General features: G+C 41.9%; 2 protein-coding genes and 2 non-coding genes across 4 annotated transcripts; 2 read left to right on the top strand and 2 right to left on the bottom strand.

Annotated features, from left to right (window-relative positions):
- Positions 1–15,301: 15,301 nt before the first annotated feature.
- LOC126108188 (uncharacterized) lies at positions 15,302–33,811 on the bottom strand. The gene is made up of 4 exons (XM_049913428.1): positions 33,702–33,811; positions 33,301–33,611; positions 16,892–17,160; positions 15,302–15,915 (listed from the first exon to the last, which is right to left on the bottom strand). Exons 1-4 carry the CDS (start codon positions 33,809–33,811, stop codon positions 15,577–15,579), a joined length of 1,029 nt encoding a protein of 342 aa, XP_049769385.1. The 3' UTR covers positions 15,302–15,576.
- On the top strand, positions 31,969–32,041 carry Trnav-aac (transfer RNA valine (anticodon AAC)). The gene has a single exon. It is a non-coding gene; the product is annotated as a tRNA-Val (tRNA).
- Positions 32,259–32,330, bottom strand: Trnap-cgg (transfer RNA proline (anticodon CGG)). Its single transcript has one exon. It is a non-coding gene; the product is annotated as a tRNA-Pro (tRNA).
- Positions 33,812–54,519: 20,708 nt separating the features above from the next.
- Positions 54,520–56,295, top strand: LOC126108498 (uncharacterized). The gene is made up of 2 exons (XM_049913753.1): positions 54,520–54,528; positions 54,645–56,295. The coding sequence occupies exon 2, from the start codon at positions 54,839–54,841 to the stop codon at positions 56,264–56,266; it is 1,428 nt and encodes a 475-aa protein (XP_049769710.1). The 5' UTR covers positions 54,520–54,528; positions 54,645–54,838; the 3' UTR covers positions 56,267–56,295.
- Positions 56,296–72,089: the final 15,794 nt, after the last annotated feature.

Here is a 72,089-nt window from a genome sequence, read left to right as displayed (position 1 = left end):
ATCACTGGTGTCTTGCAATGTGTTTATGCTTAGGTCACCTAGTAGTACAAGTGCACACTTCTTGTGTAAGACGATATGTAAGAGCTCTCCTAAGTTTTCAACGAACATTTCTATGCACCCATTTGGTGGTCTGTAGATGACTAAGATGCACAGTTTGGAACTACTTAAAACTATTTTTTGGCCTGTTACTTCGACTATATTTTCAATGTTATATTTTTTACGTAAGTCAAGGCTGTTAAAAATAATGTCCTTGTGTGCTGCAAGGACTTTCATGTTGGGTATATGTACACTGGAAAAGGCTCTGATGGCGATATTTTGTCGGACAATGATAAGAAACTGGTGATACCAACGCAGTCTCTGTTGCGATTGTGTAAACCAATGTATGGCAGTTATCGCAAAATTACTGCTGACAATTGGTTCAGCTCAATACAGGCTGTAGAAGAGTTAAGGAAAACAGGATTGACTTTTGTATGAACTCTAAGAAAGAATGAGAAATTTCGCAAGCCTTCCAACCAAATAAGCATAGGACAGTTGGTTCGTCTTCGTACAGTTTTACGCAAGGCACCATTCCATTGTCGCATGTGCCAAAGACAAACAAAGCGGTTCTTCTTGTGTGGTATGTATTTTATGGTCTGTATAAAAGTTTGGGGGTTTAATTGCCTTTCGTATTTATCAATGTGTGTAAAATTAATTTTACGGCTACAAGTGCGAGAAAGATGAGTTGATTGGTGTTTAGATAGAGGTGACGTTTGTAATTCGAAAAGAGAGAATGAGAATGGCAGAGTGATTGATCGAGATGGTTTGTGAGGTGATATTTGAGCGTCAAGATAGGGTTGAGGACATTTTCGCATGTTGAGGGTGGGAAGGGTATCAGGTTAGGTGCGGTGGGATTAGTAAATTAGATCTTTTTTTAAAAAAGAATAATATTGAGAAGGTTTTAGATGGCTAGTCACACGACGAGGCGAGAGCAGGGATGTGTAGTTATGTGTAGTTAAACGGCTGTGTAATGTCGTAGCAGGAGCAGTGTGCCATTGTGTCATAGGTGTTAACGACATGTGCTGCTAGGAGGTGTCTAGTGTATGGTCGCTGCGCTTTGGAATTCTGCGACGTTGATATAACACTGACTGCACAGAGCAGACTTTCACCTGCGTTCGGCGGCCTCGGCTTGGGGTTGTGACAGATCGCGGTCCTGGGCAGACATCTGTGTGTGCTTTGACAGCTGACGGGCGTGTCGACCGAAAATGAGCGCGAAAGAGATTGTAGCGTTTGCGCTCTGTAAATACATCGTCGCTCACTTCTGATAGGCGTCTTGGTGAAGACGCATTTGGATAGCAATTTCCGAGAAATGAAGTATGAATGAGATGGCTCCGCTTGTGGAACGCCTGTGCGTGGTTTGACAGTTGACGGTTCCGTCGGCTGTGCACGTGATCGTGTGATCATTGGTATCTAGCGGACAGGAATGTATCGTGTTACATATGAAGGAGTGTGCCACCGACTCATGCTTGCGGAAGCCGAGCAGGGTGTGTGTGCGGTTTGACATCTGACAGATGCGTGACTTCACGATCCTGTGGACAGGGTGTGGTGGAGGGTGCTTGCGTGCGTCTGCTGCATTCAAATGGTTCAAATGGCTCTGAGCAGTATGGGACTTAACATCTGTGGTCATCAGTCCCCTAGAACTTAGAACTACTTAAACCTAACTAACCAAAGGACATCACACACATCCATGCCCGAGGCAGGATTCGAACCTGTGACCGTAGCAGTCGCGCGGTTCCGGACTGAGCGCCTAGAACCGCTAGACCACCGCGGCCGGCATCTGCTGCATTATTTTGTGAGCGGATCTGTAGGCTCTGCTATGCGTTATTTGGATAGTTTACGAGTACTGAGCGTATCTACACATCAGTGTGAAGAATTATTTAGCAGCAGTTTGCTATTGCGTACTGAAATTATGAGTTTGGTGCGTGTCTGTGGGTTGTGCAACATGACCCGGGGCACATCTGGGTAGGTGTTTTGTGATAGATATGTTGTATCATTAAATAAGTTGTTTCAAAAATAAACAGAGTGCTGTCAATCATTACTCTCCCCTGCAGTGCAGAGCAGGCTGAGTCGTTTACCCTCACCATCTTGGTTTACGTCACGAAAAGGACGATAGCATTCTCTGCTGTTGGTACTGGGTACTAGACCTCGTGGAGAACACACTGTTTGCGTCATCAGTTGGCGTCACGGAGGCGTCCTCTGACGGCATCGATATGAACTAAGTCAGTTGGGCTATGGACTCAGTGGCGAATACACTTGGTGGTGGTGCTGCCTCTAATTGTTTAAATAAAGGATGGTGTTCGATCTCAACAGTTGACGATTAGCAAACATAGTATTTCAGTTGGATCATTATTTTGAGAATTTAAGAGTTGTCTGGCTATCTGGACGTAAATGTATTGCATTACAGGGCTATTACAAATGATTGAAGCGATTTCATAATTTCACTGTAGCTCCATTCATTGACATATGGTCACGACACACTACAGATACGTAGAAAAACTCATAAAGTTTTGTTCGGCTGAAGCCGCACTTCGGGTTTCTGCCGTCAGAGCGCTCGAGTGCGCAGTGAGACAAAATGGCGACAGGAGCCGAGAAAGCGTATGTCGTGCTTGAAATGCACTCACATCAGTCAGTCATAACAGTGCAACGACACTTCTGGACGAAGTTCAACAAAGATCCACCAACTGCTAACTCCATTCAGCGATGGTATGCGCAGTTTAAAGCTTCTGGATGCCTCTGCAAGGGGAAATCAACGGGTCGGCCTGCAGTGAGCGAAGAAACGGTTGAACGCGTGCGGGCAAGTTTCACGCGTAGCCCGCGGAAAATTGGCTCATGCCAGAACTGGAGACCGACAGCGCCGACTTCATCTTTCAACAGGATCGTGCTCCACCGCACTTCCATCATGATGTTCGGCATTTCTTAAACAGGAGATTGGAAAACCGATGGATCGGTCGTGGTGGAGATCACGATCAGCAATTCGTGTCATGGCCTCCATGCTCTCGCGACTTAACCCCATGCGATTTCTTTCTGTGGGGTTTTGTGAAAGATTCAGTGTTTGAACCTCCTCTACCAAGAAACGTGCCAGAACTGCGAGCTCGCATTAACGATGCTTTCGAACTCATTGATGGGGACATGCTGCGCCGAGTGTGGGAGGAACTTGATTATCGGATTGATGTCTGCCGAATCACTAAAGGGGCACATATCGAACATTTGTGAATGCCTAAGAAAACTTTTTGAGTTTTTGTATGTGTGTGCAAAGCATTGTGAAAATATCTCAAGTAATGAAGTTATTGTAGAGCTGTGAAATCGCTTCAATCATTTGTAATAACCCTGTATTTATGAGTTGTTGGCATGTCTATAGGTGTGCAATGTGTTATTTTTGACGGTTTACAATTAGCAAGAGTGTGTTTAGAGTGTTTGTTATACATGAGTTATGTAGTAGTTTGCAGGTCAGTATGCTGTGGGGGACGTCAGAGCGTGTGTTCTGTGATACAGAACTCTGACCCTAAATAAACTGCTCCTAAATAAATAAAGTATGCTCTTTCCTCTCTCCATCAGCCTAGTGGGGGGTGAGTCCTTTTAAACCCGCGCCTAGGAAAAGATGGCGGTCTGGCGACTTAGGTTAGTGGCAGTGGTGGTGAGTTTCGTTTGCAGCAATTTTCTTACGTTGGTAGCGAAAACACAAGTGAGCTTTGTTTACTGGCAGAATTCAAAGTTGGCCCTGGTTCCTAGGAGGAAGTTGTGGTCAGGTCGCTGAGGTTAGTACAATTCTCTTCCTTCCCACAATTTCTTAGTTTGGTAGAGAAAGCGCAAGTCACTTTTCTTTACTGCCAGAATTCAAACCCGGCGCCGGTTCCGAAGAAGAGGTGCCGGTATGGACCTTGAAAAGTAGTTGAAATTAGATAGTTGAACACCTTTTCATACATATATGAAAATGTACAATGAATTACTTAGTGTGATAAAAATTGAAATGCAATTAACTACTTAGGTAATTGATAGCTTAGATGCGCAATGTCAGTGTTAGCATATTTACAGAAGACTATCTCCACTGCGTGTATGGAGGTGGCGGCCAAGGGTGTGTAATGTCAGTGGCCGGACGCCCACAGGCATGTGTCCGGTTATAAAGCGTGTGACAGAGAGAGCAGATGATCCTGTGTCATCATGAGATGTCACGGTAGTGTCCTCTGGCGGCCACGATATGAACTAAGCCAGTTGAGCTGTGGACCTTGTGGTGGTGGTGGACACAGTGGGTGCAGCCATCTTGAATTACGATACACGCGTCATGTTCTGATTAAAGAGTGGCACCCTCTGCTGCCAAGAATATGACCTAAGCCAGTTGGAATCCGGACCTTGTGGCAAACACATCTGCAAAATATTGTTTAAATAATAATAAAGAGAAGTCTGGTTTTACCGCCATTATCGTGCTGGAATTTGAATTTCCCGCCATTTTTCTTGGGGAGGAAGTTAGGTTAGAGGAGATAGGCCAAGTGTACAATCTTAGACCACATGATGGACACACTGGGTGCAGCCATCTTGATTGACTTCACAGTCGCCATCTTGGATGACATCTTGGTGGCGCTCTCTGGTGGCGATGGTATGTACTAAGTCAGTTGGAGTCCAGACCTCATGGTGAATACACTGGGTGTCGCCATCTTGGATTACGTCACAGATGAGGGCGCCCTCTGGTTGTGGCGATGTGTACTAAGTCAGTTGGAGTCCTGACCTTGAGGTGAACACACCTGCATGGAATTGCTTAAATAAAGTCTTATGTCCAAGTCCTTTTCCCACGAATGCTTAGGAGGTGGTGGCAGTCTGGCGACTGAGGTTAGTAAAGTGTCTTTTCTTTCGCGCCATTTTGTTAGCTTAGTAGACATAAGGGAATTGAATTTTGTTTCCACAAAAATTAAAAGTTGGTGCCAGTTTGTAGGAAGAGGTAGCGGTCGGGTGATTTAGGTTAGTGGAGGTAGGCCAAGTGGCTTTGCTTACTAGAGATAAGAGCTGTGTGGTGCATTATCCTGTTCGAATTTGAACTTGCCGCCATTTTCTAGTGGGTTGGGGGTTAGGTTAGTGAACATAGCCCAATTGGTCTATTTTCGTGGTGTGATGCATTATCCTGCTGGAATTTGAATATCCCGCCATTTTTTTCTAGAGGTTTAGGTTAGTGGAGGTAGCCCAATTGACCTATCTTCCCGCCAAAATGCAAACGTCCCGCCAAAATCCGCCATCTTGGATGATGTAATGCGTTGTTGCCAGGTATACAGGTCGCCATCTTGGATACATCTGGCAACAATGGAATGTGGAGTAGCACATACTTTGTCCCATTACTTCCAGGGTTATTTCAGATGTACTATCATCACAGTTTCGCGTCTCTGGATCGATGTCAGCCACTACCATTTCATTTGCTACATGATTGTGATGTGTCGCAACATTATGCAGTGGCATGTTAAGAGAATTTTTTAGAATGACAGCTTTTTCATCAGTTTCTGTGACCTCCGTAACATTGTCGTTTGTTGTTATAAGCTTGTCTGTGTCTGCTGGCATCATGGACGATTCACATACAACCTGTGTCACGGGGTGTGGCGAGGGCTGAATTGGAAAAACACCTAATGGCACTGACGCAAACGAATTTTTCTGCGTCTGTGCGCTATCCTATCCAAGTGGGAGCTGCACCGGCCGCCGCCTATTCGGGCAATTTTGGCGAAAATAATCCGTTGTGTTGCAGTAGGAAAACACACGTCTGTGGTTGTCCATTGTATGATATAAAAGCTTTGTAACCGCCTATGACGAAAGGACGGGATGTGATGCTTCAGCTCAGTACGGACACTTCTTACTCCATTGTAAACTTGTAGTCGAAATCCACTGCCCCGTTTTTCATTGGTCACTGAAATCACTTTCCCCAACTTTATGAGACTACAAGCAATTATTTGCGTTCGGATTTCAAATGGAAGATTTAAAATACCCACCTGACGGAACCCGTAACCCGCACGACACAGGACCACATCGCTAACGCTTCTGTCACGGTATTTGAATTTCCATTTTCCACCATTTTCATTCACGATCTTTTCGCACATTTCCCCTCGTTAAATTTCATGAACAGGGTTCCTGTAATGAAATCCCAATGAACTCCATATGTTTCGGTACCGTTGAGATCAAGTTCGTCAATAACGCTATCATGTGCTTCGCATCCCATGGGGCGTACAGCATCTTTCACGAAAATAACTTTCAATATGTTTGATTTGTTTATGTTTTCCTTTTTCTCGAAAAAAACGCGGGAAAATGAGAAACTTGACAGTGGAATGCAACGCGGCGATACCAACAAAGCGGCCGCTAGCCAAGCACTAAAAGTATGTTGGTATCATGCGGTATGCAAACGTACGACCTTTGAGACGGCAGTTCGTTGCTTTACGGACTTTGCTATTACAACTCCCATGCTGTCAGCGCTATATTTTATATAATTCCATTCGAGAAAGATGAAGGCTGGCTTCGTTGCCAAATGATGTGAGCGTAAGTCGTAAATGTTTGAAATTTTGGAAGGTTTCCTCTATCAGACTTCACAAAAATCCTTTGCATTGTTACTTGCAGGGTTTACACGCGTTTCGATGGTTAATAAATAAACCATTTGATGAAAAGAGTACGCGAACTCACTAGTAATTTCAGCTAACACTCATATTATATCTTAAGCAGTGCTCACCTTTTGAAATTTAATAATTTTTTAAACTCTTAATTACCACGAAATAACAGGTATTTTGTGAGGGTATTGACTGAAACAATACAAACCAATTTCTAACAAAGAAAAATAGTCTATTATGAACTCACTTTCCACTAGGACGCGTCTTCGTGATTCTTCAGTAACGCAATCACTAAATTCGAAGCTAAAACTGCTCAATATGTTTAAAATAACAAATTCTAGGTGTAAATAAACCACAACGAACCGAACGAGAGGGCCATACCGAAATTCGAAACCTCTCGGTACAGTTGTCGAAAAATCGGGAGGAGGACCAATCGGTATCAGGTCTCCAAGGTTATTGAATAGGAACTTCGGATAAAAAACCGAAATTGACGTCACTACCGAGGCTAACCTACTGCAGCGATCGGTATTAATGATACAGAATAGTGCACCTGAAGTTGCGACTGCAGGCAACACCAGTGGACAAAGTGTGGTGCTCAACTTGGAGAGAGGTACTTAAATGAAAGTACAGAAATTCATTGTATGCAGTAGCAACAAAATCACAAAACTGTTTTAGTACTTCCATACACATGATATAAATATGAAAATACTGAAATATTTTATTTACCACATTTCCTTTATCAGTAGGAAGAATTTCTGCACATTTGTACACCATTGTGTACTACATGGGCTACACAACCAATGCCTTGAATGTTTATTTAGAGAACACTGTTCAGTTTGGAATCAACTTTGTCTGTTCATCTTGTATCCACCAAAATTAGTGTTACAGTTATCTGCACAAAACGCGACCATCTTGTCAACTAAATTGTCCTTTCTCAAGATGCCCACGGCATAACTAGCTCATATTTACATTGTTTCCCCACCAAGATAGAAACTTGAAATTTGTTGAGAGTGTGGGTGTCATTTAAGAAGGAATTTTTCGTAATTGCGCTCCTACGGTGGTGAAAGACGTGATTAAAAGTTTTTTCAAGGTGTGTCGTTGTTAATGTAATTTTGAAGCTAGACCTACGAAAACTGAATTTGATCAGAAATAAACAAACATCTGTTTCAGGATTTTTTGAGATTTTACCCCTATGGGGTGAAATAGTGGGTGAAAGCTTGCTTTAGAGAATAAATCAGTGTTAGACAACAACTAAAGTATTTTTAAAGACATATCTATGAAAATTGGTGTTTAACGTCTCACTTAAAGAAAAAATACATCTTTCAGTGCTTTTGGAAATTCAACCGCTAAGGGGGGTGAAATAGGGAACGAAATGTATTGCGAAAATATTTCATTGTGCAAGCATTTTTAAAGTTGAATCTATGAAAATTTTTGTTTCACTTTTTGCGTAGATACAAAGAGGTAAGTGTTAGGGATGAAGTTTTCCATGGAAATATCGTTCTAGCCACCAGAATCGCTTATTGGTCAGAAGTATATTCGGAAAAGATCAAGCTTCTATGGCCTTCATTAGTGTGAAAAGTTTAGAAGCTGTTGCAACTTGTGAAAAACAATAAAATTTCATTGAAGAAAAGAAAAAAATGCGCAGACAGTACAGTCCACACGAGTGAAGCAGCCGCCGTTAAGCTAGCAACACACTTGGAGGAGCATGTTTCTGGAATTGTTCACTACAAATCGGAACGAGAATCTGTTTTGTTGGCTCATTTATATGTTTTTGTACATTTCCAACAACTGAACGGAAATCAAAGCGTCGATACCAGTACGTCAAGAATTTAAGCTAGACATTAAGCAGTGATTTTTGTGAGGAAATTGTTCAGCTAAAAGTACTGCACCTCTTTGGTACATGACACACTTGTCGGTGAATCTTTAACGTTAACGCGTGAAAACTGTACTTACTGCAACGCATTCGAACTTTTCTTGTGAACTGCCACTTTGCTCTGCTGATTTTAGTTTTTTCCCTTTATTTTAATTTTAAGTCCCCATCAGGGGCGGCCTGGCAGCAGCATAGGCACTGCTCTTCACCCTAGATTTTTTTACAGTGGGACAGGAGGACACATAAAAGAATAAAAAGGAGAAACATAGATGAACATAGCTATTATCAAGGGACAACATAATGGGAAAAAATATACAAAAAAAGGGGTGACTGTAAAATGGAGATAAAAAAAAGAAAAAAAAATATTGTATACAAAAACCACACCAAAAATTTTTTGGTAAAGTCTTATGGGACCAAACTGCGGAGGTCATCGGTCCCTAAAGTTACGCGCTAGTTAGTCTAACTTAAACTAACTTTCGCTAAAGACAACACACAGACCCATGCCTGAGGGAGGACTCGAACATCTCCGACAGAGGGAGCCACGCGGACTGTGACAAAACGCCTCAGACAAAAACCACACACTGTGAGAATTAAAAGACAGAGCCAGACACAAGTGCAAGTATGGCAGGAACACGAAAAGTCTCATAACGATTAAACAGCCACATGGTGGGTGGCGCAGCACTGAAAAACCACTGACGTCAAAACTATGTACAAGTCGGGCACACAATTAAAAACCACACCACTTGACGACACTTCAGAACTTCACAGAACAGAACACTGTCGCAGCACACATGGCGATGAATACCATCTGGGAGGATCTGCCAGCGATTTTTTTTTCTTTATTGTTATTTTAAACACCTTGTACAAAGGTGGGCTGTCAGCAGCATAGTACGCTGCTCTTCAGCCTCGAGTGGTACAATATAAGACATAAAGGAGGCACAGATGATACAATACAAATGGCGGGCAAAAAAACTGTAGACACAGAAAACTATATACACGAAGTCGTTCACACTGGACAAGAAAAAAAAACACTAAAACCTGTTGAAACGGCGCACCAACACTGACGACCGCGACGGCACAGGTGAACGGTGGAGCGTGACGGCGAAAGAACACTAAACACAAACACGGAGGCACACACACGAGACACTGATAGTGATGATCTCCGGCACGCGAATGTCCACTGAGCGTGTATGAGTCCGGGGACCTGCCAAGAGAGGAGGAGGGGGGTGGGAGAGGGAGAGGGGAGAGCAGAGATGCCAAGGGCAGGGGAGATAGGGGGAGGAAGGAAGGGAGGAGGGGGGTAGGGGAAGCCTGGGGGAAGAGGGGTGGAGGAAGAGGGGATGGAGAGAAAAGGGGAGAGGAGGGAGGGAGGGTGCCCACTCTGCCAGCGATCGATTTTCGTCAGATTATTCTAGTTACTGTTTCTGTCCCTTCACAATGGAGCCAGCGAAGTTTATGTCCCTTTCAAACATGAAATGTACAACACTGTGACATTATTCTACACACAATACTTCCTATTGTAAATGAGCGACAGAAACGTGTTCGACGAATGTCGCTGCAAATGTTGCACGACTTGATTTCACACAACCACCAACAGCTGACAGCGGCTTTCAGTGGGAGAAAAAGACGGCTACACTCTCCTAAGTGGTGTATCGAGTCGCCATCTGACGGCAGTGGCAAGCAACAACACAGTGTACAAGCTCTTCTCGTTGTCGTTAGCTGTTAGAACTTTAGCAGTAAAATATCTCAAGTAACCAGAATTTCCATAGAGTTATCATGTACTAATTTTTATTTTGTTGCTAAAATCGCTCTAAGCACCCACATATCTTGTAAATTTTTCTGAAGAGACAACTTCATACCCACCAACATTTGAGCTAACGTGTTCTACATAATTGGCAATGTTCATTAAAAGGACTACTGCTATACTGAAATACTGATTTTTGAACGGCATGGATCATGTCAAAATGATCTTTGCCTGCTCATTGAATGGAAACTTGTAGATAGCCGAGACGTGTTAGTCGCATGTAATGTGGTATGGTTGGCGGCTGTTATACATTCCTACCTTCAACGTACTTCCATTATAGCGGAAATCCGTCTGCCACTCCAGTCTCCTCATTCTGTGATTTCCAGACATGTATCTCCTACTGCTAACAGAAAACATCACTCACTGTGATTCTTGAAGTTTTCTCGGCGGACATAATGTTCCATCATCTTTCTGGCGTGCACTCGGGACAGCGACAATTCTTCATGCGATATTTCGGCTAGAAACCTCCCAGCCATCTTCAAGGCGAGTCAGAGACTATGAGTTCATAGTGCTTGCGCGTGCCTATTTATATGGAGAGTCACGTGATACAAAGCTGCTGAGGATTGAAAGCGCATGCGTCAAAGATATCAAAATCGCCACTACTCTTCGACCATAGATACTAATAGACTGGGCAAGCAGTGCAGCAGCTGTACATCTGGCGTGGCTGCAACATAGAATCACGTGACTGTTGGCAGAACGTCGGCGGGAGTTCAAGGCAGCATTCTGATTCCTGATTTCACTCCCAGTATTTGTCACTGGATTTCCTGCTAATTTCACCACATTAAATGTAGCTTAAGTAAACACAGCTGGAAGTGATAAATTATTGCGTAACCACTGTACAAATTTAGTTTTACAGCCATTACTTCACAATGAACTTTGTGAACTGCTGAAACACTTTCGATGTTCGGCAATATATTCGCCGTGAATATTTCAGTGTTACCAATTATGAGATGCATTCTCTACTAACAATACGCGTTATGCACTGTTTAAAATGTAAATATTGCGTGTGTTTTAGTGCCTTGGTTGGAGAAAGTGTTATAGACTTCATAAATCGGCATAAACAACGAAACCTGTAACGTAAACACACGTGTTCACATCGAATGTAACGAACTCTATTGAGTCGTTCACCCACAAAACGTAAAGCAGTTTCATTTGAAAGCTCTTTTTTGGTTTAAACAGTTTGTTTCGTAGATGTATCAAATAAGATTTATATCTACAAAATCAGAACCTACTTACATGAATACTTGTTCCACAGATCATGAATACGATACTTTGCAATGATGTGTCAGTTTAATGAAAGGTAGACTTATCATTACATGACAATTCTTCCAGTCACTTATTTATATCAAAAAAATCGTCTACTGAGTAGGAGCTGTCATTCATAGATTCTTTTAGTTTGATTTTAAATGCTGGTTGGCTATCTGTCAGGCTTTTAATGCTTTTTGGTAAATGACCAAAGATTTTTGTAGCAGCATATTATTTATCCCATACATTACAGCTTATTATCTGGAAACTAACATAGGCCATACAATTACCTTTTTGCAAATGGTATTCAGTATCTGTTTTTGACATGTTTTGTAACTAGGAAGTACAAAATAAAACTAAACCCTGATGAGAAAGGAAACCCCTAACTTGTTTTTGCAAATTATTCTTTATTATTTAGAATAATGGCAGCATAATTCACCCCTTTTTGTACCAGTCAGATTTAATCCAGGATAGTAAAAATCATCCTTTCTTCTTGTGTAGTAGCAATGCACATTGCCATTGCTTTTGGAATGGGAAGGGTTATTGGTAATAAATCTCTCTCTCTCTCTCTCTCTCTCTCTCTCTCTCTCTCTCTCTCTCTCACACACACACACACACAGATATACTGTATATATGTATACTAATATGAAATTCTAACTATCTGTTACTTAACTTTAAACTGGTGCAGCCCAAATAGCAAACAATTGAGTTATTCTTTCTCCTGCAAAGTATGTTAAGAGTTTTATTCTTAACTGTCTATGGCAATCTGTTACTAGACTAGAAATATCAGATCTTGAATGACAAAGGTAAGAGCATAATATAATTCACATAAATTTTTCATAAAACCTTTATTTTGCAGCACAATACAGTATTTACAACAAACTCAGCACTGAACAAATTTCTATTTTTTTTAAAGTAGACCAACACTACACACGAACCATTTAGTGACCCTTAAATAATATCGTTTTTGTAAGCAAGCTCCTTACACATCCTTTCTGAAAGGTTTCTGTTACAGTCTTCCCCAAATGGTGATTTCTGATCTCGAAATACTCAAATAAAATGGATTTTATAAGAGTTGTACGATGGTTTTCTGTGGGATCAATGCTCATTATATGTTCATTGACAGATGTAAATACATTGCTGTCAATTTCTGCCATAGCAGATGACAAGAGCACAAGCATTACATTTTTTTTGTCAGCATACCCTTTGCCTGCTGCAAACGATAGGCTTGTTCTGCTACTTTACAGATTTGAACAACATCCCTGGAAGGTGTTACTAAACCTCCCATATTCTTTCTCGTGAGGAGTTCATTTTCGCATTCTAATAAGCCATATAAAGAATTCGCACATTCAGTACAATATATGGTTTTCTTCAACTTATGTACTATAAATCCTGCAATTTACACAACAACATTTGTCACATTCTTTGACAGTTGTTTAAAACAAATAGAAGGGATACTGTAACAGTGATCATGAGACACTTTTTCAACATCAGGAATTTCAGCTCGGAAATTTATACATGAAACAAATGGGTTTGTTTGTACTTTACCCAGTGCTGAAGATACATTCAGAATAGAACACTCTTCAGTGTCTAAACAAGTTCCAAACTCTGAACCCCTTACTTGCTGATGTATAAGTAACCTTTTGTAAGCAGCTTTGAACTGAGTGGCTGTAGGGTTATTGTTATCACCACCATACCTCCTGATTGAACTAAAAAATGTCTCAATGTGATCTTGTAACAACTTGTGTGTCAGTAAGAATTTAAGTTGTGGATTAGGACTGCTTATCAGAGAATTGTATAACCTTTTGAGACTTTGAATTGACACAATAAAATCAAGGAAACAAGTCTTTCTGTTTGTAAACAAAACAGAGGGGCCATTTGCATCCAGTCTTAAATTCTTTATACACTCCTGGAAATGGAAAAAAGAACACATTGACACCGGTGTGTCAGACCCACCATACTTGCTCCGGACACTGTGAGAGGGCTGTACAAGCAATGATCACACGCACGGCACAGCGGACACACCAGGAACCGCAGTGTTGGCCGTCGAATGGCGCTAGCTGCGCAGCATTTGTGCACCGCCACCGTCAGTGTCAGCCAGTTTGCCGTGGCATATGGAGCTCCATCGCAGTCTTTAACACTGGTAGCATGCCGCGACAGCGTGGACGTGAACCATATGTGCAGTTGACGGACTTTGAGCGAGGGCGTATAGTGGGCATGCGGGAGGCCGGGTGGACGTACCGCCGAATTGCTCAACACGTGGGGCGTGAGGTCTCCACAGTACATCGATGTTGTCGCCAGTGGTCGGCGGAAGGTGCACGTGCCCGTCGACCTGGGACCGGACCGCAGCGACGCACGGATGCACGCCAAGACCGTAGGATCCTACGCAGTGCCGTAGGGGACCGCACCGCCACTTCCCAGCAAATTAGGGACACTGTTGCTCCTGGGGTATCGGCGAGGACCATTCGCAACCGTCTCCATGAAGCTGGGCTACGGTCCCGCACACAGTTAGGCCGTCTTCCGCTCACGCCCCAACATCGTGCAGCCCGCCTCCAGTGGTGTCGCGACAGGCGTGAATGGAGGGACGAATGGAGACGTGTCGTCTTCAGCGATGAGAGTCGCTTCTGCCTTGGTGCCAATGATGGTCGTATAATTGTTTGGCGCCGTTCAGGTAAGCACCACAATCAGGACTGCATACGACCGAGGCACACAGGGCCAACACCCGGCATCATGGTGTGGGGAGCGATCTCCTACACTGGCCGTACACCACTGGTGATCGTCGAGGGGACACTGAATAGTGCACGGTACATCCAAACCGTCATCGAACCCATCGTTCTACCATTCCTAGACCGGCAAGGGAACTTGCTGTTCCAACAGGACAATGCACATCCGCATGTATCCCGTGCCACCCAACGTGCTCTAGAAGGTGTAAGTCAACTACCCTGGCCAGCAAGATCTCCGGATCTGTCCCCCATTGAGCATGTTTGGGACTGGATGAAGCGTCGTCTCACGCTGGTCCAACTGAGGCGCCAGGTGGAAATGGCATGGCAAGCCGTTCCACAGGACTACATCCAGCATCTCTATGATCGTCTCCATGGGAGAATAGCAGCCTGCATTGCTGCGAAAGGTGGATATACACTGTACTAGTGCCGACATTGTGCATGCTCTGTTGCCTGTGTCTATGTGCCTGTGGTTCTGTCAGTGTGATCATGTGATGTATCTGACCCCAGAAATGTGTCAATAAAGTTTCCCCTTCCTGGGACAATGAATTCACGGTGTTCTTATTTCAATTTCCAGGAGTGTATATTCTTCAGCTTCATCCAGAAAAGACAAAATGTGGCTAGCAGTCTGCAATGACAGAGGTGCTTTATAACCTTTCGCTAACAGATTTCTACTGTTGAAGCAATCAAAAACATTGTTCATAATCCTTATGAACCTAACTGTTGGCTCACAGTCTTTAAAATCGTCTAGCTGCAAATCTTTGCCAAGAAATTCAAGGGCATTAGCTACACTATTACTCAATGTCTGTGCAGCAATTCTGACATTCATCTTATGGCGATACCACTCAACATGCTTCATTCTTACTTTTGTAGCAAGTTGAAGTGTCTCCACACATTGCAAATCATGTAACTTGGGTACATAATCCCATTTAATAGGATTTCTATTGCCATCAAAAATTGTGCCCTTACCAACTAAGGTATTACGTACTAACTTTAGCATGTGACATGGGTCAAGGAAAATACATATTTCATCATTACACAATGGATGCTTAAAGAAAGATTTTGTGTTAGCTAAAGAAAAAGAAGCACCTAGCTTTTCTATCATTGCAGTATTTACATGTGTTCCATCAAAAGTTACGGATATCACCTCAAGACCAGCATCAAAAGTAAACTTTAGAGCCTCATTCAATAGGTTAGATTTTTCTAGTGCAGTTAGTCCATTGACTAGAAAGTAACCAATTGGCAGTTTCCAAGAACTGTTAACAGCAGTTACCATAAATGTTAGTGCCTCATTTGCAACAGGAAGGTTATCATCATCAAGCTCTGCTCCATAATCTACATATCCAACAAATTTATTTTGACGAAATTCAATGCAATTTCGTCAAATGACATAGCACACAGCAATTTCTTGCTCTTGTTCATAAGCTCTTGACTCTTTATTCTGAGAGCAACTGCTTTGCTAAAACCTGGATTTCCATCAATCACACTGTACCACCTTCTCAGTGTCCGTGGATGTGGCAGAGATGTATTGAAATTTCTCCTTATGTAACTGTAAGCCTTGCTGCTGTAGAAATTAAGAGTTAAAGCAAAGGTCCGAAGAGCTGCTGGGTACTTTTCTCTTGTTTGACCTCTGCTGACATGCTTTAACAACTCTGATGTACCTGGTGGCAGCCTCTGAAAGCAATATGATACTCTCAGTAAAGAACTGCAAGAGCTAGGCTACAAACTGTCATTCGCTCAACATGTTCTGTATATCACATCATGCAGAAGACTCTACATTGATAAGGAAAGAGAAAACAACACATAATTAGCAGTTACAAACTAAATTTGTGCATAGAAGGAACAAAATATCATAACTGTTTCTACTATTTGTGCACATGTATGGTAGATCGAACATAGTTAAGTTTCCAAGAGTGTCTCCACTTTAATAAAAGTTACTGCTTTCTCATTTATATTAAATTATGGTGCTTTCTCCCACTTTATTTTATCCATTGTGGTTATTGAACACCACAACTGTTTTTGTAAATTACACTGTAGGAAATAATGCAACCAGTCACAAGTTTCTTTTAGTAGTGATTTCTATTGTACCATTACTAGCTTTGAGTCTGAGCCCATTGTCAGATGGTAGCATTGATTTCTTGCAAGTTTTATGTATGTGTCCCAAAATATAACAAAGTTCTAAGAGAGGAAATGTAAAGGAGAGAATTTCATGAAGTAAGTGCAATGTGTACAGTCTATATACAATCTAATACCTTTCAAGAAATATGTAATTTCAAAATTTTAGGACACACACATAAAACTGCAAGGAATTAGTGGTTTGCATGGCAATGGGTTCCAGGTCCGAAACTAGCAATGTTACAATAACAATCACTTCTAAAAAACTTGTGGCTAGTTGCAGTACTCTCCACAGTGTAATTTTATCCAATTATTTACATGAACATGTTGATATTTTTCAAAACAATGCCTACATTTGTGTGAATAGAGACTTTCTTACAATCAACTATGTCACTTGTCATGGAACCATAAGACAGGTACAATACTAGACTCTACACCACCTGATATTTATAATAAGAATGGCAATTTGGTATGTCTTCAATGTCATATGTCAAGAAATTATAAGTACTACTTGAAGTACATAGTTCTATCTTACCTTCAGCAAATTACCCATGGATTCACTTATAAGACTATTCCTTTGAAGGTCAATTATTAATGATTCCAAATTTAAAATTTTCTTCCTCATCCTGTGGGCTGATCGCTGCAAATTACTTAATTTTCTGGCTTTCTTCTTCAGCTGCTTTTTTGCAACACTTGCCATTTTACTAGCTATGCCAGGAACAGCCAAATCATCTTCCTTAAAATCTCCTATGTATCTAAAACATTTGCTTGTCCCAGCTTTTACTTCAGAAGCTTGTATAGTGGCTGCAAACAAAATACCAGTCCATTGAACGAAAATGTACATGAAAGAATTTCCCCTCAGTCTAACGCATATTACGACAATGTTACTTTAAGAAACGCTGTTACATTTTTACAGCCACTGCTTGACACTCTCCTTCTTACGTTAACATATTAACACAAAGTAAATATCTAGACTTACGAGAATTATGGGAAGTTCCTGCAATTTCGTCTAATGAATCTCTCTTAGTCGGAAGTTTGGGTCTCTTTGCTTGAAGATGCTCAGGGAAACCGAATTTTGTTGGCACGACGTCACTGTGAAGCCAATTCCCACCAGTCTTTTCTTTGTCGAAACAATTTTCTTCAAAGTGCTTCGAACAGATGCGTGTGTGCGCAGAAGGCTTGAAATCTTTTCGTTTCACTGCCTGTATCCACATCTGCCTGCGCCCTTCATTCTTTGGAAACCTATACGAAAGAGAAAAAGCAGCTTTGTGGCTTACCATTTCAAGAAATATATACGATTGCAATGTGGGCTTGGAAACACACACAGCACTTCAAACCGACAATTTACGTAACTGTGACGTTCTGGGTCAGGATATGATATACACAATAGTTTATCAGTATTCAAGAAATGCCACTAAATTAAACTAATAATACTTACACGTGAAATTTAATGTTACTTCCCTTCACAAAACGCTCGGTACAACCATAAGCACAACAGGATACCACCATTGTTTTGCCAATAGTCACGTGGTATAGCAGTAGAGAAGTTGGTGCCACGAAATTTACGTCATGACCAGTCTACCAATATCTATGGTCGAAGCCACTACTGCGCTAGTCACAGATAAGATGTATATAGCAAATATAAACATAATAAGCGCAGAGTGCAAACAAAATAGAGCTGCTGCGAATCTGCATCGTCACTTCCGACAGATGTTACCACTTTTAAAGATTAATTATTTATTTACAAGCACGGTGGATTCGCAGCAGCACTATTTTGTTTGCACTCTCCGCTTATTATGTTTATCTTTGCTATATACATCTTATCTATGACTAGTGCAGTAGTGGCTTCGACCATAGATACTAGTAGACTGGCCTTGCTGTGCAGAAGCTATAGGGCTGGTGTGGCTCCAACATAAACCACGTGACTGTTGGCAAAACGTGGCGGGATTTCAAATCAGCGGTCTGCCATCCTATGTTTGTATCGTATTTTACCAATATTTCTCAATTGACTGTCAAACGCTTCCTTTTCGATTTGCGAAAAATTATGACAGAACTACATTTGACCTGGATTTGCCCACAGTATCATTTATAAAATCTAACAAATACATCGAACGCCCCTCTGGTGGGCAGCGGGGCGAAATTACTATAAACTATCAATTAAAGTAAAATGTCGTTAAAATTGTTTTAAACACTAAGAGTAGGCTCGAGTCAAAACTTTAAATATTGGATTAGCCGCGTTTTGAGCTCTAGTCACTTTATAAAAGAAAATGGGATATGGGAATTATATCAACTATAGGTGCCAAAATTGTCGACTTTAGGAGCAGTCCCAATTTAGAGTATCAATTTTAGGTGCACTTCAAAGGTTCAGTTCCTACTATTTTTACAAAACTTTAAACTATCAGTTTACAAAAAATGATATTTTAGATGAAAGGTGAGACTTTGAAGTTTCAGAAAATAATTTTGGAGCCTACATTTATTTAATAGTATTAGAAGGTAGAAAAAAATTCTCTTCAAGTGTCGACTATAGGTGCTCTTACCTTATTATAGTCTCACTTGTATATACAAAAAGGTGTGTATGTGCCGATGACTTAAAGTTTTTCCGTTTCAGGGCCTGTATCCAAAGCTGCCTTCGATTTTTATCCCTAGGGAACCCATGAGTAGGAACGAGAAACAGTTATATTTACTTCTGTAACCGAATTATCACAGATAGTTTCCAAAATTTAATATGAGTCTGACTTTACATGCATCACTTTCAACACTTTAATTTACGTGATACTCTATTTCAAGTGTGAAAAAAAAAGAAAAAAAACCATATAAAAGTCACTTCAGCAGATTTCAATAAACGCATCTGCACTGTCATAGAAACACAAGTGAAATGTAATGCCATTTTCCCCGACAAAACGCTGAGTACAGCCATAAGCGCAACACGAAACAACCATGTTTTGCCAACATTCTCGTGACTTTAGCCCAGAGATGTTGGAGCCACGAAAATGACGTCAGGGCCAGTCTATTATATTTATGGTCGAAGAGTAGTGGCGACTTTGATATCTTTGACGCATGCGCTTTCAATCCTCAGCAGCTTTGTATCACGTGACTCTCCGTATAAATACGCACGCGCAAGCACTATGAACTCACAGTCTCTGACTCGCCTTGAAGATGGCTGGGAGGTTTCTAGCCGAAATATCGCATGAAGAATTGTCGCTGTCCCGAGTGCACGCCCGAAAGGTGATGGAACATTACTCACTGTTCAATAGTTCGTGTATGTAAAGTCTATTGGCATATCTCGTTGGTAAAAGTCGAAACTGCTGGTAATCGTAGCATTGCTTAACTTTCCCATTCAGAGAAATCCGAAATTTAGTTTTCGAACTTTATTCGATTTGCAGAAAAGCAACCCCAGAACATATTCAACTCATCCATTTATTTCTTTCTTTGCCTGTCGTTACATCACCGTCAATCATTGCAAACATAAGTACGGTATTCGTTCTTAGTTTCTACGATGTTCACCGATTTGTTTGCTTGGACGTTAGTTAGTCTCGAAGTAACTGAATCTGAAGCCTAATTTAGAACTTACTTAAAATCGACGAGATCGCTTTGTCAGCAGAAAAGAGTGATTACGTCGGTATTGAGGTGTACTGTAGTTTTATAATTGATTCCTGGAAAAACCACGTATTTTTATTGTACATCACTAGTGTGATAAACGAGAAAAGTCGCTTCTCTCCAAGGGTGTCTGTAGCGTCGCGTTTTGCTTTGGGAAACGAAGGTCGAAGAACTCTGCGAGAGGTATAATGGCGGTGTTTCAACAGCCGGCCGTCATCCGTAATCACAAACCACTGTGCCGGGGCTGTACTTGTAGTTCCGGTAGACCATAGTAAATGCAAGCCCATACTACGCCGTAGCGGAGAAGCGAGGCAGCTGTCCCCCAATTGAAGCAGCTGATCGCCGCCATTTGCAGGAATGAATCCTAGTACTGGGGTTGTGATTTGACGTATATGAGACGCAACAAGAGCAAATTGAAGCACAAATTAAAGACATGTTTGTTTAAAAAAGTACTGAGTATTCGAGTCTATTTTAAAAGTATACTTAAATGAATGAAGTTTCCTAATTTTCGAAATACATCTGCATAGAGACGCGAAATTTAAGAATGTAAGGCTCTTTCCTGACAAGGTGGAGCGAGTTTACATCGAGCTATTTGCATCAGATAATTAAATGAAACTTTTAAAGTAGCAGACAGTACGATTATTATTAAATTCACATAATTTTCCTGTCAGGTCCTGTTTGCTTCTTGCCGACTACTGTGTACATTTTGCACACTTACTTTTGTTTAGCACAGTATTGTCTACACTCGAATTTTGGTATGATTAATTGTAATACCCCATATCACTTAAAATAGTGTATGAATTTCATTCGCACATTAGTTTTTAACACTGATAGCACCTCTGAAAGTGGTTGAGTTTGCAACATTTGATGAAATATTTGACCATTTAGGAAGTACAATCACCACCTGATGACACATGTTAAGAATCTAAACGCAATTATTCAACGTACCTCTGATTCATACTTAATATATATGTGATTAAAAATCTAAATACCTATCATGTGCCTAGTTCTTCATTCAGTTCAACTTAGTACATTAACCCTGTTAGTATTTTTAGTAATTTATATACAAATACAATATAAATAATTGACATGCAACAAAGCACCTTTGTCTGTAATCTAACACTGCAACTTTTTCCCTATGTAGCTTCCAATTTTGGTAGCAGAAAGTTTATTAAATACAGTATAAGGTGTAAATATAGACATTAGGTTAGGCTATAGAACAATCTGCTGTCACCTACATTTAGCATTTGCATAATTGGCTTTGCAAACACTATACCTTTTTCAAATGATTGGAAATCCAAATACTGTCAGTATAGCATCGTCCTTCAGTTGATGCCTATTTACATAATTTCCCATGTAACAATTCTCTTCAAAATGAAGAGAGCGCAGCGAATGATTTGCTGTCGGTTGGAAGTTCTCTCTCCGAGTAGCAACAATCCATTTCCGATTTAGAAAATCATTTGTAAGGGGAAACCAAAACAAAAACAAACGCTCATGATGTATTGTTTCTCCGTGAAAATACTATATACAAGTAATGGAAAGTAACAAACAACCAGAAATGACTGACTTGTGAAATGTAACATTGTTTCCGTCTTCGTCTTTGCTTCCATTCTTACTGTTACAATTAAAAGCAGCACACAAGCGATCCATGTTTACGCACTGTTTCCCTGCAAATGGCGGCTTCTATCACGTTCAATGTGGGGACGCGACACTAGCGCCAATGCGCGCTCTACCTTTTATTTACTAAGTGTAAGAGTAAATGTCAGGTGGGTCGCCTGCTTAGTTTCGAGGGATCACACTAGAGCAGGGCTTAACAACTGGCCGGTTTTGTGCGCGAGTACTCGCGTCTGCTCAGGCACGTGCTCGCGAGCAGGTGCAAGGTCGCGGAGTAGGGAGGGAGGGGAAATGCGCGCGCACGTTTGAATGTGATCTCGCGTTCTTAGCAGATTTAACTAGCCATCTGAATGCTTTGAACATTTTACTACAAGGTAAAGATCTGCTAATTACTCATTTCATAGATCGAATACGAGCTTTTAAATTGAAATTGACACTTTGGGTGTGTCAGCTGGAATCAGGAAACCTAGCTCATTTTCTTAAATTATCATCCATGCAAGATGTTCACAGAGACTGTGAACGTTATTCACATAGTTTAGTTGATCAGCGCTTTCATGATCTGACAGCACTAGACAGTGATTTTGATCTGTTCTCTCCATATTCAGCGAATATTTAAGAGATTCGTCCTGAGCTGCAGCAAGAAATTGTTGACCTGCAGTGTGACAGAGAATACAGAGACAAATTTCAGAACAAGAAAAACATTTTGGAATTCTACAGACACTTCCCTCAGGATGGATTTCCACGTTTGCACAAACTGGCGGCTACAGTAATATCGATGTTCGGTTCAACGTATGTTTGTGAACAACTGTTCTCTGCAATGAAATGTAACAAGACGCGCCTGAGAAACGCATTGTCTGATCGAAATTTAAACTGCACACTGCGCCTAAAATGCACAAGAACAATTAATCTGAACATACACGCAATTGTAAAGGGCAAAAAGTACAAGATAACCGAGAATCCCACACTTCAGTGACACCTTTTACTGTGTAACAGTTCACAAATTAATGCGAATGTAGAGGCATACACTAAGCTAATAAAATTATGTGGCACGTGTACATTCTCCTTTATTTGTTTCAGTTGTCGCAGTAATAATTCGTGAGTGATATCCCTGCAAGTGGCCGCGAATTTACGTTGACTGGCGGCAGCTGTTGTGTGCCCCACGTGACTCTCCCCACTCTCCGCTCTGGTCCGGTAGGGGGGGTAGCGTGCTCGCGCTGCTCCGTGCTCGCGCCTTGCTGCTCACAGCTTGCTCCGCGAGCACGTATGTTGTGAAGCCCTGCACTAGAGGCTCTTCGGCAACGGCCTCCCTCAGGCTAGGCGCAAATTGAGACGCATACAGCGCGTGTGACGTGGCACGACACTACAGCGCGGCACGTACGTGCCGCACGAGTCGCGCGGGTGCAGCGCATGTTGCGACGCGCACACCACACTTCGCACGCGCCGACTGGCGACGCTCTGCGCTGACAGAACGGAAGCGAGTACAGCCTGTTATCTTTCTCAAACGATTTTACAGAAACTATTCACGGAAAATACATGATTTTTGCCTTACTTGTAGCGTTATATGTCAGCTTCGTGGCGAAGTGCCCATCACCTCGCTAATGACCAATCTTATTGTGATGTACACATTTTAGTAAACCACTACGCAAAACTCAAAAAGTTGGCAACGAAAATTAGGGGTCGCTATGACTTTGCGTTTGATGCGTATTACACCATATGTTGCTGCTGAATTTTTGTTTAGACTTGGGAGGAGGTCTCTATCTGCCTCCGATCTCGAGAAAATGGATCCCATGTAGCGCGCTCACTTCCGATCTCACGCCCGCGAGAGTGAAATACTCGCAACATCTCTGATATCTTCTAAACCGCTCGAGACATCGAAACTTACACTCCCCTTTTTATGTATTTCACTCCAGTGACTGTAATTTTTTAAGAGTTATCGACAGCTAGCGAAACAAGAGCTTCCTAGAAAGAAAATAAATATGAAATCTCTTCTTGTATTTTACTGCATACCGACACTACTAAGTTTTTCGTAAGCTTTGGAGCACTGTGATTGCCAATTACTTGTTTAATGAGGCACTCCATTTCGGAATTCTGTCTCAATAGCTGCTGTGAGATGAGTTTGACAAATTACACTGTGACAAAGGAAGTACAATTAAACCAGTCAGCAAGAGAAATGTGGCCGTTACTCACAAACGGTGATGCTTCTTCCAATGAGAAAAGGTTAACAACTCACACAAAAATAGATTTCCAATTCTGTTGGAATTTTGATGGAATCCCCATAACCCATCGTATTTTTAACACTGAGCGACTGGAATGGAAACTTACCAAAAGATTTTATTCCTTCTCTTGATCTGAGCAGTATTAAGATAATGACGAGCGTTCCTTCAGGCGGAATGACAGGCACATGCCAGATACTGGTTACTCACCTACGGCTTGCCAAACTGACAATGCGTGATCGCGAATAAAATAGTTGTTATTGAGAAAAATAAACAATTGATCTGTCGCACAACACAATGGTCAGTATATTGTCAGCAGCGGAGGATAATGCGCGCGACAGGAATGCACCAGCCATGCGATGTGTGCCTTGTGAGCTGGAGTTCGAAAACATTGTCATCAAAGTAGATCTGCCTTTGTCATCTGTACATTTCAAAAAATTAAATATATCTAATCATGACACTCTTTTAGGATATTTCTACTTTCGTAATAATACCAATCATTTTCTTCATTTGTGTAGCCTGTTGAATAATTAGTTTATTAATGCTGATAATGTGCATGCAACAATTGAAATGCTTTTTCTCATCACGGCGAACCAATTAAAACATTGTTATTTGTGACTGCTTTTCGACTGTTTCTAGCTTGCAGTGGAAATGTGATGTTCACATGCATGTAGTACAGTGTGTCGTATTACATTATTACTTCCATATCAGAGTAATCACAGTGAAACTTCTATACTTCAGATCTTGGACGCTTTTTACCAGGAGCACAAAGGGATCACAACTGTGGAGATTATCTCTTTCGAAATTTTTGTAACAGATCGTACAGATACGCCAGCATACTAGGCAGCGATAAGGTAACCTTGTTTTACTTTCCTGTCTTGGTTCTTAATCACATGATTTTACAATAATCCTTGCTTCGTTATTCACTACCCTCTGTCCCTTCTTGCGAACTGAAAACATTGCGGAGGCATATGATACAATTCCAGCGGCGAGTGGCTCATCAGTTACTGAAGTATGAATTTTTCTTGACAGAAGAAAAACAAAACTATACACATATAAATAACAAAAGTATAATGTACTAAAGAAGAAAACTGGAGCGTTTACATGGGGAAGAACGAAACACTACCCAAAGGCAATAAAATTTAGTACACAGTAAGGCAAAATTTATCGTATTGGCAATACTACCACTGCTCATATGAGCCGTTCCGATGTGAGCATATGGCCGGGCTGCTTTTCCGCTCCCCGCCTCAAATTTCCCACGGTGCTAGCGAGGCACGCTCGACGCGAGAAACAAACTGTGCCTCAACCACAACGCCGCGCGAACTGGCGCAGGCGCGTGTCGCGTCCCAGTCGCGTCGCGTCGCAGTTTGCGCCGCGGCCCCATTTGAACCTGTGATGTTACAAAAACGCGCGCTGCGCTGCGTCGCGCTATACGCGTCTCAATTTGCACCTAGCCTGATGTCAAGGGTGGCGTGGTGGGGTGACAGAGGGGAGAGGCCGAGAGAGCGTTGCCGCATCTGTGTAGGCAGCAACGAGGTTATTACATAGAAGATTTGGGCCAAAGCGTTCGGCAGCGAGCGCTTCCGCGTGACGTCACTGTCGAGAAGAGACTTTTTTTCACGTTCGCGCATCGCAGTACTCCGCTTAAGCCACCATTAATTTACGAAACTGAAGGGCGATGTAATGAGATATGAGTTCGTTTGACGCTTACCTACACAGGGACTTAACGTTACTGCTTCCTACGCCAATGAAACTCTCACATTGTCTTTCTAGTAATGACAGATGTATAACTACGTATTATAGATCATCTTGACATACACATTCTATTATTCAACATTTTCTATGATATAAGTTATAACTTGCCATCCTTCAGTCGTTATTAAGTATTACACATTTTAATAGTACAGGAAACGCAACACTCATAAGAGCTTTCAGTTTCTAAACGCAATTTTTTCGTCACAATCAGCAATTGTGAATATCATTTTTTTCGTGCAGATATTCGGTAGAAAGGAAACGCTATAATTCCATTTACTTGTCATTCCTGCGTTTGATGATTCTGAAGCTTCAGTATTGATCGCCGTACTTCAAGAATTTAACGACAAATTAAACACCTTGATGCGGTCTGGAATGAAATGCGGAAGCTCTCCATGTGTGTGTTCCTTTCTGCCGCTGTTTAGCCCTCACTGTCTTTGCTGACGTGTTGAGGTGCCTTATTCGGATGAAGGTGCAGTAATGATCTTCGTGTAAATTGTGGAGATCTCTTGAGAAATAATTTGACGCTTCCGATTAAAAGTTTTGGCAGTTTTTTATTCACATTTGCTTCTTTAGACAGAGAGCTGCCTTTGAAGAGACGATTAAGCCAGGACGAGGTAGTTTCTCAGTTGCCCCAGAGCTTATGGGACCTTTTGACACTACTATTATCTTGTCACTATGATGGAGTCGGATCTGGAAGAAATACACTGAGTGATGTATTTTTGCGTCTCTTTCGTGACCAGCAGTATACAGACTGCTCCCAGGCTCCATATAAACCACATGCCATAACAACCCGTACCTGGCTATGAGGTCTGTATATGGCGTCACTTTTTGGTCATAGCACATGCCAATAATTTCATCCGATGCTCAACACACACAAATTTTCTGCTTCACTTAAGCTTGTTTTTTGCTTACTCATGAAGTGCTTTTAGCAAAACTTTTGTGTACCTTAGTCGTCAGTGCTGTATAGATACTTAATGCTTTCCATTACTTCCTCTGTTTGCTTAACGCGTGAAGCAGTAATAGCGGATAACAATATCCTGAGAACGAAAAGCAAATTAAACGCTGAATTCTTTTCTCTCAATGGTGATAATTCTTCATTGAGTATTTTCATTTCATCCTCGATAAGACCTTTCTCTGATTCTATGCTTTGATCTAGATTTACGAGTTTCAATAGCTTATAGAATTTGCAGTCGGCTTTAAGACGTATTTTGGTTGAAGTTTCTTTAATTCAGCTTGTAGATACCGTAAATCAACGTCCTCTCCAAAGTGTATGCTACAGGCAGTAGCATTATTAATGTTAATGCTGTCACTACTGCTACAGAGCTGAACCTACCGAGCAAATGTTTCAGGAATTTGACGGAACTTATGACAGGTAATACTACTGCCTTTTAGTCTTCTGATTACAGTTTCTACACACAGCGATAGGACAATTCAGCATTATTAATGTCAAACATAGCGAACGAACTCGAAAGAAGACAAAAATAAACAGCAAAAAACATGAAACTTAATCGCTTCAACACGTAACAGTGCGCGCAAACTGTACGGAGCTTCTCGACGGTGACGTATTGCGCAGATCGGAGCAGTTCTGTGCATAGTATGAGCCCTCCCTGAGGCAAGTTCTTCACAGTACGATGAGAAGCCAGACCTTTTGAAATAAGCAATGTTGGAAAATACTTCTAATAAATAATGGAAAGGAGCGCCGCAATAAAAATTTTGCGCTTTCTCCGCTGTGCGCAATTTTGCCTGTAGCAGCTGGATCGTTCTGTAATAGGGAGCCGTGATGAGCCAATATTCATAACTAGGTTTTGTGCTGAAAACTGACCGTCTACAGCAGACGTTACAACATAGTGTCACAAGATAATTCTGTTGCATAATTTTGCATACAGCTGCAACTGGCCGCAGTAACATGCGTTGCAATTAATGATATCTACTTTATCCTCATTTCATAGGGAATGAATAAAAACGTCGACCAGTGACATAAGGATCAATAATCTGCTTGAATAGGATTACACAAGTAATTGCTCCTTAATTCAGCTCATGCCGATTCATAGAATGATTTTAGGTTCGGTTTGTTTGTTATGAAGCACGTGTGTATCGTTGCTAATGACTGAGTTGGGGTCAGCGCATTTAATTAATTCGTTTTCCGAGTCTTGTACATTGGCTAATGCTCGCTTTTATGTTGTTCTAGCCTCTAACAGAGACAGTGTGCAGTTTTGATTGATGATTTGTGAAGTAATTCCAACCTACTACAATGAAGAGAACATTAATATTGATGAATGGAATATCAATTTTGTTGTACAATGCCAACAGTAATACGCTGATAACCGCTTGATTTGCCTCTTCCTTATAGTTCTGTCAGGTCACAAGTTGCGTTTATCCCCTATATTACGCAAGACTTAACGAGGTAAAGCCGTTTCTGTAATACGAGGGCGGTTCAGAAAGTAACCTCCGATCGGTCACAGTGCGGGTTGTGGGGGGAGTAGCGACGCCATCTGTGCGTTCACGCACTCAACAGGTCAGTCGGCATCAAGCCGTGGTCGAGTGAACGTCGTACCTGCGCTAGTTTAGTTTTTGTGGCAGTTTGAAATGTCTGCTGCAATAGAAAACCCCGCCAAATGTGAAGTGCGTGCTGTCATAAGGTTTTTTACAGCCAAAGGATATTCTGCAGCAGCTATTCATCGTGAGCTTTGTGCCGTGTACGGACCAAGAGTTATGAGTGAAGGAGTTGTCCGTGAATGGGTACGTTTATTTAAAAGTGGACGAGAAAATGTTCGTGATGAAGAGAGGAGTGGTAGACCATCATCGGTGACTGATGAACTCGTTCAGACAGTCGATGCAAAAGTTTGTGAAAATCGACGTTTCTCAATGTCGGAGTTGTCTACTGGTTTTCCACAGATTTCTAAGACTCTCTTGTACGAGATAGTGACAGCAAGATTGGGTTACCGTAAGTTCTGTGCACGATGGGTGCCCAAAATTCTTACCGACCACCACAAAACTCAAAGAATGGCCTCTGCATTAGACTTTCTGTCACGTTATGAGGACGAAGGAGAACCATTGTTAAACAGAATCGTGACCGGTGACGAAACCTGGATTAAGTACGTGAACCCTGAGACAAAAGAACAATCAAAGATGTGGGCACATTCAAATTCGCCTACCAAACCAAGAAACGCCTCGCAAGATTTTTCTGCCAGAAAACTGATGGCAACGGTGTTTTGGGATGCCAAAGGGGTGTTGTTGGTTGAATTCATGGAACGTGGTACGACCATTAATCAAGACGTGTACTGTGAAACAATAAAAAAGTTACGACGGGCTATACAGAACAAACGCCGTGGTATGCTGACTTCCGGTATCGTTTTTTTGCACGATAACGCCCGTCCTCACTCTGCTCGCAGAACAACGGCCCTTCTTGAGTCCTTCAAGTGGGACATTATCAACCATCCACCTTACAGCCCAGACCTGGCGCCAAGTGATTATCACCTCTTCATGCATTTGAAGAAATGGCTCGGGTCACAGCGGTTTGATGACGACGAAGAGCTCAAAGATGCGGTCACAGGCTGGCTCCAGGCACAAGCGGGTGATTTTTATGCAGAAGGAATTTCAAAGCTTGTGAAGAGATACGATAAGTGCCTCAATCGCTATGGAGAGTATGTAGAAAAATAGTGCAAAGATGTAGTTGTAAGATGTATATATTAAAATATTTTTATTTAACTTGGTGTATTTTTTTAAATCAACCGGAGGTTACTTTCTGAACGGCCCTCATATAAGGGCCAAACGGTAATACTACAGACGTCTTCCGTTTAAATTAACTACTCGTTTCTACACAGTAAAGATAAAGATGACAGACCAGTTTTTACCGGCTATGAGTAAAATGCCAGGATGGTTTAGTAAAACTGTCTCTACGAAGCAACTGTGTCCCCTAAAAGAAAAGCCATACAAGAGGTAGCAGGGGCAAGTTTTATAACGAAATGTTTTCTTTTCCGTTGAGGGCGGATTGTTCGAAGAATATGAAAATTTGAATATAATAAGGTACTTGTGGAGGGAGGGGTACATGGACGTGCAAATCAGAAAAACGTTACATTGTGATTAAGAGGAAGATCTATTTCATCACATCACATAGAAACTGACATCGATTAATACATGTTATCCATAGATGTAAAATTCTTTTGTGCCCAGAACATCATGTGAGGAAAAGTCGGTGATTCCCCGAAAACCCATCAGATCTAATCAAAATCATGTGATACATATGGTATTAAATATAACCGTTCTCATGAACTAAAGGAAATTAAAAGAGTTAACAGACGTGTTGGACAGACACAGTGTTTCATAAATAAGCAAACTGTAGACAGAAAATAAACACAGTAAAATATAATACATAGTAAGGTAAAATTAAACTTTAGCTTTGCAATAACAAAGTTATGGTGTGAATTTGTTTATTTACCCCGCGAAGTTTGGATGCTTTTGAGTCTTTTGCTGGATACATTTCGTTTGAAATCCAAAGTAGCTCCTTCTGCAGCCGTACTTTACAAAGCATTTCTAAGATATACTTTCGATGCATTGAGCACGGATCAAGCTGAAGCCATCGAGGATACAAACGTTCATTGTCCTTCATCACTGAACTCACAAGGCTGCAGTATACGCCAAACTGGTAATGGACAGTTTTGAACACGTCGTTGAATACTTTTAAAGTAGATCTAACTACGGCAGTCAGATTTTCTGAAGGGGCTCTTAATTCGCCCAAGTCTTCCGCGGACGTCTGATAAGCTTTGTAAAATATATAAGAGTTCATCCGCACTTTCCAGAGTCTTGTTGCCTTTAAGCAGTTCCGACACACAAACGTCACAATTAAATTTTTTGACGCTGGCTGACTCCGTCACTCTAATTCAGCACCGTGCACAAGCTCATGTGCTTCGTGTGCAGCTTTTTTCGAAACACGCTTTTCGCAGTCTCCATTCGTGCTAACATTAATTGCCGAAGAGGTCACACAATCGTTGCCTTCCAGCACAGAACGGTCCTCATCGAGTTCACAGTTCGCCGAATCAACGGGTTGTATCAGTGATGCTACCACTACGTGCTGCAAGTTTCTGCGGAATTCCTGGCAGCTGGGATTCCTGTTGAAACCTGATCGTTAGTGGATTACTGAAAATACATTTTCTATGGGATCTTGGTTCACCCGCGATGTTGCTTTTCATGTCATTCCACAGCGTCAACAAAGCACGAATTGTGAGCCCAGGCTTCTTGCCCGCTAACGAAGTGGTTGCTTTTGGTGACATAATTTGCAATAGCGACTGCGCGAACTGGCGGTACCGCGTACGCAAAGCAAGAGTAGCTGATGCTACTGAGGACTCGGCCGCGAGCATTTCCGACGACTTCTTCGGCTCTTATTCTTGATGGCATTCAGACAGGCATAATGCGGGATTTCAACAAAGAAAACATCGAGGGCATTCAAATTGGTAATGAACACATTACATATCTGGCCTATGCAGACGACATTGCACTATTAGCATGCACACGAGAAGATCTGAAGAGAAGTATCCAGACCTCGGAGTTATTGGCAGCTAGGATCGGTCTACAAATTAGCTCTGAAAAGACAGAGTATATGACCATAGGAAGAAAGATCCAGCACTCTCAAGATTTAATTGTGAACAACACCAGGTATAAACATGTGAAAGAGTTCAAATACCTCGGATCATTTTTTACAGAAGTAACATCAACTGAAGCAGAGATAAAAGCACGACTGCAGGCGGGAAACAGATACTATCACTCTCTAGACCCTATATTAAAATGTAGAAGTGTCTCGCAACAACTAAAGCTACGGTCGTATAAGACATTAATAATGCCGGTAATACTTTATGGTTCTCAAATCTGGAGCACTCGAAAACGAGACCTTAAGCGACTGCTAACATTTGAAAGGAAAGTCCTCGGGAAAATATTTGGACCGGTCAGAGATCAGACTACTGGAGAATGGAGAAGACGCCATAACACTGAATTAGAAGAGTTGTACGAGGAGCCTAACATCTTGGGAGTGATGAGAAGCAAACGACTGCAATGGGCTGGACATGTTGTTAGAATGGAGGCAACAAGATGGCCCAAAATCACAATGGACTGGATCCCGTCAGGCAGCAGACCAGTGGGAAGACCTGAAAAGAGGTGGATCGATGGAGTGAGAGAAGACCTGTTGCAGCTGCGAGTCACGGAAAACTGGAGACAGATAGCAGAAGACAGAGACGGATGGAGAGCTCTAACTGTGGTGGCGCGCGGTCCTCTGGGCCTGATCGCGTGATGATGACGATGATGATTCAGACAGGCAAGGGTGCTGTCGATTGTTGCATACGAATGCGAAATACCTGCATTGTGCGTTTCCGCAAAGTGATTTTTACGCCAAAGTTGCGATCGTCCTACAAGTTGTGTCAGATGTGGAGCTCAGAGCGTAGCAGTTTCCGTGGTGTAGCGGTTATCACGTCTGCCTAACACGCAGGAGGTCCCCGGTTCGATTCCGGGCGGAAACACTTTTTCGTCGCACTCAACAAGACACTTGCTACAATCTCTACTGCGACCATTTAAATCAATTTCAAACGTCCCACCACCAGGGTGCAGATGGCTCAAATGATACGTGAAACTCTTTCAGAACCGGCTACTTGGTTTTTGTGCTTACCTGGAGGGCTGGAAATGCGCGGAACAGCCGCCGGCGTGCCGGTAGTTGCCGCACGTTTGCACAAAACGCAAGGGCTCGTCCGGAATTTGAACCCGGGACCTCCTGCACCCGAAGCAGGAGTCATACCCCTAGACCAACGAGCCTGTTCGTAGCGGCTAAGCGCTGCACATGACTGACGCCTCCGTTCTTGGTATCACCATGCAGAACTGCTGCTCACCCAGCGTTCTCCCTGACTGTTGCGGTTTGATTGTTTTTATCGATGTCTTTTACTATAGCAACTTGTAGAATCGGACGGAGCTCGTAGCCGATGCCCTCGCTTACGCAGGAAAAATCTGTTGCCACTACGTAAAACATGGAGGAATCTCACAGTGTTTCTGCGGATGGTTAACGACCCTCCATGTTTTTAACCAATCCAGGGAGTCCTGTAGATAATCCTCTAACCAACTTTTTTGAGTGCTTAGAGCATAGGCGAATGGTTTCGAATCATAGAGGATCTTGCTATTCATTGCATCGAACAAATTGTTCAGTCTTGCCAGAAAGGAAGCTGTATTCATTGCTGTTTTGCTCTGAAGCTCCGACTTGGAATACGCTGATAGAATAGTGGCCGAGACGGAATGACTGAACACTTGTGTTGCAAGTCAAACACTCATTTTTTTTTCAAAATTATTTGAACTGACGTGTTTGTGACTGAGAGAGCAGCACATTCTTGTCGCCCTTCCTATCTAGTTGATACTTTTTGACAATGTCTTGACACAATATCATCCGAATCAGTTTGGATATCTCTCTCCAGCAAACGGTTTAGAATACTTTTCAGGAGATGACACACATCGTACATAAATATAAAACATTGCTGCGATAATTAAAGAAAGTTTTTTAAGTTGTAACACCGAGATCACGCACTAATGAACGGTTATTGGACCCTTGGTCCAAACAGTGCAACTTCAAACCTTTAAGCCAACAGTAAAAAGTTTCTCTAATACAACGAAGAGCAACTGTCTCATTACATCAGATTTGGTCTGTTTACAAGACGTAAAATAGGCAACAGGTAATTCCATTTTTGCCGCAGCCCACGAACAAGGAACATGAGAGACTGTGTTGCCACCTTAGACGTACGTCTTAGGCTGCCAAAATCTGCATAGCCCTCAATGATATCATACTTAGCATAGTAACTGAGACATTTCCTCACACTCATTTCGTCGAACACCAATACACAACCTTGGCAACTATCATCCATTGTCTTCACTTTTTCTACAAGATGTTCGAATAGTTTAGTTTCTGTGCCCGCTATAATATCCATTTCACTGACCCACTTCTGAATAATTTTTTTCGAAGGTAGCTTCATTCCAACTTCATATGCGGCAGGACTTTTATAAAATAAGCTCAACGACGGCCGCCTCTCCGCTTCTGTCCAAAGAGTGAAAGGCCTGAAAACAATAAATGCGACCGTTTAATGCAGTTATTAAGAAAGTTGACGATAGTTAATGTATTTGACGTCACCGGAGGACGTTACTTACTTGTGTAGAAGCTGCATACCAAATAATGTTCCACATTTTGGAGACATATGCGTAACAGCCTCCGTTGCCACAGCTTTTAGATCAGGCTTCTTCGTGGCAAGATGTCGCATTCTCCACGGTTTTTTCCTCTGCTTTGTCAATTTTAACTTTTGCTCGTTAATTCCTTGTGTCAGCTGTCGTTTTCTTGGTGTTAAATCTGTTGGCAGCGACGTATCTGGCGAACTATGGACTAGCTCACGGGCAGGTGGCGAACAGCTCCCTTGTTGGTGCATTTCGTAATCGCTCTGTTGTCTACTGTTGTCTTCGTTTTCTACGTCTGCAGGCTCTTACAGAGGTTCTGGATTTGGCACAGCGTTAAATACTAGTTTTGTTTTCAACTCATTCATAAAAGAATTGTCAGTGAAGTGAAGAGCACATAGGAATTTATTACGCAGCTGACTCTGTTTCCACAACGCAGAATCCACTCTTGACACCTGTAACGTAAGGGCGAATTAGTAAAGCGAAATCGCATCTGGCTAATTAAATGGAACTGAGACATTAATAGATGAAAGAGCTTGGAAATTACGGTGTCTAGAAATGTGGTTATTCATCAGCACCTTAGTAACTACATTTCACTTTGTAATGCTCTGTTAGAGAAACAGCAGATGCACCGATGTTTTAAAGAACATCGCTTTGCTGTAAGCTAGGAAAATATTTTTCGAAATGGGGGACTGAAATAAAGTTCTCTTCGGGCAGTAAGTACAGAAACCGTTGAGGAAGAAACAACGGGACAGTATGTTAGTGCATGGACGTGAAAACAAATGAAGTTGAACGATAAATGAAAAATATATGGCTCTCGAATAACACATTATCACACAGGACCCATGAGGAATGTGCAAAAAAAGGACAAAGCATGAAATGATAAACGTTTCGCTAAATTTATAAATGCTGGTCACAGTGTCTAATTGGACCTGGAATTAGACGTAACATACAAAATACGAGGTGCATTCAAGTTCTAAGGCCTCCGATTTTTTTTCTCTGGACTGGAAAGAGATAGAAACATGCGCATTGTTTTAAAATGAGGCCGCGTTCATTGTCAATACGTCCCAGAGATGGCAGCACCGTACGGCAGATGGAATTTTACCACCAGCGGCGAGAATGAGAACTGTTTTAAATACTTAAAATGGCGACGTTTTCCTCACTTGAACAGTGTGCAATCATTCGTTTTCTGAATTTGCGTGGTGTGAAACCAATTGAAATTCGTCGACAGTTGAAGGAAACATGTGGTGATGGAGTTACGGATGTGTCGGAAGTGCGTTCGTGGATGCAACAGTTTAATGCAGGCAGAACATCGTGTGACAACAAACCGAAACAACCTCGGGCTCGCACAAGCCGGTCTGACGACACGATCGAGAAAGTGGAGAGAATTGTTTTGGGGGATCGCCGAATGACTGTTGAACAGATCGCCTCCAGAGTTGGCATTTCTGTGGGTTCTGTGAACACAATCTTGCACGACGACCTGAAAATGCGAAAAGTGTCATCCAGGTGGGTGCCACGAATGCTGACACGACCACATGGCTGCCCGTGTGGCACGTTGCCGAGCAATGTTGACACGCAACGACAGCACGAATGGGACTTTCTTTTCGTCGGTTGTGACAATGGATGAGACGTGGATGCCATTTTTCAATCCAGAAACAAAGCGCCAGTCAGCTCAATGGAAGCACACAGATTCACCGCCACCAAAAAAATATCGGGTAACCGCCAGTGCTGAAAAAATGATGGTGTCCATGTTCTGGGACAGCAAGGGCGTAATCCTTACCCATTGCGTTCCAAAAGGGCACTACGGTAACAGGTGCATCCTACGAAAATGTTTTGAAGAACAAATTCCTTCCTGCACTGCAACAAAAACGTCCGGGAAGGGCTGCGCGTGTGCTGTTTCACCGAGACAACGCACCCGCACATCGAGCTAACGTTACGCAACAGTTTCTTTGTGATAACAACTTTGAAGTGATTCCTCATGCTCCCTACTCACCTGACCTGGCTCCTAGTGACTTTTGGCTTTTTCCAACAATGAAAGACACTCTCCGTGGCCGCACATTCACCAGCCGTGCTGCTATTGCCTCAGCGATTTTCCAGTGGTCAAAACAGACTCCTAAAGAAGCCTTCGCCGCTGCCATGGAATCATGGCGTCAGCGTTGTGAAAAATGTGTACGTCTGCAGGGCGATTACGTCGAGGAGTAACGCCAGTTTAATCGATTTCGGGTGAGTAGTTAACTAGAATAAAAATCGGAGGCCTTAGAACTTGAATGCACCTCGTAATACCTAGGAGTGACAATTACAGGATGAGTGCACGGAATTATGTAAGTTTCGCAAGGGCTATTAATAATGGGAGGCATTGGTTCGTTGATAGCACGCAAAACACTGCAGCTTGTCTGCAAAACAAAGAATTTTCAGAACTTTTATGAAACATTATCTACAAAATTGCTTGAATACTCTACAAATCACTTAATTGATGGCACAGGATACTCTTGCTTCTACCACTATAGTCTCCTTCCATTCGATTAAGAAGTAGTTCAGGGGAAGCACAACTGTTTATATGGCATTCTATGTAACGTAATTATATCCTCGTGATCCCTACACGAAAGATATGGAGGCAACAAGATATTTTCAGATTCCTTACTGAAATTTGAGAGAGATCTTACCGAGGCTAGAGTGAATATCCGAACCATTTTCTTCTGATTACATTACGAGGATGGTTTAGTAAGTCTGGTAAATTTCATGAAGAATGGAACATTTTTGTTGAGCCTCCATGGCTGGTAAGCTTGATTATTCAAAGTATCATATAAACAATTTCAAAAAAGTTAAGCATCTAGTTCATTGTTGAAATGTTGACAGCCATCTGAATTGTTCAGTCTGTCGACTGCAACTGCAGATGGAGAGATCCGAGTTTCGTGCTGTTATTAAACATGTTGATTTGAAGGATTGGACTGCCGCACAAATCAGAAATGCATTCGATTAAGTTTATGTGAACTCTGTACCATCACTGAAGACTCTTTACTTTTGGATTAATGAATTTAAACTTGGTCGGCAAGCACCGAGGATGAAGTGTGCAGCGACTGTCCAAGTGACGTAACCACAAAGGAAATCTACATCATCTACATCTACATCCATACTCCGCAAGCCACCTCACGGTGTGTGACAGAGGGTACCTTGAGTACCTCTATCGGTTCTCCCTTCTACTCCAGTCTTGTATTGTTCGTGGAAAGAAGGATTGACGGTATGCTTCTGTGTGGGCTCTAATCTCTCTGATTTTATCCTCACGGTCTCTTCGCGAGATATACGTAGGAGGGAGCAATATACTGCTCGACTCTTCGGTGAAGGTATGTTCTCGAAACTTTAACAAAAGCCCGTACCGAGCTACTGAGCGTCTCTCCTGCAGAGTCTTCCACTGGAGTTTATCTATCATTTCCGTAACGCTTTCGTGATTACTAAATGGTCCTGTAACGAAGCGCACTGCTCTCTGTTGGATCTTCTCTATCTCTTCTATCAATCCTATCTGGTACGGATCCCACACTGCAGAGCAGTATTCAAGCAGTGGGCGAACAAGCGTACTGTAACCTACTTCCTTTGTTTTCGGATTGCATTTCCTTAGGATACTTCCAATGAATCTGTCTGGCATCTGCTTTACCGACGATCAACTTTATATGATCATTCCATTTTAAATCACTCCTAATGCGTACTCCCAGATAATTTATGGAATTAACTGCTTCCAGTTGCTCACCTGCTATTTTGTAGCTAAATGATAAGGGATCTATCTTTCTATGTATTCGCAGCACATTACACTTGTCTACATTGAGATTCAATTTCCATTCCCTGCACCATGCGACAATTCGCTGCAGATCCTCCTACATTTTAGTACAATTTTCCAATGTTACAACCTCTCGATACACCACAGCATCATCTGCAAAAAGCCTCAGTGAACTTCTGATGTCATCCACAAGGTCATTTATGTATATTGCTAATAGCAACGGTCCTACGACACTCCCCTGCGGCACATCTGAAATCACTCTTACTTCGGAAGACTTCTCTCCACTGAGAATGACATGCTGCGTTCTGTTATCTAGGAACTCTTCAATCCAATCACACAATTGGTCCATATGCTCTTACTTTGTTCATTAAACGACTGTGGGGAACTGTACCGAACGCCTTGCGGAAGGCAAGAAACACGGCATCTACCTGGGAATCCGTGTCTATGGCCCTCTGAGTCTCGTGGACGAATAGCGCGAGCTGGGTTTCACACGACTTTTTCGAAACCCATGCTGATTCCTGTTGTTGTTGTGGTCTTCAGTCCTGAGACTGGTTTGATGCAGCTCTCCATGCTACTCTATCCTGTGCAAGCTTCTTCATCTCCCAGTACCTACTGCAACCCACATCCTTCTGAATCTGCTTAGTGTATTCATCTCTTGGTCTCCCTCTACGATTTTTACCCTCCACACTGCCCTCCAATGCTAGATTTGTGATCCCTTGATGCGTCAAAACATGTCCTACCAACCGATCCCTTCTTCTAGTCAAGTTGTGCCACAAACTTCTCTTCTCCCCAATCCTATTCAATATCTCCTCATTAGTTACGTGATCTATCCATTTAATCTTCATCATTCTTCTGTAGCACCACATTTCGAAAGCTTCTATTCTCTTCTTATCCAAACTAGTTATCGTCCATGTTTCACTTCCATACATGGCTACACTCCATACAAATACTTTCAGAAACGACTTCCTGACACTTAAATCTATACTCGATGTTAACAAATTCCTCTTCTTGAGAAACGCTTTCCTTGCCATTGCCAGTCTACATTTTATATCCTCTCTACTTCGACCATCATCGGTTATTTTACTCCCTAAATAGCAAAACTCCTTTACTACTTTAAGAGTCTCATTTCCTAATCTAATACCCTCAGCATCACCCGACTTAATTCGACTACATTCCATTATCCTCGTTTTGCTTTTGTTGATGTTCATCTTATATCCTCCTTTCAAGACACTGTCCATTCCATTCAACTGCTCTTCCAAGTCCTTTGCTGTCTCTGACAGAATTACAATGTCATCGGCGAACCTCAACGTTTTTACTTCTTCTCCATGAATATTAATACCTACTCCGAATTCTGATTCCTACAGAGTAGATTTCTAGTCTCGAGAAAAGTCATTATACTCGAACCTAATATGTGTTCCAAATTTCTACAACTGATCGACGTTAGAGATATAGGTATTTAGTTCTGCACATCTGTTCGACGTCCCTTCTTGAAAACGGGGATGACTTGTGCCCTTTTCCAATCCTTTGGAACGCTACGCTCTTCTAGAGATCTACGGTACACCGCTGCAAGAAGGGGGCAAGTTCCTTCGCGTACTGTGTGTAAAATCGAACTGGTATCGCATCAGGTCCAGCGGCCTATACAGACATCCAATTACCATGCCTGAGCCTGATTTAACCGTGACCTTCACCCAAATTATTTCACATTTCGGATCTCCGTCAATTTCCTTTGATACTATTGCACTTCTTATCGCTATAAACACGCCTCCCCCTTCATTGTCCAGCCTGTCTCTGCGGTATACATTCCAATCTGAGTTTAGGATTTCATTACTGTTTACGTCTGGTTTCAGCCAACTTTCTGTCCCTAGTACTATATGGGCATTGTGACCGTTTATTAATGAGAGCAGTTCTAGGACCTTTCTATAGACGCTCCTCCAGTTTACTAATGTCGTGAATCACAATAGAGCAGCGATTAGCAGTCCAACAACACTTTATTCCATAGTCACAGAACATACAATAATACAAGTCAAAGATACATTGTCCTAAGAGTAAACAAACAGTCTCTCACTTGCGAGAAGTACATCACTCTGTGACATCCTCCCCACCCTGGTCGACCTCCAAAGGTACAGCCAGCTGCACAGGACGACTAATGATGTGACCTTCTGGTGTCCGGAGTATTATCGTCCTTACCCTGCCGTCTCTTCCTGGTAGTACCTTTTCTATCCTGGCCTTCTTCCACATATGTCGCGGACGAAGGTCCTCTTGGATCAGCACGATGTCGCCAGGGCGAAAGGGGATGACTCGTCCCGATGGGCGTTTAACTTCATGGTAGTTCCGGAGCTCCAATAGGTATTCTTTAAACCAACGGTTCCAAAAACTGTCACAGAGCTGCTGTCTCAGTCGGAATTCCTTTGTTAAATTCGTGCTCGCTGAAGGCTCTGGTCCCGTCGGAATAGTCGTAAGTTTTTCTCCCGTCAGAAAATGGGATGGTGTGAGTGCATCACAATCATCTCCTGGTGTGATGGGCCTGGAGTTCACCGCGGCTTCAATACTGATCAAGGTGGTGTTCAGTTGTTCCTCAGTGAGCCTTGCGAGTCCCAGTACCTTCCGTAGGCAACGCTTTATAGTGCCCACCATTCTTTCCCACCAACAGCTTAATTGGTTTTTGGATCTGCTAGCGTAATCTTACGGGCATCTGGTAAACTCTTTATATGTTGTGGAACTGAAGGCTGGTGAGAAATAACGTGAGTACTTTCGAAGGCAGTAAGTGGCACTGAAGAATTCTGCCAAAGCCCCTTCATATTAAGCCGAACAAGCCTGCGGTGGCGTGGGCGTGTAGGGTTTGATTCAAAGGAACAAACGGTTAGTTCTTGTCGGTCTACCGTTTGCAGTTTCAGATCATCAATCAGCGATTTTGCTATGAAGCTGGACTGACTACCTGCGTCCAGTAGACATCGCGTTGTCCTGCTCAATCCTGTAGGTCCTGAGACGCATACTTGAGCTGTCTGAAGGTACGTATATCCGTGAGGAGCGACAGATACCTTTCCCACGGAGGTAACGTTTGTCTGACCCGCAGGACCCCTAATATCCTTTCGTTCCTCACAAATGGACTTATGATGCAGTCTTGTTTATAAGTGGCGCTACGGTGGGAAATGCTGTCACACACTTGTCGGCAAGTTCTCTTAGTGTTGCAGAAAGTAAAAATGGGCTGCAGGTCAGGCCGAATGGGAGTCTTTATGTCTGCTACCGATTTCGCAAGCTGTTTCTCTATTTCGTGAGACAATCGGGAAATTGTGAGTTTCGCGGTGTCTATATAATCTTCGCATTTAGGAACATCTTCTTCGTATTCGCCATCGTCTAACAACTCGTGAATATCCTCATCTAATTTAACGAGGCGGTCCAGAACGCTTCCCAATCTGTCATTGTAATATTTATAATCAGCGATTTCCGATGTGTCGGGCAACCTTGCAACTTCCGTCACGAGTCGCGTAATGTTTGCTCTTTCTCTCATACGTTTTCTCTTTAGAGAGTGTAATTGCGCTTCTGGTTTGTGGTCTGGCACGTCCATTCCGTCCGATTACTCCAAAGTTTAAAGCAGTGTCGGCTAGCGATCGCGTCCGCGGTGCCTTCGTCGACCTGTGGACTCAACCGAGAGGGCAGTGCCGAGAAACTTCGGCGAAACGTCGATCCAGAGCTACAGAAGACGCAACTCACGCTCGGGAAACCGCAGCAGCCACATGAAGCTTCCGGCGGGAGAACAGGCGGCGGCGGAACGTTGCCTGGGGCAAAAGCAGGTGTCTGTCGCTGCACAGGAACCTGACGCGGCGGATGTAGCAAAGACATCAAGGTTCGATGAGGGCGACCGTGAAGCAGCTCAGCTGGCGAGCGACCATCCCGGGTTTCGGCACCAAAATTCTTATGTCGTGAATCACAATAGAGCAGCGATTAGCAGTCCAACAACACTTTATTCCATAGTCACAGAACATACAATAATACAAGTCAAAGATACATTGTCCTAAGAGTAAACAAACAGTCTCTCACTTGCGAGAAGTACATCACTCTGTGACAACTAATGGCACATTAATATTGTTATTCCCCATTGCGATTTTCCTACTACTACCTTGTCGCGTATCAAGAGAGGTCTTGTCGGGCCTAGGGAGGGAATTCTCTAACCTAAAAAACCCACATGTGCACTCCACACGTACTCCGCTACCCTAGTAGCCACTTCCGGCGTGTAGTGCACGCCTGACCTATTTAGGGGGACCCTACATTTCTCCACCCGATAGCGGAGGTCGAGAAATTTGCACACCAGATCTCCGCAGAATCGTCTGAGCCTCTGGTTTAAGCCTTCTACTCGGCTCCAAACCAGAGGACCGCGATCGGTTCTGGGAACGATACTACAAATAGTTAGCTCAGATTCCACCCCACGAGCGAGGCTTTCCGCCTTCACAAATCCGCCAATCGCCTGTACGAACTCAGGATGACCTCTGAACCCCGACGGCAGGAGTCATTGGTGCCAACATGAGCAACAATTTGCAGGCGGGTGCACCCAGTACTCTCTATCGCCGCCGGCAGGGCCTCCTCCACATCTCGGATGAGACCCCCCGGCAAGCAGACAGAGTGAAAACTGGCCTTCTTCCCCGACCTTTCCGCTATTTCCCTAAGGGGCACCATCACCCGCCTAACGTTGGAGCTCCCAATAACTAATAAACCCCTCCTCCCGTGTGCCTGCTCGGACCTTGCTGAAGGAGCAGCCACATGTCCACTCACAGGCAGAGCGGGCGATGCCACACGGCCAGCCTCCACATTGACCCTCCGCCTCGTGCGCCGCGAACGCCGCTGAACCCGCCACTCCCCTTGGGGAGAGGGTGGCCCAACCGTGCCCGGTACCCGCGAAGATGTCTCGACAGCAGGGACAGTGGGTGAAGCATGTAACACCTGGGGTGTACCCTGCGACGCACCAGACTCCCCACTGCCGCTACACTCCGAGGCAGCAGCCCGAAGACGGCTGACCGCGGCCATCAACACGCTCAGCTGTTCGCGAACAGTGGCCGGCTCCTCCTGCGTCCGTACACAGCAGTAACACATCCTATCCATCCTAAGAAATGAATTTACTGTACAGAGTTAATCAACTTTTATCTAGACTACTAATTCACTAAAGGCGGCTGATTGTTGACTAAACTGTGGTTGCTAGCCACTTCTTGTAGAAAACAATGAAAATAGCACTACCTGTCTCTGGACTGTATTGAAAACAAACACTAGCACTACTGGCACTATGGCTGACTAAAGGGACTCTCTCTGACTGTATTGAAAACACGAAATCCAGGACATGGTAATGCACGACCACCAAATAAATACTATTGAGATTTATGGGACTGTCGGCATCTCAAACTGAGCTACAGCTTAATATTCTGCACGAAGATTTGACCATGAAGGAGCTCTGGTGCCACGATTGCTCACAATCTACCAATAGCGTATCCAGCGCAACACTTTGACAAATGTCTGAGGATGTTTAATCACTATCAGTAAGTTTTTATGTGGCGATTTGTGACAGTCAGTGAAACCTGCATCAATCGTTACACACCAGAGTAAAACGGCAGTCAAAACAATGGACAAATGCTGGTGAAAGAGCTCGGAAAGAGGCAAAGACCATTTTGTCACCTTATAAGGTGATGGCCACTGTTTTCTGGGATTCCCGTGGAGTAATCCAATTAGATTACTTCGAAAAATGCAGAACTGTAACTGGACATACAATTACTTTCAACGCTGATGTGAAGACATTAATCTGCAGACATTGTAGAAAGCTCATTTTACATGTGAATTTTCTGCATTGAGGGCTTGCACAATTTTACACAGACTCTTCATCACCGAAAACGACTTTTTTGATCCTACTTACAAGGGAACTTCATCAACTCGACCTTAAATTTGTATGCGGAAGAAAAGAAAAAAAAACAGTAATCGACCTCACACAAAAATTTGAGCCATTACGCAGACACGATGTTGTTATGATCTTCTCGTCAGAGTTCACGATTCTAGGTCAATTGGAAGTGTTATAGATTTTCAAGAGTGAGTTTGCAAGTAACAGAATTTGTGACATAAATAGCCATATCTTTTGATTGCGTTGACTCAGATGTTCAAATATTTTGCACCACCTTCGCACGGTACATAAATTTCGACTACATATCTTATCGTGATCTTTAGAAAACGGAGTCTAAAGACAGACAGACAAGAAATGACAAAAATATTTTTTGGTGTGATATAATTTCACAATTTTCGGACTTTTTCTTTTGCTTGTACTATGAAACCTTGCTTCATACCAAATTTTATGATTCTAGGTCAAGAGGAAGTACCCTATAAGTTTTGACGAGTGACCTCTGACGTAAAATTTTTTTTATACAAATTGCCTTATCTGTTGCTTGTGTTGACGCAGAAGCTCATTTCTTTTTACATAACGAAGTGACCTTATACCGTATTATGTGACATAAATTTCCACTAATTATCTCTAGTCATTCTCAAGAAAAACGTGTTTCGAGGGTCGGACAGACGGGTAGGTAGACAGACGGACGGACGAGAAAGTGCGGCTATAAGGTGTAGGAGAGTGACGCAAGACGGCAGGGGCTGGCTGTGGGGGCTAGAGAGCCTGTATAGGGATAGAGTGGCCAACCGGACGATACGGCGGCCATTTTTCTGCCAAACTGCGTGCGGGACATTTGAATGGCCAGTAGTGGAGTACACACTTACCAAACCAAAAGAACAAGACTTTATGGCGAAATCATTCGTTAAATGCCTTTCTTTACAGCTATTATATAGTCATAGTAGACTACTATGTACAGCACAGGAAAATCTGATACAGTGACTGTAAAAATTATTCTTTACTTGCATTTATCTGCTTTAAAGTTCATTTACTAGACATATTGCAATGAAAGTAACGTAAATAAAAAAATAAAGTGTATGGCATTTATTTTGTATCGGAAGTGCATAACGCTAAAGATTTAACGTACCTGTATTAGTCAGATGAATGAAAGTCGTAAGCAGTTGTTTACTTGTGACATGCAAAAAGTGTGAGACGTATTAGTACTTTTTGTCACGTCTTCAAACTTTTTGCATATTATATATATATATTTAATACCTCTCGTAGATAACAAACGAAAAAGATTACAAAAATCAGGTAATGTTAAATGTAGGCAACTGTAATAACGACCAAATATAAAGAAAACAACCGTATCCCTTCTACTCCACAGTAAGTAGGCCTATTAAAAAGTGTCTTCGAGAGTGCCTACAATTATTTACTACGAATAATGTTTCAGCAACCACGACAACTGCGGAAAACGTGCTTACAACTTGCCTGCGTCAACAGTCAGGCAATAATACTGAAACCAAAATAATGACCAGTGTTCTGATTCGGAACAAAATAAAGTTTGACGCTATAAAGTCGAGTGAGCATGGCACAACAATTACAGGAACTTTCCGGTTCCAGCAAGGACTGTCAGATACTGGCTTCAGAAAAGCTTATGATGCTACCAGTACGCACGAACTGTTAAAGAAATAAGAGCTTAAAAATGCAGTTATTGTAATAGGCCTACCTGTTTTGCATGACTAAAAATATTTAAAAAAACTGACACCTTAAAATCACAGTTCTCTGAGCAAAGTGAAGAACCAAACATTTTTATACGCGTAACTAAATAAATATTTCGGATAATATATATGGCTCTGAGCACTATGGGACTTAACTTCTTCTAAGGTCATCAGTCACTTAGAACTACTGAAACCTAACTAACCTAAGGACATCACACACATCCATGCCCGAGGCAGGATTCGAACCTGCGACCGTAGCGGCCACGCGGTTCCCGACTGTAGCGCCTTTAACCGCTTGGCCACACCGGCCGGCGGATAATATATACCATTAAGAAAGTTGTACCTGGACTTTATTACAAGAGTTACTCATTCCTTCCTGGCATCGTTTACGAAGGTCTGTAGAACGAATTACAGATGTCAAAAACAAACTGTACAATTACTAACGTGTTTACTTCAAACATGTAGGCCTACCGACTTCATTCTTTCAACTCGTATTTAAGATCGCAAACGCTAATTACATACTAAAAACGATATACAACTAAATCGAACATGCATGCACAACGCATAACACGTCTCTCAATAATTCAGTTACCTTTTAATCGTTTCCAAAAGTCCTCTGAACTTCAATTCAGCTCAAAAGCACGGCGAACATAGGAAGCGCGAGAGACGTTTGGCAGAAAAATGGCGCCAAAGCTAATCAACCAATCACGCGCAACTTCACCTATGACCTCTCTCTCTCTCTCTCTCTCTCTCTCTCTCTCTCTCTCTCTCTACGGGCTCTCTAGTGGGAGCGAAGAGCCAGTCCCTGATAGTACGGACTGCCGCCGGCAGAGAACAGGCGCGAGTTGCAGTGCTTAGAATTTTACGATATCAGTGACTTCTGTGAATGCTACTTTTCGGTATCTGTTATTCTTAACTGCGATTTCTCGTAATTAAGAAATCCAGGTCTTGTATCCCTCCGTACTCTACCACTGCGATTTCTGCTACTTCTGCGATTTCTGTGACTTATACGATTTCTGCGACTTACCACCGTATGAATAAGTTACATGTGTCCACAAGGAAATTGCATCTCAACAAAACTGTAATTAGTAAGTAAGTGTTACATTTGTTCTTCCGTTGGCTTTAATTTTGTACTAAAGAAACAACTGTGAAAATATTAAAAGTGTAATTTTTATGTAAGTAGCCATACAGAACCGTAATAGTTCGTATAATTGAAAGAAAACAGCCCTCGGTCACTATTTTTAACGAATTAAGCCGATTTCGACACTGCTAGGAGTGTCTTCCTCAGAATTTAAATCAAAGAATGGTCTATAACATGGTCACAGAATTATGACTAAAAACGTATGATACAGAGCATAAGTACAGAATCATCGTACACAATGTTTTCTTTCAATTGTAACTATTCACGGTCGCTGAACGTGCAGCCATGTACAAAATTTTGTAATAGTTCGTGTTTAGAAAATGAATTATATCGTATTGTTATGTTCACAGGTACCCGAACAACATTTCAGTCATTTAGTACAGCGATAATTCAACATACACTCCTGGAAATGGAAAAAAGAACACATTGACACCGGTGTGTCAGACCCACCATACTTGCTCCGGACACTGCGAGAGGGCTGTACAAGCAATGATCACACGCACGGCACAGCGGACACACCAGGAACCGCGGTGTTGGCCGTCGAATGGCGCTAGCTGCGCAGCATTTGTGCACCGCCGCCGTCAGTGTCAGCCAGTTTGCCATGGCATACGGAGCTCCATCGCAGTCTTTAACACTGGTAGCATGCCGCGACAGCGTGGACGTGAACCGTATGTGCAGTTGACGGACTTTGAGCGAGGGCGTATAGTGGGCATGCGGGAGGCCGGGTGGACGTACCGCCGAATTGCTCAACACGTGGGGCGTGAGGTCTCCACAGTACATCGATGTTGTCGCCAGTGGTCGGCGGAAGGTGCACGCCAAGACCGTAGGATCGTACGCAGTGCCGTAGGGGACCGCACCGCCACTTCCCAGCAAATTAGGGACACTGTTGCTCCTGGGGTATCGGCGAGGACCATTCGCAACCGTCTCCATGAAGCTGGGCTACGGTCCCGCACACCGTTAGGCCGTCTTCCGCTCACGCCTCAACATCGTGCAGCCCGCCTCCAGTGGTGTCGCGACAGGCGTGAATGGAGGGACGAATGGAGACGTGTCGTCTTCAGCGATGAGAGTCGCTTCTGCCTTGGTGCCAATGATGGTCGTATGCGTGTTTGGCGCCGTGCAGGTGAGCGCCACAATCAGGACTGCATACGACCGAGGCACACAGGGCCAACACCCGGCATCATGGTGTGGGGAGCGATCTCCTACACTGGCCGTACACCACTGGTGATCGTCGAGGGGACATTGAATAGTGCACGGTACATCCAAACCGTCATCGAACCCATCGTTCTACCATTCCTAGACCGGCAAGGGAACTTGCTGTTCCAACAGGACAATGCACGTCCGCATGTATCCCGTGCCACCCAACGTGCTCTAGAAGGTGTAAGTCAACTACCCTGGCCAGCAAGATCTCCGGATCTGTCCCCCATTGAGCATGTTTGGGACTGGATGAAGCGTCGTCTCACGCGGTCTGCACGTCCAGCACGAACGCTGGTCCAACTGAGGCGCCAGGTGGAAATGGCATGGCAAGCCGTTCCACAGGACTACATCCAGCATCTCTACGATCGTCTCCATGGGAGAATAGCAGCCTGCATTGCTGCGAAAGGTGGATATACACTGTACTAGTGCCGACATTGTGCATGCTCTGTTGCCTGTGTCTATGTGCCTGTGGTTCTGTCAGTGTGATCATGTGATGTATCTGACCCCAGGAATGTGTCAATAAAGTTTCCCCTTCCTGGGACAATGAATTCACGGTGTTCTTATTTCAATTTCCAGGAGTGTATCATTGTCAACAGATCTGGAGAAATTGCCACTGCGTCTTTAGTGTCTTCATCAGACAAGAGGTTACTTTCTAAGTGTTTCGATGAACTTAATTACTTAAGTGCGCTCGTTCTTGCAAATGTAATGTATCCCCCATTGAGTGGCTTTCATTACAGCAAATATTAGCAATACTACTCTGTCAGTTACATAGCTTGAAATTAGTTTAAGAATCCTTGTGATTTTGCAGACGCAGTTCCGACTCTGATTACGAGTTGCTGTACGTATCTATCCACATCAAGGCTCTTGAGAGGGAATCGTGAAGATTCAAGACAGCTCTTAGAGGATTTGCAGTTTAAAAGTGCCATAATTACGAAATAAGTGTGCAAAATGAGTGTCTGAACTGTGTTTAATTGAAGTTGTTATGCGATTTTAAAGGAATGATAAATGTTAAATACAGTGAGTTAATAATGAAAATCTCATTTTACACATGTTATGCCGTCCTATACCCGTAAATTTTCCTCCATTTAATTATTGGTAAACACTTGGAGAGCGACATGCCGCCCCCCCCCCCCCCCCCCTTTCCCCATAATCTTGGTGTGACACTGACCTGTAACACAGCCCTAGGTCTAGAGTGTGCATTTTGAGGCTGTTGATATGAAAGTGGGAAGTACAGATCATCCACTTAAATAAGGTATACCTTAGGTGCAGTACTTTAAGGTAACACAGGAAAAGCTTACTTATGTAGGTGGTTGTAGTGTCGGCAAAAAGATCTTGTTTGTGCAGTTGCCATGTAGATCACGAGGTGTAAAATTTTTCTCCAGAGTCCTGAATTGTGTCGGAACAAAAGTGAAGTATTCACATGACTCAATACTACTGTTTTCATTTCATTACACTTATACAGATGTCTGAGTTCTGCAGTTTTAACACTGCGAAGTCCTGTAGGCATGTAGAGTATTAACCACAACTGTAATATTAGAAGCAGAATCAAACACATTTTTTAGGTTACTTTTCTCTATTTTCAGGAGAAAAAGGCAATGTTGCTTCTTATTGATATAATACATTCAGAGTCACAGCTGTGTTTGACCAATCGTAACTGGTGCTGAATGTGCATGTCGTCATGAAATATGCACTCGCTGTACATCGATCTCTTGAGGCACAAGGTTCTTATAACGAAGTACGAACGTCGGTCAACACATAGCACTAGGAAAAGAACGTTAACTGCGCTTTTTAGTTGCTACTTGCGATTTGTCACAGAAATCGCAGTTGGACTCTACAGCGAATCCCACAGAAAGAGCGTAGTACGAACTTGGGCTAACGGCACTGTTAACTGCGCTTTTTAGTTGCTACTTGCAACTTTTAGTCACGGCTTGTCACAGAAATCGCAGTCGGACTAGATAGTGAATCGCAGGGAAGGGGCGTAGTACGAACTTTAGCCAACAGACGGCACTGTTAACTGCGCTTTTTAGTTGCTACTTGCGACTTCTAGCCGCGAATTGTCACTGATACCGCAGAAAACAGTACGAAATTTGGCCAACAGATGGCTCACGGCGTTGAATGTGAAATGCTACTTGCGACTGCCAACTGTGACTGAAATCGCAGTTAGCTACTGTAAAGTTGTTATTGTGATATCTGTAACTTCTCAATCACTGTTATTTGTAACAGATACGCGATTACCTACACACCACTATAACAGAGAGCCTATGGAGACTGCTCTAACAGTGCTGAGAAAGCCAACGACGCCACGGCGGTTATGTTGCTGCCAAACTTCAGGCAGAACATTCGGACTGGACAGTGGGAAGTCCATGGAAAACCTCTACCAGCGAGACAAAAACAAGAGGTGAAACTGTGAAAAGTACTCGAACGATTGGATGCATACTGAATCAATAATACCTACTCCTAGTGGTACAGTTATAGTACGACTTTATATAGTGAACGTAAAAGCTATTCGGTACATAGATATTTCTAGTTTGAAGTTCGTTTGGGAGACAAATCACCGCCATAGCAAGAAAGTAAACAACAGATATAGGCCCTGCCGGGTTTATTTTCCCTCTCAAGTTAAAAATGAAATGCACGTTACGACCTATGAAACAAAATCATAAGCAGGCGCCCGGTTGTGAAGCACAAAAATGAAGATGGGACAAAAAGTATTCACGTAAGACGTTCTTACAGACATTGATATCCACTGCTAACCTTCCAATTAAAGAGCAATACTGATATCAGGCAATGTTAATGCAAGAAAACCATCTGTATCCCACAACAAATATTACTCTCTTAATTTTGGCAGTAAGTCTGCAGATGTGGCACACAACAGACTGAAAAAGTTTGCCACGACAATTTGTTTGTTTGGTTTAAGAGTTTCAGTGAAATTTTAAACACTAAACTAGATGCTGTAAAAGCTGATTTAAACGCTAGTATTCAAGCGCAGGGTCCCGAATTAAAAGCGGAAATAATATCAACTAACAATAATCTGAAGCAGTATAAAACCGAGACAAGTAATCCAAAGTTGCAATTACAAACGACAGTATCTGCCTAAGACAGGAGTTAAATCCTAACAATACGATTTGGTTCACATTGATCTTCATGAACAATCCAGGAAAGTACATGGCGATATAAAACAAATTAAAGATTTATGTGAACAAAAATTGGATGAAGTACAACATTGGCAAATATCAAGACACACAAGTCAGTTTTAAAGTTGCAGAGCACAGTACGGAATCTGATGTGACTTCAATTACAACGTCGAATCATGCATCTTTGCAGGAACGTGTTTGTGACTTAACAGAACAAAAAGTACAAGAAAAAACTGAGTCATCCGCCAGGACACCCCAATCCACAGGTAAGACAGAACAGAAATGGAGTTAACTATAACATACCTTTTCATTAACAAACGGTGGCTGATAAAACTATTTGGAAAAGATGATCAGATTTTGATGCGAAATTGCAGCTGAACTGATGGGACTTATCTATATAACTTTTAGTTCAAATGGCTCTGAGAACTATGGGACTTAACATCTTAGGTCATCAGTCACCTATAACTTAGAACTACTTAAATCTAACATCACACACATCCATGCCCGAAGCAGGATTCGAACCTGCGACCGTAGCAGTCCCGCGGTTCCGGACTGCAGCGCCTAGAACCGCAGGGCCACCGTGGCCAGCTAACTTTTAGTCAACAATTAAAGTTGTTTATTGATTTTTTGTCTCAGTTTAAACGACTTCTATAGTAATTATGGTATTAATTTACACGGCCTGTTTCAAGTATTCGTAAGATTTAGTACAGGTAACTTAATGTTAACATCAATAAATGTGATCACTTATGACAAGGAGTGTCAAATTCAGCTATAAATATTCCTTTGAACTCTATAATGTATCAAATATTGACTTTTAGGTATTTGTGGAAGATAAAAAAGAAACGAAAAGTCATGTTTGAAGTGGAGTATCGACGATCTCGAGCCTATATTAAGCCAACAGAGGTATGTGAGTCTACGTATGTGTCTCGAAATATGTCCTGGAGTACATTTTGGATACAACAGGCTCAGATGAATGAAAATTAAGTGCCATTCTGCCTCAAATCAATTCATATCCGTCGTGGATTGACGCCCGCTGTGTTACTTGTCGATTGCACATTTCAGTTTCTGTGTAGCACTGTGTATTTTCTTTGAAATTAGAATTAATTCAGCTATACCCTTTTACTATTGTATAAAGGGATATGTTAATTTGCTGAGACTACGTCAAAGTCTTAAATAAGTGCTTGAAACCTCAGGATAATTTTGTTTTAAGGTAAGTTTTGTACGCAAGGAAGAAGACGCAGCAAAACCATTACCTATAGTGCGCAGATTTTAAAAGAAGCAGTAGCATGTGTGTATAATAGTATTTCAAAATGGTTCAAATGGCTCTGAGCACTATGGGACTTAACATCTGAGGTCATCAGTCCCGTGCAACTACTTAAACCTAACTAACCTAAGAACATCACACACATCCATGCCCGAGGCAGGATTCGAACCTGAGACAATAGCGGTCGCGCGGTTCCAGACTGAAGCGCCTAGAACCGCTCAGCCACTTCGGCCGGCAATAATAGTATTTGCCACGAATAAAAATACAAATCTGAATTAAAAATAGACATGAAGACAATTAACATAAATATGTGGTAATTCCAGTTCTAACGACGTTATGGTACACGGGGGGGGGGGGGGGGGGGAGAGATAAATAGTTAGAGACCCTTATACACAGATTTGGAAGATGACGTACTAACATCCAGCCTAGATGCGGTACTAAAAGAAATCGGTATATTCGCAGCAACGGCAATATAAGTAAACTGGTAGTAGCAATAAAAGGCGACAGTGAAACCAGTACAAGGGAGTACAGTTCAGAAGTAGTTGCTTACAGTGGTTGTAATGCAGGTAGGAGTCCAAACATTAAAAGGAGCAAACCACCTCAAAAATAGGTATTTGGAAGTAGTAGGTAGAAAGATGCTTGCTATTGACCAAGATACTTTGGCTACCTAAAAAAATGGCTCTGAGCACTATGGGACTTAACATCTATGGTCATCAGTCCCCTAGAACTTAGAACTACTTAAACCTAACTAACCTAAGGACAGCACACAACACCCAGCCATCACGAGGCAGAGAAAATCCCTGACCCCGCCGGGAATCGAACCCGGGAACCCGGGCGTGGGAAGCGAGAACGCTACCGCACGACCACGAGATGCGGGCATTTGGCTACCTACAGTGAGTCCAAAAATTATTCGTCTAGCTGCATATCTTTTAGAAAACAAATTCTGTGTAACATGAAAAGAAATGTATACAAAATCTAAAGAGCCAGTCATGTAAAAAGTACCTCGGTAAGTCACTTTTGTTCAAAAGCAAGGAAAGAAATACATCCAAATCGACAGCAAGGTTAACAAAATAGAAAGTGTAATACAAGAGCTAGTTCATAAAGTATTCATCCACCATCTGAACATGCCGAAATTCTGCGCGCAGTGATTAAAACTATGAGGGTCACTGCAAAAGAAATGCACACTATTTTTGTAAAAATACAGTTTTCATTCCGCATGTGTGAAAGTTTTACAGTGTGCAGATACACCCTTCCCGCTTGTTTTCAAACTTAGTTCAACCTGTTCCCGTGAGTGGCGCCGTCACAGCATGTCTTCAAGGTGGCTGCTACACTTGACGTTCGTCAGAAGCAACGTGCTGTCGTAGAATTCCTGTGCTGTGAAAAGGAGACACTGGGGAACATTCACAGGAGGTTGAAAAAGGTGTACGGAGATGTTGCTGTCGATCGCAGGACAGTTAGTCGGCGGGCAAGCAGGTTACGTGATGAAAGCGGGCATGGCAATATTGAGGATTGTCCTCGCAGCGGCAGGCCTCGTACTGCACACACTCCAGACAACGCGCAGAGAATTAGGCCGGTATTACACTATCAAATTTCTTTGTCCAATATCTTTGTCAAAGATATTTGATGGTGTAATGGGGAACTTTGACAAATGTCGTCCAGTATTTGATAAAATCTAGGGCGAGGCGGTAGATTTGATCAAAGAAATCGCTTGTCTTCTGTTCACTGCAATGCGATATGTTACGGGAGTGTCTCCCGACAGTACGCACTTGGCTGTTTTGACGTTTACTGACCGGAAGTTGGTTCCACGTTACGAGGCATCCTATTCGAAGACGCCATTCATGTTGATGTTTGCCTTGTGCTCCATTTAACTGCTTTCGTTGTTTGTTGCTGCTTCTTGTTATTTCGTTGCTGCTGTTCCATTTTGTTATTGTTTCTTGTTATTGTTTAGTTTGTTTTAGTAAACATGAGTGATTCCCAAGAAACGCTCTATAAGTGTGAGGAATGCAGTTCAGAGTTTAAAATGCGAAAGAACCTCTACGCCCATATGAGGAAAGTTCATGAACTTGATATCCATGTGTCTAAAAAAGGAAAAGGCAGTGAATTGTGTCCCCAGTGCGGAATTGCATTTATGAGATGCAGTTCATTAAAACGTCATCAAATAACTGTGCATGGCATGAAGTCGGAGGAAAACAGTCGGAAATGCCGCATTATTTGCCCACAATGCTCTCTCTCGTTTCTCACCTATGACACACTGAGAACACATATTCAAGAGAACCATGACGTTAGTTTTGAGTGCCAGGAGATAGAATTTGGTTGTCTTGCAGGTTTGTTTTTTATATTTATTGTGTTAGTCACGTTTTAGTAAATTTTGTTGATCCCAAGTACATAACTTAAAAATACTGCCTTAACATTGTTTTCAGACTTTGAAGAGTGGAAAATTTCTTACGAAAAAGTAAACCATGTTCGTTATGTAATGAATTGTTCGGAGCAGGAGCGACTAGAAAAACGTGTTCGATATTACCACTGCCATTGCTCTTTCAATTTCAATTCTAAAGGAACAGGTGCCAGGTGTGTCAAAAGTATGGGCACGAATAAAATAGGCAGTACTTGTCCATCCAACATGCAAGTGACAATAACAGAGGACAAATGCTGCTTAAAATTTTTTCCAAAACATATGGGACACACCCAAGATGTTGGAAGAACATTTCTGCATAGGAATGAGAGGGCAGAATTGGCAGGTAAAATGGATTATGTTACACTTATGTACATGAAATTATCAAATTTATTTGTGTGAACAGACGTAGGGTCTATCAATGTGCTTCATTTTTATTTCCTTTTTTTTTTCTTTTTTCAGGACGGCTGTCACAGGGTGTTCCTGTTGGACGAGTTTTACAAGATGTCCGAAGTGCACCAATCGCTGCAAGTGTGGAGAGAATCCATCTCCTTGAGAAAAAAGATTTGCATAATATAAAAAGGGATTTTGATATTGGTTATGCAACGAAGAAGCATGAAAATGATGCAGTGAGTGTGAAATTGTGGGTTGAAGAAATGAAGAGACAAAGTGACAACCCAGTACTGTATTTCAAGCAGCAAAAACAAGTGGATCCTAATTTTCAAGATGAAGACTTCATTCTTATTATAATGACAGACTTTCAGGCCGAACAACTTCTAAAGTATGGAGAAGATAAAATATGTGTGGATGGCACTCATGGCATGACTGCATATGATTTTCAACTTTTTACTATTGTTGTTGTTGATAGATATGGTGCTGGAATGCCAGTTGCATTTTGTTTTTCAAATAGGGGAGACATGTGCTTACTGTCTTTTTATTTCAAATGTGTGAGAGAAAGGGTGGGCACTGTAAAGACCAATGTGTTTATGTCTGACGATGCACCAGCATTTTATAATGCATGGTCAGCAGTAATGGGACCTGTGCCAAACCAGTTGCTGTGTTCTTGGCATATACAACGGAACTGGTCTCAGAATTTAAGGAGAATTTCTGGGGGTAGTGAGAAAAAATCATCAGTGTTTAGTTCACTAAAGCGACTTCAGACGGAACTGGATATAGATGTTTTTAGTTGTAGTCTGGAGAAAGTGGTGGAAGACCTATTGAATGATCCGGATACTGCAGAATTTGGCAGGTACTTTCTTAAGATGTACTGTCAGCGAGTGGAAAAGTGGGCGTATTGTTTTAGGCACCGATTGGGCATCAATACAAACAATTACTTGGAGTCCCTACATAAAGTTATTAAATACAGCTATCTAGAAGGGAAAAAGTGCAGAAGGCTGGATAAGTCATTAAATGCTTTGTTATGTTTAGTGAGAGACAAAGTATATGAGGGCTTAGTGAAGCTCTCAAAACGTAAACAGTGCTCTAGGGCGTCAAGAGTGAAAGCAAGCCACAACGATAGCTCAGCTATAACAAATGGGATGATTTTATGCAGGGGTGAAGGGTTGTGGGAAGTGCTTTCTTCCACTGGTTGTGAAGTGTATGTTGTTGTAAAAAATTCAGAACTGACATGCGAAAGAAAATGTTCACTTAAGTGTAACACCTGCAACATATGTGTGCATTCGTATAAATGCAGCTGTTTAGACAACATTTTAAATTTTAACATATGTAAGCATATACATGCATGTGCCAAATCATTGTCTGGTGCTGTCCAGGAGAGTGAACAGTGTTCCTTGCCCTCTAGTGCAGACAATGAATATGTGTCAGCATTGCTTTCTGGCAATTCAGAAAAATCTGCTGACACATTTGAACAGGATGTGATGTCTCACTGTGAAACTATAGTTGCACTCAGCAAAGGAACACAGTGTGGACAGGAGACTAAGGCCAAAGTATTGAAGGAGCTGAAGAAGATCATTGGCAATCTTAATAAAGATTTTTCTTTCTCACAAGAAAACACAGTAAATGTGAATGCCAAGATTGAATCTCAGGCTAGATTTTTTTCCACAAAGCAGAGAAGGATTTTGTGAGGGGTGATTAAGTTTATAAAAAAAAATATATATATTAGGAAAAAAGTAGTTTGCCACTCACTGTAAAGGTGACATGTTGAGTTGCAGACAGACACAATGTAAAGAATGTTACACATTTAGTTTTTGGCCAAAGCCTTCTCCAGAAAACAAAACACAAACAGATTAACACTAGCAAGCACACATGACCAATATCTCCCACTGCAGATAGTGGAGATGTGTGCAGGGAGTGTGCTTGCGTGTGTAAATCTTTTTGTGTTTTCTTTTCTGAAGAAGTCTTTGGCTAAAAGCTAAATGTGTAACAGTCTTTACATTGTGCCTGTTTGCAACTCAACATGTCACCTTTACAGTGAATAGCAAACTATCCTTTTCCTAATATTGTTAATGCACATAAAGGTGGTCTTGTACATTATGGCAATTTGTGTGTGTGTGTGTGTGTGTGTGTGTGTGTGTGTGTGTGTGTGTGTGTGTGTGAGAGAGAGAGAGAGAGAGAGAGAGAGAGAGAGAGAGAGAGAGAGAGATTCCATGTAGTTGAAGGTGAATAAAAATTTAAATTTACTTGTGCATTTTTTGAGTTTTGTTAATCATGGTATACTAAAATAATGCTGTCCCACCATCTTGGCTCATTCAAACTGTATTCTATAATTAAGTGATATCTAATTGTGTAAATAAAACTGAATTGCACAATGAAACGTTATAATTGGTCTGTATCAGTGTTTGGTCAAGGATTTGAGTTAACAAAGAAAGTAATTGAATTTGTCATGATTTTACTACTGTGTTTGAGCACAAAAATCAAGGATTTAGTGTCACACTACAGCAAGTCTTAGTTTCTATGTAAAAGAAAACTGGCTGAAATTCTCAAAAGTGCTTAAATGTCATGTCTGTTCTGACAAAATACTTTACCACACACAGAGTTTGCCTGTGTTGCGACATTTTTTGGTCTTCTGTGGATAGCTATAATCAAATTTGGTTTTGATGGTCTGAAATAACTCTTTAAATGCATTAATCACAGCCATTTCTTGTAGTCCCACCTGTGAGTCTACTGCAGATTGCGCTGTTTGAAAAGAGTTTAATGTTTCCTTGTTAATGATCCTTTTTGTGAATACATAATTAGAATGCTAGGAAACAGCTGGTTGAGTATTAGTTCTCTTTGTATAAAGTCCCATGACTAGTGCTCTGTTGCCAGACGTCATTGGGTCAACTAAAGTCATCTCATAGTCCCATGTATTTAGATTTGGGATAACAGTGTCAAGGCAGGCATCACCTCTGGTTGGTAAATGACATGCTACAAATAGTCCATAAATTGTTAATAGATTCATAAATTTTCCTCCTTAGAACTCTCCTTGCAAAAGTGTACATTGAAATGAACACCCAGTGCAATTTCTGATTTCAAGTGCATAAAATAGCACAGCCAAGATTCTATTTAGATGAGAAAATTTTCAAAGTTTCCATCTGGGGAATGGTATACTAGACAACAATTATTATAATAAGATTTAATAAGTCCAAAGCAGCCAACTCAAAATCTAGGTCCACACAGTAGCTTTTTAAATCAATTTCTTTAACACTAGATTTTCTGTTGGTATATTTAGATACACCACCGAAGGAAGCAGGTGTTCTGCACCATGCACTTATTGAATTTAGGCATTCAATTCAGCTATACTACCCTGCTTCTTGCGCTGATAACCAATGTTTACACACAGTAAAATTGGCTTCACTTCTATAAAAAGTGATAACACATTAAGTTTAGTTCTAAGATACAGGCATTATGGGAGTAACATTCTGAGCAGTATGTGACCCGTTTACACTTAATTCTTCTTTCTGTTTGTCACAGAAAAGATTATTTCACAGGAATATTGGCGGGAATAAAAAAAACGATACATCACAATATTTTTGGGCCATGTTGCATCAACAGGACTGGAACTATACTATGGCTACTTAAAAGCCGCTTTTCGTCGTCCAAAATATTAAAAATACTTCATATTCGCCGGCTTGGTCCCCCTACATGTGAATGCAAAATGGCTACTTAAAAGCCGCTTTTCGTCGTCCAAAATATAAAAAATACTTCATATTCGCCGGTTTGGTCCCCCTACATGTGAATGCGAAATAAACCGAGGTAGCAAAACTTATGAGCAGTATAGCCTTGTGTTAACCTTTTAACCACATTTATTTTCAATATTTTACGCACATTTCGTTATAACAACTAAGATCCACAGAAAGAAAGGGGAAAAATAACTGACACTAATCGGCAGAATATTTCGGCGAATCTGTACGCACATATATCAATTACGTAAATTTCAGTATGGGCCTACTGCGGAACGTTTACACTATTCTGTTTATTGAACATGAAGGACTAAAACATAAGATGGAAATTACTTCGTGCTTAACTAATTCCTTCAGTATTCACGTGTGCAACTCAGTGATCTCCATACACTGATGCAACTGCACTGCACGAAAACCGTCCTCGCAGCAAAGTGTTTACTGAAGAGACAGTCACGTGACTTCCGGCATCCAAACGTCAAAACAGCCAAGTGCGTACTGTCGGGAGACACTCCCGATATGTTACCACGCGGAGCGCCAGCATCGCTGGAGCGTTCTGTCATCTTTAGTGTTTGTAAACATGGCCGCAAAATAAAATTGGTGTGTGGCATCTACCCTTCGACCATAGATATTGGTAGACTGGCCTTGCTGTGCAGAAGCTATAGGGTTGGTGTGGCTCCAACATAAACCACGTGACTGTTGGCAAAACGTGGCGGGATTTCAAATCAGCGGTCTGCCGTCCTATGTTTGTATCGTATTTTACCTACATTTCTCAATTGACTGTCAAACGCTTCCTTTTTTATTTGCGAAAAATTATGGAAGAACTACACTTGACCTGGATTTGCCCACAGTATCATTTATAAAATCTAACAAATACATCGAACGCCCCTCTGGTGGGCAGCGCGACGAAATTACTATAAACTATCAATTAGAGTAAAATGTCGTAAAAATTCTTTTAAACACTCAGAGTGGGCTTGTGTCAAAACTTTAAAAATTGGATTCGCCACGTTTTGAGCTCTAGTCACTTTATAAAAGAAAATGGGATATGGGAATTATGTCAACTATAGATGCCAAAATTGTCGACTTTAGGAGCAGGTCCATTTTAGAGTATCAATTTTAGGTGCATTTCAAAGGTTCAGTTCCTGCTATTTTTACAAAAGTTTAAACTATCAGTTTAAAAAAATGATATTTTAGATGAAAGGTGAGACTTTGAAGTTTCAGAAAATAATTTTGGAGCCTACATTTATTTAATAGTATTAGGAGTTAGAAAAATATTATCTTCATGTGTCGACTATAGGTGCTCTTACCTTATTATAATCTCACTTGTATATACAAAAAGGCGCGTATGTGCCGATGGCTTAAAGTTTTTCCGTTTCAGGGCCTGTATCCAAAGCTGCCTTCGGTTTTCATCCTTAGGGAACCTATGAGTAGGAACGAGAAACAGTTATATTTACTTCTGTAACCGAATTATCACAGTTTCCAAAATTTAATATGAGTCTGACTTTACAGGCATCACTTTCAACACTTTAATTTACGTGATACTCTATTTCAAGTGTAAAAAACATATAAAAGTCATTTCAGCAGATTTCAATAAACGCATCTCCACTGTCATAGAAACACACGTGAAATGTAATGCAATTTTCCCCGACAAAACGCTGAGTACAGCCATAATCGCAACACGAAACAACCATGTTGTGCCAACATTCACGTGACTTTAGCCCAGAGATGTTGGAGCCACGAAAATTACGTCAGGGCCAGTCTATTATATTTATGGTCGAAGCGTCTACCGCAAAATTAATTGAAATGTATGAAGCGGATGAGGCGCTTTACAATGTGAGGCACCCTGATTATAAAAATGGATTAAGAAGACTGGAGAGTTACAAAAATATAGCGGAGATTATTAGCCGTGACATACGGCCTGGATGTACGACTGAGGATATAAAGAAGAGGATTAATGGCCTCCGCACAAGCTACTCGTACGAGAAAGCAAAAGTTCGTATTGACATATTCATTTATATTTATTTATGCAAGTAAAGTTTACATGTCATACAAATGATTAGCATTAATTTGTTCACTGCAGCGACTTGAAGCATACAATAATGTTTACGTAACCTATAAGTAGTTTACATTATTTTCATTACTAATATTGCAGATGCATAAAAGCAAAACTGGAGCCAGTGCACAGGCGGAGTATACTCCACAAGTGTACTGATTCCACATGCTCAAATTTCTGGACCAGGCAACAGAGGCGGGCGAGAGTGTTTGCAACATAGAAAGCACTGAAAGTGAAAGTGAACGTGCCACACCAACATTCGAAGAAATGTTTGAGGTATGTACATTTGTTTACATTTTACGTGACTAAATTTGATTATCTTCCCAGGGCACTTTCCAGCGCCATTGTAAAATGTCTTAAAGTATTCCCTAACTGCTCTCCCGTGTACTGGACGTCCAGAAGCAGCTTGGCAAGGTATTGGTTCCATTCGCTGTAGGTCCTCAGTGCTTTGTGTCTCAAGACAAGAGTAGTCTCCTACTACGGCAGACACTGTTTCCTGACGAGTGTACAAGTGTTTTCTTCTCTCAGTTAACAAGTTGTGCAATGTGCAGGCAGCCAGTGTAATTGTCGTAACTTTTTCTGGAGGCAGGTTAATGGTAGTAAGAAAAATCCTGAAACGACTTGCAAGAATGCCAAAGCTGCTCTCCACTAATCTTCTTCCTCGTGACAGTCTGTAATTGAAAACCTTTTCTTCTTTTGTGATTCCTTTTAAGGGGTATGGCTTCACAATGTTATAACTGGAGGAAAAGCGTCATCTGCTAGTACTACCATTGGAGTTGTAATGTTTGTGTTCCCAAGCTTCCTGCCTTCAGGAATGTTGAGAATAGATCGATCAATGAGACACTCACGTAGTTTGCTTTTTGAAAACACTCCAGCATCACCAACACGCCCATTAGTTCCTACATCTACATACAAAAATTTGTAGGAAGCATCTACCATGGCAAATAAAATGATACTGTTGAAGGATTTTGTAAGTAGGCTGTTTATGTTTTCTTATTGGCAACGTTACGTAGCGCTCTGTACGAAAATCACTGGCTGTGCTGTGTGCAGTCTGTGGCTAGTTTGCATTGTTGTCTGCCATTGTAGTTTTGGGCAGCGGCAGCTGGATGTGAACAGCGCGTAGCGTTGCACAGTGGGAGGTGAGCCGCCAGCAGTGGTGGATGTGAGGAGAGAGATGGCGGAGTTTTGTAATTTGTCATGAACTGCTATATATATTATGACTATTAAGGTAAACACATTGTTTGTTCTCTATTAATATCTTTCATTTGCTAACTATCCCTATCAGTAGTTAGTGCCTTCCGTAGTTTGAATCTTTTATTTAGCTGGCAGTAGTGGCGCTCGCTGTATTGCAGTAGTTCGAGTAACGGAGATTTTTGGTGAGGTAAGTGATTTGTGAAAAGTATAGATTAATGTTAGTCAGGGCCATTCTTTTGCAGGGATTTTTGAAGGTCAGATTGCGTTGCGCTAAAAATATTGTGTGTCAGTTTAAGCACAGTCATGTATAATTTGTTCTAAGGGGACGTTCCAATTTATAATTGAAAAAGTGAGATCCACTTGCTTGTGTCCATTGCTCCTATAGTGTTATAGCAGCTCCACTTCTCGAAATCCTCTGCAATTTGCTCCCACTCTCCTCTGCTTGTGGGTGCCTGTAAATAAATAAGATTTATGTATGTGTAAGGAAGTACGTAACTAATGGCTTTTATCTCTTATTTTATAGCATGAGATGCAAGAGCCTGTCGCATGTAGCGAGGCACAGCTTGGGTTGGGTTGTTTTGGGGAAGGAGACCAGACAGCGTGGTCATCGGTCTCATCGGATTAGGGAAGGGCGGGGAAGTAAGTCGGCCGTGCCCTTTGAAAGGAACCATCCCGGCATTTGCCTGAAGCGATTTAGGGAAATCACGGAAAACCTAAATCAGGATGGCCGGACGCGGGATTGAACCGTCGTCCTCCCGAATGCGAGTCCAGTGTCTAACGAGGCACAGCCCCACCCCGTGTGTCAAGAGCAGCCTCCCACTAAAAGGAGGAAAGGCACGACAGATGTGGCAACAGACGTCTGGTGGAGGCCAGCAGGACACTGACGGCTGTGGCTGATGCTGCCAGAACTCTGCCTGTCCAAGAAGACCGTCACGGTACCCTTGGCGCCCACATCGCAGCAGATCTGCGTGAAATGGAAAAAGTGGGTGGCAAGGAGTTCACTACTGCTACAATGCACTGTCTGGAGCGGAAATTAATGGACAGGTGGGATTTGCTGCATGCGACAGCCCATGCACAATAGAGTTGGGCAACACGATTCTTTTTCCTGATTCGATTCCTACGATTCAATCTCACATTGCGAATCGATTCCTACGATTCGTTCACGATTCTTTCACGATTCATTCTAGTCTGCGATGGCACGATTCTTACGGAATGCAAAAAGTTCTACATCTTACTCACAGATGGCAGGACAGGTCTAAAATTGTCAAAGGGGTTAGAATCGAATTGATAAGATATGCCAGAAATAGTTTATTTATGAGTAAACATGCATATGACGTTACAAGTGCGATTCTCGATTTATACGTGTAATTCCTTAATTGTTGAAAGGTCACGTTTGATTTGATTGCATCTATTGTTTTATTTCAGTATGCCAGGAGAGAGGAGTCGATTTGTGCGGAAGGTGGTGCAAAATTACGTGGTATGCCAGTTTGGTTGTGTGGCTTGAACGCGCCTAACTGCAGACGTCTGTTTTATAATAACAAAATCTAGCAGTGAGGCAGACGTGGTTTGGCTCATATCATTCTAAGTTTTCCTGTGCTAAGATGTCTTTCCAAGTCCACATCACCCTTGTAATTCATAACGCAGCTGACAGCCCTCCCACACAGGAAATTTAGCTTAACTTTCATTTCTTCTAAATACAAAGCATAGGTATTTGGCTTTTAATTTGTCTGAGAACTTGCCGCCGTCACTACTGTTTACGTGAGAAGATGACATACTTCTACACAATAGGATTCAGTCGTATACGTCGACATTACTTAACTAAAATTTAATATGAATGTGAACAGGATAACATTTTAAAACTCGAACTGGAAATTATTACTTAAAAAGCTTTAGTTTAAAGACGGTATGTAGGCTCTGTAATATTGGTCTAGTGCGACAGCCATTTAGTGGCGGGACTGGTGGAACTAACAGAATTAGCAAATTAGCAGTGAAGTAATGTCGCTGTATACGATTGTGTCCTACACTTTAGAAGTATGTCGTCTTCTCACGTAAATAGTAGTGGCAGAAGCAAGTTCTCAGACAAATTAAAGGCAAAATACCTATGCTTTGTATTTCGACGAAACAAAAGTTAAGCTAAATTTGCAGTGTGTGAGGGCTGACAGTTGCTTTATTGTGAAATATAAGGTGCTGTGGAATTGGAAAGAGCACAGAAAAACGTAGGATGATACGAATCCGCGTATGTGCACTATATAGGGACAGTAAATGGGAAATGCCTTTACGCTCGTTCCCATCAGCCACCGCCAAGTGTCAGCTTGGTTTTCATGTCGAGTAATATTACGGCCCACGAACTTCGTTTGTTCCTTCCGAGCTTCCTTTGTTCACACGCATCCTCCACTTGACTGCCATCTGGCGGTCGTAATCATTCGGCACGACTCGGCATGATTCCGGAAGATGCCTTCGAAGCATAGCGTACTAAGAATCGATGAATCGTTGGAACTTGGAATCGTCACGACTCGGAAACACGCAATCGTTCTTACGATTCTTTTGAACGACGATTCGTCCGTATCACGATTCGATTCTTACGATTCTTTATTTAGAGTCGTTCAAATGAACGACTCATTCACGAATCGCCACAACTCTAATGCACAACCGTCAGCCTCTGGGTATATCCAGGCTGCCTTGCAGCAGGCTGGAATAGAGGAAGAAGACTCAATTCTATAAATATATATGTGTATAATTTTTGTATCTCTCCAATCTTCGTAATCTATTTTTATAATCAGGGTGCCTCACATTGTAAAGCGTCTCATCCGCTTCATACATCTCTATTAATTTTGTGGTATCTCACACCAATTGAAATTTGCTATGTGAATAAAATTAAATAAATAAAATAAAACAATAATTTATCTTCATGAACGTAAAGTCTATAAAGCATTTATTTACCTTCAGACAATGGTCCTTTAGTGCTTTATAAATTGCTTCACACGTTTCAGGTATTATTTTACTTAATGTGCATTGTGGAATTCGAGTGCTGTACTGTAAGCTAGAGTAACTTTCTCCTGTAGCAAGGAATCGAAGTGTTACAGTGAGCCTGTCTTCTGCAGATATAGCAGTTCTTAGGTGAGTATTGTGTTTTGAGATATGAGGAATCACTTCACTGAGCACATACTGAAAAGTATGCTCATCCATTCGCAAGTAATTGATGTATGACCTGACGTCTTCCACTATTAGCTCACGTAAGAAGTTTTGCTGAATGCTTTTTTCGTCTCGTCGTGAAACCCACGGGTTCACCCCAGGTACGTTTCCTTTTATTCCCCCTCTTCTGTATCACATGTGTTCACACTGCAATTGTGGCACAAGCAGCAGCTGCTGCGGTAAATAACAATTTGTATTTGTCAGCCATCTTGAACTTTGACGAAAACTTTGATGACAGTGTAATACCCCGTCTAGCGCTACGTCAAAGATCTTTGTCAAATATATTTGACGGAATATTGGATCACATCTGTGATCAAATCTTTGACAAAGAAATTTGATAGTGTAATATCAGCCTTAACGAATTGGTGACTGCTGACAGACGCATCACAGTGAACGAATTGTCACACTATGTTGGGATAGGGGAAGGAAGTGTTTGCAGAATACTGAAAGTATTGCCGTTAAAAAAGGTTTGTGCCAGGTGGGTTCCCATGATGTTGACAGTGGCTCACAAAGAAACAAGAAAAACGGTATGCAGCGAATTTTTGGAACAGTACGAGAATGGTGGAGATGAATTTCTTGGAAAAATTGTGACAGGTGATGAAAATGGCTCCATCGTTTTTCACCAGAGACGAAGAGGCTATCAATGGAGTGGCATCATGCAAATTCACCGAACAACAAAAAAATTCAAAATCACACATTCTGCTGGAAAAGTTATGGCTACGGTGTTTTTCGATTCCGAAGGACTCTTGCTTGTAGACATCGTGCCAAGTGGAACCACAATAAATTCTGATGCATATGTGACGACACTGAAGAAACTTCGAGCTCGACTGAGTCGTGTTCGACCACATCGGCAAAAGCAGGAAGTTTTGCTGTTGCACGACACTGCACGGCCACATGTCAGTCAACAAACAGGGGAAGCGATCACAAAACTCGGATGGCCAACACTGAAACACCCGCCTTACAGTCCTGACCTGGCTTCGTGTGACTATCGTCTCTTTGGGAAACTGAAAGACTCTCTTCGTGGAACAAGGTTTGAAGATGATGACTCCCTTGTGCACGCTGCCAAACAGTGGCTCCAACAGGCTGGTCCAAAATTTTGCCGTACGGGTATACAGGCGCCGGTTCCAAGATGGCGTAAGGCAGCTGAGAGAGATGGAAATTATGTGAAGAAATGAAAATATTGTTCCTGAAGGATGTATCTACACACCCTAAAACTTTCAAACATGTAGAGTAAAAGATGGATTTAAAAAAAAAATAGTGTGCATTTCTTTTGGAGTGGGCCTCGTAAAACGCTGACCCACGGCACACACTAGAGTCAACCGTGCGCGACGCCACTCTATGGCCTGTTGTGGTTCTGAACGACGCCCATACAGTGCAATTAGCGCTATGGGCCGTAAGGATGGTGAGACGACGCTAATCGAAAGGAAACTTATTCTGCGCTTACATAATGAGTGCAAATCTTCTTACGAGATTGTTAAAGTAGTCGGTAGACTTAGATCGACGGTTCAGTCGATAATAGATCGATTTTGTGCAACAAAATCATTAAGAAACCGACCACGTAACGGACGCCCTTACACTTTGACTGATGCAGACGTGATGAGGGAAATGAAGAAAAAAGCTAAAATCAGCGCTCCTAAGTTGACTGGGGAGTTAAGAGTCTAGGGGAAAGAAGGTTCGTGCCAACACAAACAGAAATACCTTCAAAACGTATGGGTATCACAGCCGGGTAGCGCGCAATAAATTTTGGGTCAGTGAACAGAATCGAAAGAAACGTCTTCATTTTTCGATGGAACATGGATTCAAAAAAGAAGACTTCTAGAATAGAGCAATATTTGCTGGTGATAGTAAATATAACGTATTCGGGTCGGATGGCAGGCGAATGGTGTGGCGTAAGAAGAATGTGGAGATGTTCCCACGCAATCTTGTGCCAACGGTTAGACACAGTGGCGGCTCCCTTATGGTGTGGGGCTGTATGAGTGCTGCAGGTGTTGGAACACTACATTTCATAGAAGGTACAATGGATCACCATATGTATATCAACACTTTAAAGGACAATCTGAATCCTAGGGCGCCGAAAAATTAGGTCTGCAAGGAAATTACATTTTTCAACAAGATAACGACCCAAATCATACGACTCTAAATACAAGGCTGTGGCTCCTGTACAACTTAACACCCCTCCTCAATGCCCAGACATTAATCCAATTGAACAGTTTTGGAAAGTACCAGAAGATAGAATCAGAAGAAGACACATTTATAATAAGAGAGACCTGAAAGAAGCACTTCAAGACGAATGGGGCAAAATTTCAGCCTCTCTGACGGCAAACTTGGTCAAGTCGAAGCCCAGACGACTACAACCAGTAATAGCTGCAAAGGGAAACCCCACTAAACATTAATTTTTGTAACTGAAATCATATTTCCAGACTGTAAAATTTAAAAAAAAATGGGTGGACGAATACTTTTTGAAGTAGACACTGACTAAATTCTCCACTTTGTCAAATTTGTTATCGCTATGGATGTATTTATTTCCTTGTCCATCAATAAAAATGATTTACCAAGTTTCATTGAATATGACTGGATGTTCACATTTTATGTTCGCTTCCTTTCACGTGACATACTTAGTTTTTTAAAAGAAATACAGCTACACGAATACTTTTTGAACTCAGTGTATATATACGCAGAGTGTCCCTTTCACGTGAGGACGACACGCCTGTGGTTGCTTTTGTCCGCCACCGGAACCGTGCAGGCCGGTCGAATGGGTCCCGCGTCTCCTTGTTACTACCGCACAAAGCGCCTTTCCGGCCTGTGTCGTTCCAACGGTGGAACAGAGCGTAAGGCCGATTTCACACTATACGGTTTTGACCGTGCGGCAAAAAGCCGTACAAGTTTTAGCCGTGACTGTTATGCTTTCACATTACACGGTTTTTTGACGTGACCAATTGTTGGTGTCTATTCCGTTTGCTTAATGTGTGTGCGAAGATGAAACGTAAACGAATTGTTGCTTTGTGGTTGCTTCATCGCCGCAAAAGAAAACGTCGCCTTTTGTGGGTACACCCCATTATCCAGAGGAGAGAGGAAGTGGGTTTATTTTACACACTCTTTGATGATTTGAGGAACGACGGAAATAAATTCTTTAACTATTTCCGAATGTCTATTACCTCTTTTGGCGAATTACATAGAAAAGTTAAGGATGTGTTAGAACGTCAAAACACACAATTCCGCAATTGCATCCAACCTGTTCAAATGCTGGCTATCACGTTAAAGGTAAGTTAATACATAAAAAACTAGTTCTGTTTATTTCCTTATTTATTTGTGTTTTACATTTTGATTACGCTCAGATTATGAAGTAGAAAAGTCAATATCATAATCAGCAGTTGAAATCAAAGAGTTTGTAGCAGGACTGACTGTACTGTCACTTTGTGGCGACAGGCTCTCTGCGAAAAGGCTGTAGAACTGCATTGTTGATGGTGGGCCATCATGGCTACTAGTGGAAGGTGAAGGGTATAGTGATGGCACTTTATTTCTTTGTTGATAAGAACTGTGACCTTGAGAAGTCTGTAATGGTTGATCCAGAAAAGACGTTGAGTTTGGTGCAGCTGGAGGAGGACGAATCTGATGCGCATGGTAAGAGGATATTGGAGCAGCATTTTCCATATGCGAATAAGAATAAGCTTGAAATCGGTTATTGTAAGGCATGGAATGTGTGTGATGGGTAAATGATGGAGGTTGAGCTGTCAATATCTTTCTCCTTTCATATATATTTTCTATAACTTTGAGTACTCCCATCTGAAACTGAAGATAATCCTGTTCATCAAATTTTTCCAAGTGAGGCTTCAGACTAAGTAAAAATGACATTTTGCTGCAAGGTTTGTGTTCTTCCAGAGCTTTTAATATTTTCATTTCGATTGTATCAGGTTTTCTTTGTTTTCTGTTTGCATGGCGCTCGCTTTTGGATGTTTGTTGTGCAGGTGGTGAATCAAATGGCTCAGAGACATTCTCAGTATTTTCGACGGAGCTCTGCGTTTCTATGTCTCCTTCCAGTCTGGCAGTGCGTTCCGACAGAAAACTGTCCTCCGTCTCTCGAGCATCATACAGTGTTTTTAGGAACTGCAGCTGATCAGAATATACATGCGTCTGCCAGCACTGTACATCGTCCTTTACGCTTTTTGTCATAAAGGCTCACCGCTTCACGGAATTTATTTACTAATTTGTGAATTGCACCTTGACTTGGAAATCGAACACCTGGAAACTTCTGTGCGGACAATCTCCGGACAGTACGAGTGGGCTCTGTACCCACATACGAATCGTAATCAAACACTCGTGAAATGGAGTGATTCAGTGTTGCAGTTTTTGCGTTCGCAGACTCCACTGTTAGGCCGCTTTCACACTACTGTACGGTTTTGACCGTGCAGCAAAAGCCGTACGGCTGTAGGTGTGATGAAATGCATGGTACCTTTCAAATTATAAGACGACGGTAAAATGTCGCTGCCGTGCCGTGCTGCAACCGTGTCTTGCCACGTCAACTGACGGTCGCCGTACGGCAATTTCGACATAGTCGCCTACGCAAGTGCATGCTTTAACATTGGACGGTTTTGAGTCGTACGGCGTCGACTAGTTCGTTGTAGTGTCGTATTACTAATTTGTGTTTATTCTTGTTTACTGGAAAGTGTAGAAGAAGAGATGAAATTGATACTGAAGTTTTGATAACCTTGGCGGAAGTAAGACCTGTTCTGTGGGACAAAACTCTAGATGCGTATAAAGATCGTATTGCTACAAAGAATGCTTGGCGGGAAGTTTGCGTAGCACTGAAGCAACATTTTGATGAGATGGAAGGCAAAGATAAAAATCAGTTCGGTAAGTATTTATTTAATATTAAATTTTATACGTTTTAAACAGTATTTATTTAACTTTATAAATTTTATTCTAAAAGTAAAAGGTTTGTTTATAAATAAAGTTTTTCTCTAAGTTGTCATCATGTGTGGTGTATTTTTGTGTGTCAGGTCTTACATTCTGTTTTCTTTACTGTAATATATAAGAGAAACACGCAAGACCTCACACATCAAAAAACACCACAAATAATGACAAATTAGACAAAAAAAACCGCACTTGAAGATGGGAATTATTTCCCGAAACGCGTCGTGCAAAATATAAATAAAACGAATAAAAAAGTGAGTGGTAGCAGTAATCTATTTATATACAAAGCTATTGATTATACAGTCGCAGGTTTTCACAAACCATCTACAAAAAGTAAAAGGCTTGTTAATTTATATCTTTGACATCTGCCATGACACGCTTCCAGCATTTGTCATAAAATATTTACAAAGAGTGTTCCTTATGACACTGGCTGTCAGTCCTCCTCTTATGTTAGCATCTTGGGGCAAGTCTTCCAAACCAGTGATGGATGTGGTGTCTTCAATTATAAATCCATCTCTCTGACGTACAAAATTGTGTAAAACAATGCAAGCTTTAACCATTTTTACTGCAAAATCTGGATGAACATTTAAAGGTCGGTGAAACACCCGCCACTTATAATAGGTGAGGATGCCAAAAGCACATTCCACATACCTCCTTGCTCTGCACAAACGGTAATTAAATACACGTTTCCCAACTGACAAGTTTGTTCCCCCAAAAGGACGGAGCAAATGTGTCTAGGTCAAATGCTGCGTCTCCCACGAAAAAGTAGGGTACTTTTGGACCTTCCGTACCAGGCAGACATTTGATGTCTGGAAATTACTTTCTGTTGACTTCCATAAACTGGAGCGTCTGAACACTGAAGAGTCACAGTCTTTGCCATAACTTCCTACGTCGACATAAATGAACCTGTAGTTGGAATCCGCTACAGCCATCAGAACCACAGAAAAGTATTCTTTATAATTGAAGTACATTGATCTGCTATTAAATGACGGATATGTTTTCCATCCACCGCTCCTAAGCAGTGGGGGAAATTAGCAGTACGTTCAAATCCAGCCGCTATAGATTACCATAGCTCTATGGTCGATCTTTGTATACATTCTTCCCCGCAGTGATGCCCAAATTGCTGTGCATACATCATTAACCACTTTACTTGCTGTAGAAATCCCAATTCTGTACTGGAAATGTAAGTCAGTGAAGGAACAACTGCTAGCCAGATACCTGAACAAAAAAAAAGGGGACATTTAGTTTGCAGTGGACATTTTTTGTTACAGTTTTGCTTTTCTCTATACGAAATCAAAATGTTTTCAAACAGTTTTGTTTTCTTTTGATGTAGGTAAAGAAGTAATACGAAGGTGGACCAATCTACGAGACTCCTTTGTGAAGTCAAACATAAAAATTCAAGCTACGAAAGAAAGTGGCTCAGCAGCAAAGAAAGCCCCAAACAGACATGTTCTGCTTCGTGAGGAACCCTTGCACGATCAGAAAATTGGGAGTGTGCTGCGCAGTTAGTGGTGACACATCAATAGGTCCATTTTTTTTTTAATGGCGGTTAACAGTGAAAGTTATGTGCAAAACATTTTGCAATGGCTTTTTTTTAATGAATCGAGTATAAGACAACGAAGCTTCGCGATGTTTTTTTTCCCCCTCAGTAGGATTCAGCATGGGCTCATATGGCCAATGTTTCTTTGCTCGCAATTAATGATGTGCCACGACAGAGTCATTAGCAACAATATCTCGCCCGCTCCAAGTTCGTATTTAACCCCGTGCGATTTCTGTTTGTGTGTTGCACTAAAGATAAAGTGTTCACAACCAATTCGCACACGTTATATGAACTCAAGGATAATATACGCACGTCAATTAACTCCTCAAGTAGAATTATATTGTGTGTTGAATAATATCTTGGCTATGAGTTAGAAATGCACGGAAAGAAACGGGCAGTTCTAGCATCTCCTTGCCTGACATGGGTGAGTAAAAAATTTATTTGCGTGTATTTTAAATTTAGTGAGCGGACAGTTAATAACATGCTGAAAGATCTGAATGAAGCTCGTGTGGTATATGGGATGCAAATATACGCAGCAAAAACTAAGAGTATGATCATCAGTACAAGACGCACACTGTCCAATATTAAAATAGGACAATCTACCATTACCCAAGTAAGTGCATTTAAATATCTTGGAAGATATCTGAAGACTTGAGATGTCACCAGGAGGTGAAATCTCGGATTGCCATAGCAACAAGTGGCAAATTAGATAAGGGTCTAAGGAAAAGGCTTGGCAAATGTTTTGTCTGGAGTGTGGCACTATATGGGGCAGAAACGTAGACGAGACAATGAAAAACGGTTAGAAGCATTTGGGATGTGGATGTTGAGGAGAATGGAGAGAATAAGCTGGATGGAAAGAGTGAGTAATGAAAAAGTATTGGAAAGGGTTGGTGAGAGAT

The sequence above is a fragment of the Schistocerca cancellata genome, chromosome 11, assembly GCF_023864275.1.
Source record: "Schistocerca cancellata isolate TAMUIC-IGC-003103 chromosome 11, iqSchCanc2.1, whole genome shotgun sequence".
Classification (NCBI taxonomy): domain Eukaryota; kingdom Metazoa; phylum Arthropoda; class Insecta; order Orthoptera; family Acrididae; genus Schistocerca; species Schistocerca cancellata.
The sequence above is the reverse complement of the archived record's forward strand: the minus strand, read 5'-3'. Positions and strand labels throughout refer to the sequence as shown.

Bases quoted from the DNA above. Each gene is read 5' to 3' on its own strand.
- LOC126108188 (XM_049913428.1), bottom strand. From the start codon at position 33,811: ATGCGACATCTTGCCACGAAGAAGCCTGATCTAAAAGCTGTGGCAACG. The intron at 33,612-33,701 runs GTAAGTAACGTC...TATTGTTTTCAG, and splicing joins GGTATGCAGCTTCTACACAA to GCCTTTCACTCTTTGGACAG. The intron at 17,161-33,300 runs GTACGTCTAAGG...TTTTGTTTGCAG, and splicing joins AGATTTTGGCAGCCTAAGAC to CCACTATACAAGCTTCTGAA.
- LOC126108498 (XM_049913753.1), top strand. From the start codon at position 54,839: ATGAAGAGACAAAGTGACAACCCAGTACTGTATTTCAAGCAGCAAAAA.